This window comes from Lathyrus oleraceus, chromosome 2 (genome assembly GCF_024323335.1).
Source record: "Lathyrus oleraceus cultivar Zhongwan6 chromosome 2, CAAS_Psat_ZW6_1.0, whole genome shotgun sequence".
Taxonomy (NCBI): Eukaryota; Viridiplantae; Streptophyta; class Magnoliopsida; order Fabales; family Fabaceae; genus Lathyrus; species Lathyrus oleraceus.
Window position 1 is genome coordinate 336,826,510 of NC_066580.1, and position 72,089 is coordinate 336,898,598.

Sequence of the window (72,089 nt, forward strand, 5' to 3'; positions counted from 1 at the left end):
GGTGCCTTTGTTCTTCTTGATCATACTGCCAAATGGTCAATCAAGTTGATGGGTTTGCGAGCCAAGGACATAGCTTGGACTCACAATGGTGTGGCTGGACGAGATTTCATTTGCAGTTGCGGGAGTTTTCCCAATGTGCCTCTTATAGGAGTTCAAGGTTGTATTAATTATAACCCGGTGCTTCTTAAGAGACAAATGGGGTTTGCTATGGATGTTCCTCCCCTTGAGCGAGAGATTCAAGAGTCTTTCTATTTCCCGGCTGAGGGTAATCAGACATCGTTGAGGCAAGTGTCTGATGCCTGGTACGACATTCAAAGGAAAGGCAAGGTTCCTTTTGGTAGGGTTAATAGCAGGTCTTTTCCTCCGTTTGATGAATGGCTCAGAAGGAGGATTGAGCTCACGCATCTACCATTTCCTGGGGGTGATCCTTGGTATCCGTTGATTGAGGGGCCACGTTCTTCTGTCAGTATGGAAGAGTTCCTTGAGATGAAAAGGGAGAGGGATCAGCTGCAAGCAGAGAATACTGAGTTGGAGATGAGTGTTGCTAGAATCCAAATGGCTAATCAGGAAGTCAAGGGGAAAGCAGAAGACCAGGCTAAGAGACATGCTCTTGTGGTGAAGCGTTTTGAGATAGACACCGCTTATTATTGCAAGATCAGCCAAGCATTAGAGTCTTCTATGAAGGAGCACGACATTACCAAGGAGAAGTTGGCTAGAGCTTTGAAGGTCATTGAAGGCGAGAAGAGGAGACAAATCCTTGTGAAGACTCAAAGAGAAGCTAGAGCCAAAGTCCTTACCGCCGAGTGGGAAGCAAAGCTGAAGGTTAAGGGAGAAGAGCAAACGAAGATTGTTGCTGAGAGAGATCATTATCTGGCTGAGAGGGACCATTATTTCCGACAGATGAAGATTCATCAGAAAGAGGTTGGAAGACTTCAGTTGGAGAACACTGAGCTCAGGTTCGCTGTGAAGTTTACCAAGATGGTTGATGATGCAAAGCCTTCTGTGGGACCTTCTTCAGTTTAGACTTTTGTTGCAGTTATTATCATGTGTTGAATTACCGTCAGGCATGTTGACGGAATTCACTTGCTTGTATTTTTCTTTCTGATTCGGGAGAATTGTAAACTTGATTTGTATCAAGCCTGATGTATGAATCTTGCACGTGTTGTGCACTTTTGATATACAGTGGTTATTGTCATTCAGTGATTGATCTTCAAGCTTTATTTGCTTTTTTGCGTGCACTCACATAACACACACATGGTCGGGTGATGTCTTTGCTAAGTCATAACTCTCTGATTTGTATGGTGAAACCAAATGATTGACGTCAGAATGTTGCTGTCGGATTATTATTTGTCTCGATGAAACCAGGATCGAAAGACAGAGTGTTCCTCATATGGAAAGACATTGCATTCATGCATGAATTATAATAACTTGTCTTCTATTTTGCAGGTGTCAGTTTCTAGCGTGTTTGATTGTTTCAGGAATCATTGCTCGCGCGCGTAGAATCATTCCTTTGCACGTAGCTCGTCCGTACAGATACCCTACCAGGCGCAACAAATCCAAACTGATGGATACATCCAACGCAGATATTCTCGAGCTGAAAGAGAAGACGGGAGAGTTGATCAACGTCATGCAAGGGTTCGCCTTGGGGCAGAAGGCACTCGTTGAGAAAGTGGAGAAGCTTGAGCGGGCTTCTGCTGCTAACAGTGGTAATAATCTATAGGGTGTCTCCAATAACGGTCTCGGTGGTTCTAGGGATGGTGGTGATCCCAGGAGGAAGGCGACTACTGCTGGTGTAGTGATCAACAACGGTGGAGGTTTTGGTTTCGCTGCAGGTGGTGGATCAGGTCCTATGGGCAATAATCTGAAGGATAATCAGTTTCCTCCTTTCTTTGGGGCTATGGAGGATAAGGAAGAAGATCAGTTCTCTGTGCTGAACGAGCAGTTTGGTCAGTACGGTGTTCAACCGCCAAATAAGGAAATTCAGGTGCTGGCAGAGAAGATCAGGGCTTTGGAAAGCCATGCTACTCCTAGGGCTATCAACATGACGAACATGGGGCTAGTTGAGGGGATTGTGATCCCACAGAAATTCAAGGTGCCCTTGTTTGATAAATACAATGGGAGTTCCTGCCTGGAAACTCATCTTCAGGCCTTTGTCCAGAAGATATCTGCCTATACTATGGACCAGAAGCTCTGGATGTATTTCTTCCAGGATAACTTGTCTGGGGGATCTCTTGAGTGGTATACTAAATTGAGATCATCAGACATTAAGAGCTGGCAGGATTTGGGAGATGTTTTCTTTAAACAGTACCAATTCAATGCTGACATGGCTCCTAGCCGTACCCAGCTGCAGGGTATGTCTCAAAAGCCAAATGAAGGGTTTAAAGAATATGTGCAGAGGTGGAGGGAGTTGGCTTCCAGAGTTCAACCTCCGCTGGTGGATAGGGAAATATCCGATCTATTCATGGGTACCCTGCAAGGGACTTTTGCTGAGAGAATGGTGGGTTGTCTCATCACAGGTTTTACCGACATTGTGGTGGCAGGTGAAAGAATTGAGAGCTGGCTGAAGATGGGGAAGATACAGGGAAATGCTTCGTCTTCGGGGTCGAAGAAGCCCTTTGGTAACGGTCAGCGTAAGAAGGAGGGTGATACGAGTGCTGTGTATGCCCAGAGGGGACACGGTAGGGATCGTTACTACCAGCACACTGTTGCGGTAACAATTCCTGCTGATAATCAACCTGCACAACAACATCAACAATAGCAACAGCCACAACAACGACAACCATTTCAACAAAGAACACAACGGACCGGGTATCAAGTGAGAGGACGAATGACTGATCGTCAGTTTGATAGGCCGCCTGTGACGTATTCTTTTCTGTTGAAGAAGTTGAAAGATATGGGGTTGGTTCAGCTGAGAACATTGGCTCCGTTGAGACCGGATCAAAGGCCTACTAATTATGATGAGAACGCCAAGTGCGAATTTCATTATGGTGCCCCTGGACACAATGTGGAGAATTGTAAAGCTTTCAAGCATGTGGTTCAGGATCTGGTAGACTCCAAGGCCATCAATTTTGCTCCATCTCCAAATGTTAATGCCAATCCCATGCCGATGCATGGTCAAATGGGGGTGAATGTGATCTCTGAGGAGGAGAGGAAAGTGGGGGTGATGAATGTGAACCAGCTGAGGACTCCAATGTCTGTGATCAAGAGACACTTGATAGAAAATGGAGTTTTCCCTGGTTGCAATGATTGTTGTGATGCTTGCAAGATGACTGCAAATGGATGTGTATTATTGAGGGAGGTTGTCCAGAGGATGATGGATGAGGGAAGCCTCAGATTTGAGAAGGTTGATTTGGGGAGGGAGGATGTCTCCACCATAACCATCTATTTTGATCCGATCGACTTGTCAGCGCTGGCAGATGCAGCTCCGGTTACCATCACAATACCTGGGCCTATTCCGTATGAAAACGATGATGTTGTGCCGTGGGATTATGGTGGAGAGGTATATTGTAATGGAGAGAAGCAGGAAGATCAGGCTGCAGGTGAAACCACTGTTTCAAAGGTGGATAATGCCGGACCTAGTGGTTTCACTCGTAGTGGAAGGTTGTTTGCACCGGATACATTGAGGAGTGGGGAGGGAGAAAAAGAAAAGAAAGATAAGGCCGAGGCTTTAGCCAGGGCAAGAGGGAAGCAGGTGGTAAGTGAGGGTACTCCTGTAGCGACACCGGCGCCTGGTGGGTCGGAAAAAGAACTTGATAATGAAGCCGAGGAGTTTCTGAGGATCATCAAGAAGTTAGAGTATAAGCTTGTTGACCACTTGCAGCAGACTCCATCTAAGATTTCAATCCTGTCATTGCTGTTAAGCTCCGAAGGGCATAGAGAGGCTTTGTTGAAAATATTGAAGAGAGCCTATGTCCCGCAGGAGATAACGATCAATCAGTTGGAGACAGTGGTGTCTAATGCTAATGCCAACCATGGGCTGGGTTTCACTGATTTGGATCTTACCGTGGATGGGCGTAATCACAATAGGGCATTACACATTGCAATGGAGTGTAAAGGAGCAGTGCTCTCGCACGTTTTGGTGGATACCGGCTCATCGCTCAATGTGTTGCCTAAGAAGGCCCTGGCAAAGCTGGACTGCGAAGGAGTAGTGTTGAGGCCTACTGGTCTGGTGGTTAGAGCCTTTGATGGTTCTAAAAGGGCTGTGTTTGGGGAAGTGGAGCTCCCTGTGAAGATTGGGCCCGAGGTGTTTAAGTCTGTGTTTTATGTCATGGATATTCAGTCGGCATACAGTTGCTTGTTGGGTCGATCATGGATACACGCTGCTGGGGCAGTGACTTCGACTTTGCACCAGAAATTGAAGTATATCTGGGACGGGCAGGTCGTAATAGTTTGCGGAGAGGAGGACATCTTTGTCAGCCACCTGTCGTCGTTCAAGTACGTAGAAATAGACGGTGAAATATTTGAAACACCAAGTCAAGCATTCGAAACCGTCAAGGTGGAGAATGCCAGTTTTGCTAAGGAAGAGAAGAAGCCGTCCATTTCTTTGTATAAGCAGGCCGCTGAGGTGGTGAAGAATGGAGAAGCCCCAGGTTGGGGAAGGATGATAGACATCGCCGCCAAGGAAGACAGGTTTGGGGTTGGTTATCAGTCGGGTCGAGGCTCGTCTGGACAGAATAGAGGTCGTCGTCAGCCGTTCACGTTCACCAGTGCTGGAATGCTAGATCCAGATCACGTCTGTGCGGTGGGTGAAGAGATCGACAGTGACTGCGAGCTCGACTCGTGGATAAAACCGTGCGTACCAGAGATGGAGATCCAGAACTGGAAGGCCTAAAAGATCATCACTGTCACTCTACGTGAAGAGTAATATTTCTGTTTTTCAATTCTGTCTGCATGAAAATCATACGTTTTGCCCGAGACGTAATGGTTCATTGTAAGGGCCACCTCATGTGTTTCATTTTGCAATATTTGCATCATCAATAAAAGGATGTTTTTTTCATTAAAAGCGGTGTTCCCTGTTTTTCATTTATTTTTGCAGTTTAATAAAAATAAATAAAAATGGCAATGTTTGTTTTCATTTTCCTTTTAAGTTGCTTCGTTCCGGCTCTAAAGCAATGCATGAATCAACATTCATGCAGATGCGATCATTCTCCGGATCTCATTGATAACAATCCTGTTACACCCTCATATGACTTCGACAATCCGATCTATCATGCCGAAGAAGAAGGCGAAGAAGATTGTGAACTGCCGGAGGAATTAGCCAGGTTGTTGAAGCAAGAGGAGAAGGTGATTCAACCGCACGAGGAGCAAGTCGAGGTTGTGAATCTGGGTACCGAGGAGGTCAGGAAAGAAATAAAGATTGGGGCCGCTTTGGAGGTGAATGTCAAGAGCAGAATGGTAGCACTATTGAAAGAGTATGTTGATATCTTCGCCTGCTCTTATCAGGATATGCCAGGGTTGGATACTGATATCGTTGTGCACAAGTTACCATTGAGAGCAGATTGTCCTCCAGTGAAACAAAAGTTGTGCAGAACTCGACCTGAGATGGCCATGAAAATCAAAGAGGAAGTGCAGAAGCAGTTGGATGCTGGTTTCCTCGCTGTCACTAATTATCCGCCTTGGGTCGCGAATATTGTGTCGGTGCCGAAGAAGGATGGAAAGGTGAGGATGTGTGTGGATTACCGGGATTTGAATAGAGCTAGCCCGAAGGATGATTTCCCATTACCTCACATCGATGTGTTGGTAGATAATACCGCTCAATTCTCGGTGTTTTCCTTCATGGATGGCTTTTCTGGCTATAATCAAATTAAAATGTCGCCAGATGATATGGAGAAAACAACGTTCATCACACCGTGGGGCACTTTTTGTTATAAGGTGATGCCATTCGGTCTCAAGAACGCCGGTGCCACGTATTAGAGGGCTATGGTGACTTTGTTTCATGATATGATTCATCATGAAATTGAATGCTATGTTGATGACATGATAGCAAAGTCCCAAACTGAAGAGGGGCATTTAATAGACTTGGCAAAGTTGTTTGACCGGTTGAGACAATTCAGACTGAGGTTGAATCCGAATAAGTGCACTTTCGGGGTGCGGTCCGGTAAGTTGCTGGGGTTTTTTGTAAGCGAAAGAGGAATCGAGGTTGATCCTGCTAAAGTAAAAGCAATACGAGAAATGCATGAACCGAGAACAGAGAAGGAGGTTCATGGTTTCTTAGGTAGATTGAACTACATTTCACGGTTCATATCTCATCTAACAGCCACGTGTGAACCTATATTCAAGTTGTTGAGAAAAGATCAAACGGTCAGGTGGAATAATGATTGCCAAGCGGCATTTGAAAAGATAAAAGAATATTTGCAGGAGCCTCCGGTTCTGATGCCTCCTGTGGAGGTACGACCGTTAATTCTGTACTTGACAGTCCTTGAGGGGTCTATGGGGTGTATACTGGGGCAGCATGACGAGTCTGGTCGAAAAGAGCATGCAATTTACTACCTTAGCCAAACGTTTACCGACTGTGAAACAAGATATTCACTGCTCGAGAAAACTTGTTGTGCTTTGGTATGGGCTGCTCACCGACTGAGACAGTATATGCTGGTTCATACCACTTTGTTGATTTCCAAGATGGATCCGATCAAGTATATATTTGAGAAGCCAGCATTGACCGGACGGGTTACGAGGTGGCAAATGATTTTGACTGAATACAATATCCAATACACCTCTCAGAAAGCAATCAATGGGAGTGTATTGTCTGATTACCTCGCCCAGCAACCCATTGAGGATTATCAACCGATGAAGTTTGAGTTCCCTGATGAGGACATCATGTTTCTCAAATCGAAAGATTGTGAGGAACCGATCCCGGAGGAGGGGACTGACCCTGAATCCGAATGGATTCTGATGTTTGATAAGGCCGTTAACGTGAATGGTAGTGGAGTTGGTGCTGTTTTGGTTACGCCGAAGGGATCCCACATTCCTTTTGCTGCCTGGCTAATGTTTGAATGCACCAACAATGTTGCTGAATACGAAGCTTGTATCTTGGGTATCGAGGAGGCGATTTATTTGCGGATCAAAAACCTTGTCATTTATGGAGATTCAGCTTTGGTTGTGAACCAGGTTAACGGGAAATGGTATACGCATCAATCTCATTTGGTTCCATACCGGGACTATACGAGGAGATTGTTGACGTTTTTCACCAAGGTGGAATTACGCCATGTGCCGAGAGAAGAAAATCCTTTGGCAGATGCTTTGGCTACTCTGGCCTCCTTGATTAAGGTGTCGTGGTGGAATCAGTTCCCTAGCGTTGAGGTGGGACGTCTGGATAGACCGGCTTATGTGTTTGCTGTTGAGGCAGCGCCTGATGATGAAAAGTCGTGGTATTATGATATCAAGCGCTATCTGGAAACCCAAGAGTATCCTGAGGGAGCGTCCAAGAAAGACCGAAAGACTCTGAGGAGGTTGGCCATGGTGTTCTATCTGAACAAGGATGGGGTTTTGTACAAGCGGAATTTTGATTGGGTTTTGCTTAGATGTGTTGACGACAAAGAAGCAAGCCAATTGATGAAAGAGGTGCACGAGGGGTCGTTTGGTACCCATGCCAGCGGGAATGCGATGGTGAAAAAGCTGTTAAGAGCTGGGTATTATTGGATGACGATGGAGGCCCAATGTTTCAACTTCGTGCGGAAATGTCATAAATGCCAGATTTATGCTGACAAGGTGCACGTGCCTCCAAATCCGTTGAGTTTGATGTCATCTCCGTGGCCGTTTGCTATGTGGGGCATTGATATGATCGGAAAGATTGAGCCTACGACTTCGAATGGGCACCGGTTCATATTAGTGGCTATTGATTACTTCACCAAATGGGTGGAAGCGGCATCTTACGCGAATGTGACGAAACAGGTCGTTGCCAGGTTTTTGAAAAGAGACATCATTTGCAGATATGGGGTTCCTGAAAGAATCATTACTGATAATGGTTCTAATCTCAACAACAAGATGATGGCAGAGCTGTGCCGGGAGTTCAAAATCGAGCATCACAATTCTTCTCCTTATCGTCCGAAGATGAATGGGGAGGTCGAGGCAGCTAATAAGAATATTAAGAAGATTGTGCAGAAAATGGTCGTGACCTATAAGGATTGGCACGAGATGTTGCCGTTTGCATTGCATGGGTATCGAACCTCGGTGCGTACATCTACTGGGGCAACGCCTTTCTCACTTGTGTATGGGATGGAAGCCGTGCTACCGGTTGAGGTTCAGATTCCGTCATTGAGAGTCCTGATGGACGTGAAATTGGAAGAAGCTGAATGGGTAAGGACTTGGTATGAAGAGTTGAGCCTGATTGAGGAAAAGAGGCTGGCGGCCATTTGTCATGGGCAGCTGTACCAGCAGCGAATAAAGCGTGCTTTTGATCGAAAGGTGCGACCTCGTGTGTACCACGTAGGAGATATGGTGTTGAAAAGGATCCTTCCTCCTCAGAACGATCGTCGGGGCAAGTGGACACCCAATTATGAAGGTCCATTCGTGGTCAAGAAGGTTTTCTCTGGCGGAGCCTTGTTGTTGACGACCATGGATGGCGAAGATTTTCCATCCCCTGTGAATGCAGACGCAGTTAAAAAATACTTCGTATAAGAGACCCGCTGGACGAAAAGAATAAAATAGTCCAGGCAAAAATGGGCATCCCGGCGAACCAGAATGAATGAAAAAGGTTCGGGCAAAAATTAGGGATAAAAAGAAAAAAACTGTACACCCGGCAAGTCAAAAACCCCACAAGGGCGGCTTGGGCAAAAAAGGGTATCCCGGTGGACTGAAAACCCGAAAGGGCGGTCCAGGCAAAAGAGGGAATGAAACGAACAACTGCGTCTAGCATGATCGTTTGTGTTTTGGTTAAGACGCATGGATAATCCCCGACAGAGATCGGTCAGAAGCGTCTTGTTCGGAAGGCAGAAAGCACGGAGAGTCTTGAGGACATATGGGTTGTAACCGGATTGGAACTCGATGAGATCACGGGTTCACATTGCCATTAGGATAGATTTTCCTTTTGTGCGCAATTACCTCTTTTCAGGGATTGCTTCCTGTGAATTGCTCAGTTAAGAGCCACCTTTTCAAATCAATAAAATGCATATTCAGTCAAATAATTTTGTTTTTGTTTTCATTACCGCTTTGATTGCAAAAACATCCGTTAATTTTGATAAAGAATCTTTACATTTTAAGACATACGGGTCCCTTCCAATGCATGTTTATAGGATTGAGAAACTTGAAATCTTATTCGGAAGGTTGAGTGACCCAGGTGTTGAAATTTTGGCACGCCTGGGGCACGTTTTTATCTAACGATCTCTTTTGCAGGTGTTGTTAGATATTTTCACTCACTTGCAGGTTGTGATGTGAAGCTTTTTGACGAAAGACTCCTTCGAGTCCAATCAGGGACGAGGAATAGAAGAACGGTGAAGGGACAGCGAAAGAGAACTGCGACGATCCTTGAGGATTAATCAAGAAGACTCTTCAAAGTCTGAAGAAGTGGAAAATTGATACTTTGGTCAGATGGTGGATACCAGCGTTCGATGAGTCGACAGGTGTTCCGTGTCCAACATTCCGTATCTCCCCAGCAAGTTCGAGATCAGTATTTCTTCGGCAGCCAGGCCTGAAGGTTGTTGTTTCCCCTAGCATGGTTGAGATTGTTATATCCCCAACAAGTCTGAAGGTTGCCGTTTCCCCAGCGGAGGTGTGCGTTGGTAGCTGTTTTCCCCAGCGAAGTCCCCAAGCGGATCGGGTTCAGCGGAGGTCATCCTTAGTGAGGGTTGCTTTCCCCAGCAGCAGAGCTTTTACCCAGCAGGGTTGGAAATTGGAGCGATATCGAGTTCCTCGAGCTCCCCAGTAGAGTCCCCTGAGGGGGATACCTTTTTTATACATTCATCATTTAGAGAAGCATAGCATATTGCATACCTGAATTGCGTAGCATTTCCATGGTTATGGAGCATTACGCTGTAAAAAAAAAATCATGCATCAACATTGCAAGCATAAGCTAGTCTCAGGCTGTGGTTACCGTTTGAGAAATGGTTTTGCTGATTGGTGAAGATGTTACTCTAAGGAGTTTAGCATCGTGAAGTTGGGTCAACGGTATTCCCCAGTAGTGCGATATTGGAGGAAGATTTCTGTCGTGCTAAGTGGAAGTTGGAAGATGTTACTCTGAGGAGTTTAGCATCGTGACGTTGGGTCAACGGTATTCCCCAGTAGTGCGATATTCGAGGAAGATTTCTGTCGTGCGAGATGGAAGTTGGAAGATGTTACTCTGAGGAGTTTAGCATCGTCACGTTGGGTCAACGGTATTCCCCAGTAGTGCGATATTGGAGGAAGATTTTTGTCGTGCGAAATGGAAGTTGGAAGATGTTACTCTGAGGAGTTTAGCATCGTGATGTTGGGTCAACGGTGTTCCCCAGTAGTGCGATATTGGAGGAAGATTTCTGTCGTGCGAGATGGAAGTTGGAAGATGTTACTCTGAGGAGTTTAGCATCGTGACGTTGGGTCAACGGTATTCCCCAGTAGTGCGATATTGGAGGAAAATTTCTGTCGTGTGAGATGGAAGTTAGAAGATATTACTCTGAGGAGTTTAGCATCGTGACGTTGGGTCAACGGTACTCCCCAGTAGTGCGATATTGGAGGAAGATTTCTATCGTGCGAGATGGAAGTTGGAAGATGTTACTCTGAGCAGTTTAGCATCGTGACGTTGGGTCAACGGTATTCCCCAGTAGTGCGATATTGGAGGAAGAATTTCTGTTGGGCAGAGATGGAAGTGAAAATCATCATCAGAAGTTTTGGGGTTCAAGAAAAGCAAAAAAAAAATAATAATCCCCAGCGGATGCGGAATTTAGGCCATGGTTATTCCTGTGTTACCATTTATTTTGGTATCCAGGCCAACATTTTTCGGTATTCAGGCCGACTCTCACCGTACCAGACGGATTTTCTTTCAAGACTGCCCCTTTGCCGATTCTGACAGGCATTGTTAATTATTTCCCGGCAGAGCGCAAATTATTCGTCTGTTCTTTGTAATCAATCACTCTTCACTCTGATCATCTGAAAGCCGAGGCTGTTCATATCGACAGGTTCACAGTGGATTGAATAGGGGCAGCTGTAACACCTCAAAATTTGCCCTCCTCTTCTTGGGACTAGTTTGACACATTGCATTTCATTTTTTAGGACATTAGGCATTTGCATATTGCATATCATATGGAAATAAGAGATCATCCTCCAAAGTCTTTTCAGAGATGGAGAAGGTACATGATTCAAACCTGAGGGTTTCCATGAATTGGTGATCAACCATCTGAGGGTTTGCTTTTCACCAGGGTTTCAAAGGTTGAGTATTATCTTGTTTTCAGGGGTATATCATCATCATCCAGGGTTTCATTGTTCATGCTCAAGTCCCTTTGGATTAGGGTTTTGACCTCTGGTTAACCCTAATCATTGACTTTCTTCCAGCCAGGGTTTCTCAAGGAGATGAGGTATTCTAGTGAGATGGAGATCACATGGTTATATAAGGAGCTTACATGAGCTAGGGTTTCATTTCTGAGCAATTTTCCCCAAGTGGTAGAGGCTCAAGCTGATCAGGGCATGTCAAGGTCATCTGAGGACCACAAAAAGTCAACTGTAAAGTCAACTGAGGGCTATGAGGTGGGGAAATGAGTTTCAACATCTCAATCATGTTCAAAAGAGGTTCATTTGTCATTTCAAACATCTATCTTGAAGGTTTTGAAGTCAGGATAAAAGTTTCCAAAAATGGAAATTGACCTGTAATTGAAAGTTTCCAAAAATGGCAAGTTTTTGATCCACATTCAACTTGACTTTGCAACATCAAAGAAGTTTCAAATGGATTTTTGGTGAACATGAAAGTTGAAGATCTTTCTCTCCTCTTTCCAAAAAGTCCTATATCATATCCATCTGATGATTGGTTGAGGAGTTACGGCCAAATGATCACAAAGAGTGCATGGAAGTTTAACATGGCATAACTTTTGATTCAAAACTCCAAATTGGTCCACTCTTTTTGCAAAATGCTTGTCTTGACCAATACTTTTCAAATCAACCATTGCATTGCATGAAAAGAGTTCATATGATCATGTCTTCATTCATATGCATTTTGGAGGGAAAATTGACAATTTAAATTTGGTGGATTATACAAGCAATTTAACCTTTCCATGATGATTATTGATTGGTTTTAAGTGAAATCCAAGCATTGTATGAGATTTGGTACATTCTACATGGCCATGCAAGCTCACTTTGTCATTTTTGCAAAACATTTCATAATTCATTAATCAAGATTAACCAAGCCTAATTGTGATTAGCATTGTGATTAGTGAACCATATAAATAGCCTAATCATAACAGAATTTGCCATAACAATTCTAGATCTCAAATTCATTTTTTCCCTCCAAAACTCTCTCTCCTTGAATTTCAAATTTCTTCACACAACTCTTAAAGATTGTTGTAGATTCATCATCCTCATGGAATTTTGAGCAGGAATCATCCATTATTCGTGGCAATTGAGCTGGTTTTGAAGCCATTCAAGCACATGAACATGTCAATGGAAAGTTGAAATTGAGCAAGATCTAAGAGGATTCAACCATTCACTTTGGATTAAAGCTTCAAGGCAAGGTTATTGAAGCTGATCTGGATCATTTGGAAGCTTGAAAGACGCGATTTCCATCACTGCCATCTCAAGTAGGTTGAAATTTCATCACCTCTTTTTGCAATTTTATGTGCATAATTAGGTAGATCTTGCACTGCTGATGATGCTGATGTGTTTAGAATTAATTTTGGTGAAGAAATGAGGAAGTTATATTGAATTCAAGTTTTGATGTTAGAAAGGTTTTTGCTCGATTTGTAAAATACATGAGGATTTAGGATTAGATGACATGAGATTCGTGATCTACGTTGCAAGATGATTCCAACCATGTATATATGTAATACCCCAAAATTTACCCTTCATTTTTCCTGGAAGCATACGCTTTACACCTCATGCATGCATTCATTTTTAGGTCATTTAACATTAGATACATTGCATTTCATCATGTCAATCAGAATTAGATCCAAGAAACTTTATTTAAAAATAAAATAAAATAAAATAAAATAAATAAATAAATAAATAAATAAATAAATAAAAAAAGAAATCTCAGACTTGGGTCTCTCTCATTTGAGCCCACAAAGCCATGAAATTCAGTCTATAAATACCAAGGCTTCACTTGAGAAAAAAGGAGGAGAAGCAAAATACTCTGGGGTTTCCTTGAAACAAAACCCTGGACAAAACCTGGAGAGAAACCTGACAGATGACTCAGAGCAGCCTCCAAACCCTGAAGGGAACTCAACTGCACAGAATCACCTCTGCCTCACATAAACCCTAAAGATTGTTTTGTAAACCTCACGGGTGCAACTCAATTTCAATCAAGCTCTCCAATTAGGTTTGCCCTATATCCATCATCTTTATGCCTTTAATTTGAATGCTCTAAATGTATGAGGTATTATGGGTGAATTTGATACCCTATTGATGCATGTCTTTTTTGTGAATTTTAATGGCATGATTCATGTGGTTACATTTTGATTTGGGGGCAACCCTTGATTACCCTATTTTTTTGTCTCTAACCTGTTTGTTGAGTTTTTGTGAGGGCTCACATGACTTTTGCAGGGATAACTTGCGTGGTTTTCCACTTTATTTGTGGGATACCCCCTGGAGGTTTCATTCCGATTACCTGTACTGACTCACTTTCTTTGATGGTGTTTAGCTTGGAAGGATCCCTGGGTTTCCCATTCCTCTAACTGCTGTTACTTCGGATCTTTATCCACGTGGTACTTTTACATTTTTCCCGCATTTTACTGCTTTCCTAGCTGGAAGACCTCGATAGGAGGCAATGTTTTTGTGTGTTTTTTTTACAGGTTCCTTCGTCAAGGACTGCCTTTTTGCATGAGTTCACCAAACCATAACCCTTCATTGAGTTTTCTTCTCCTAAACACACGTTTACTCCTTCTACTACAGGTGAGTAAGTCTCCAAAGGTCGAGCATCCGGTAGATTGCATAGTAACGTTGTTCGTCCAAAACCCACTCCATAACCCCGTAGTTAGCTGAACTACGGCTTGCTCTGATTCTCATTCCAGATGAGATACGTAGGCATAAGACGCGATGTGTTAGCGAGCACACATCCTCCCAACCCATAGGTCAGCCGAGCTACGAAGACTCTGATTCTCATATTCAGATGAGATACGTATGCATTGGATGCGACATCCACGCGAGTCATTTTCATTTAACCCCTTTTTTGGTAAACAGCACAAGATAAACTCACACCCTTTAGACAAGAACTACAAAAGTGGATCCCGTAGAGTACTACGGATGCGTAGGGGTGCTAATACCTTCCCTTCGCATAACCGACTCCCGAACCCAAGATTTGGTTGCGAGACCCCGTCTTGTCCTTTCCTTTTTCAGGTTTACTTCGAGCGTTTCCTTTCCCTCCTTTAGGATGAATAACGCACGGTGGCGACTCTTCTGTCATTTTCTTTCGCCGGTTGTTTTTTTCGCGCACTGTATTTTTCAGGTTGTGACAGCTGGCGACTCTGCTGGGGAGTGTAAGAAGTTGACCTCTTGCTGGTCCATCTTCCCTAAGTGAGTCCCTCCTAGCTTTCGTGATTTTCTTGTTTATTGGATGTTCATGCTTTTGTACATTTATTTACTTACCTGCTTGCATTCATCTGTTGTATCTGTTGGATCTGTTTGTTTGTTTGTTGGGATGGGGTGTTCTATGAGAGATAAGCCCATTACCCAGGCTTGAGTGTACACACAGGTTTTAAAGTGGATAATCATGAGGCTTGCGTGGCGTGTTGCTACGTTAAGTCGTTCGTGAAGAACCACACCTAGACGAGGTTTCTTTTGGATATATTATGTCCTACGGGCGTTCCGTAACGGCAGGATGTTCCTCTAGAAATCGTCGACTCTGGTGACCATTTCCCGAGAACTCAGTCGAGGCCTCTCCTCCAAGACATGATTATGTTAGATCTGGTGGGCGCATTCTCGCTGCTCAATCCGAGGATCCCGAGACTGGGAACTTGCTATTAGGATGTCCTGTTGAGGGGAGTCAATGGAGGTCTTTTGTCCCGTAATAATACCAAACCTTCAGTGGTAAACGTATTATTCGCGACTGAAGGGCTGAAGCTGACGAACTTCTGTTCTTAGAACCTACCAGTGAGGGGCGGGCTAAATTTAGGAAACCTTAACCTCCAACCAACCCAGTTTTCTAGAGCAAAGCTTTGATCTTGTATTATATTCTTCAGTGGGTTTCTCTTCAGACAATGCAACCTGACAGATGTTCAAGCGGATCCTGCAATCCTGATTTCCATGCCATTGCATTGCATTCACATCATTGCATCACATCATTTCGCATTCATATCATTTAACACATGTTTATCTATTCCCAGGAGTTCACATCTTCTTCTTGATTCTAGTCGGGGTTTTCTTCTTACACTGTTTATCAAACGAGAGACTGGAATCAAGGGGGTAGAATACCTTTTGGAATTGATAAACATGTCATTGCATTTGCATATCCATAGCATGTCTTGCATAACAGGTACTGCCGCAGTGTTCTCAGTTGTTTGGTGTTCCATCAGCAGGATAGCTGACTCAGGCATTCACCGATACGGTACCCGAAGGAATCAACAGAGAGCAATGGAAGGTGTACAAGCAGAGCTCGCTGAGATGAGGATCCGCATGACCCAATTCATGGATGTGGTTCAAGGGGTGGCTCAGGGACAGCAAGAGCTCAGACAGATGATGCAGAGGAATCCTGCCGCTACTCAACCAGAGACATTAGATGATCTTCCAGCTGGAGAGGCTAATGGTCCCAATGGACCGGGGCCTATCCCGATCCCACATGTCAACCTTGATCAACAACTCGTCCATGATGATCAGGCCGATCAATTCCCCCTACTTCAGGAAGACTTTGGCATGGGCCATGGCATGGACCCCATGTTTAGAAGATTAGAGGAGAGGCTGAAAGCTGTGGAAGGACAGAATCCTCTGGGAGTAGATGTTGCTGACTTGGGGCTGGTCCCAGGTGTGAGAGTGCCACCGAAATTCAAAGTCCCGGTCTTTGACAAATACAATGGCAGCTCTTGCCCCAAAACTCACGTGCAAGCCTATTTCCGTAAAATGGTTGCATACTCTGATGACGAGAAGCTACTTATGTACTTCTTCCAGGATAGCCTAGCTAGGGCATCCTTGGAATGGTATATGAGGCTGGACAGAGCCCATATCCGCAGCTTGAGGGATTTGGCGGAGGCTTTCGTAAAGCAGTATTAGTATAATGCAGACATGGCCCCGGACAGAACTCAACTTCAGAATCCGTCTCTTAAAATCAATGAGTGCTTCAGGGAATACGCTTAACGCTGGAGGGAGATAGCTTCCCGTGTTCAGCCTCCTATGTTGGAAAAGGAAATGGCCAACATGTTCATGAATACGCTGCCTGGACCTTATCTGGAGCGTCTGGCGGGGTGCAATGCCTCCAACTTTGCTGATGTGGTCTCTACCGGAGAGAGGGTGGAGAATTACCTGAAGACCTGCAAGATCCAAAATGGAGTTGGATCTTCATCAGGGGTAAAAAAGTCGTTCATTGGAGGGCATAAGCAGAGAGAGGGGGGAGTGAATTCTTTGACTTCCTATCAGAACAGAGGTGTTAGAAGGAACAGTTTCCAGAATTATCATCAACAACTGTATGTTGCGACTGTGACCATTCCAGCTGCAGCATCACTACAACAACAACCACAACTTCAACCAGCTCAGTACCAACAGCAGCAACAACCGGGTAACAGGCCCGCCTATCAAAAGAGGCAACGGATGATGGACCGACGTTTCGACACCCTTCCAATGTCGTACGCTCAGTTGCTTTCTAGTCTTCAACAACTATAACTTGTGCAATTGCGCACTCTGGCTCCTCCTATTGGTAGACTTCTGGTGGGTTACGACGCCAACGCTAGGTGTAGCTTCCACTCTGGGGCACCTGGCCATAACATTGAGAACTGCAAAGCTTTTAAGCACGTAGTTCAGGACCTCATAGATTCAAAAGCCATCAACCTTGCACCGGCTCCTAATGTCGTCAACAATCCCATGCCGCAGCATGGTGGTGCAAACATTAACATGATGGAAGGAAAAGCCAAGTCCATTAAGGATGTGTTGAAGTTGAAGACTCCATTGTTGGATATCAAAGGATGCTTGCTGAAGCCTGATGTTTTCCCCGGTTGTGGGAAGGATTGTTTGGATTGTGCCACTCAGAGTGGAGGTTGTTTGAAGCTACAGCAGGGTATTCAGGCCTTGCTCGACAAAGGTATCCTCCAGGTTGAAGATTTGTCTGTCCAAGAGTCTGTGGAAGGGGTTGAGGAAGAAGTGTTTGAAGATGCTACTGATGAATTCGCAGATGTTGTTCCTGTTAATTTTGTGATTCCCAGTGAGGTCTCTGCAATCAACAATGAAGATGGGGATAGTGATTGCGACATCGACAACTGGGTGCGTCCGAGGATCCCGGGTGAAGTCATCAACAATTGGTCTTCTGAGAAGATTGTCCAAGTCACTTTTCTGAAGGAGTAATTTTCTTTGTTTATTCATGCATGTCCAAGTCTTACATTCCGCCCAGGGCGTAATGACTCATTGTAGGGCTCATCTATGTGACACTTGCATTTTTTTATCATAAATAAAGAATGTCTTTTTGCATTCAAATATTTCGTTCCATGTCTTTCTATTTTTGCAGTTTTTTCAAAATAAAAAAAATGGCAACGTTTTGTTTAGTTTCCACTTTTTTCTTTCACACTCATAAGCACATACCATCGCTCATGCAGATGCACGTCACCGGATCCTATTGATAACGGTTTTGCTATGGCTCGCTTCGACTTTGAAAATCCAATATTTCAAGCTGAAAAAGAGGGTGATGAAGACTGTGAACTCCCTGAAGAATTTGCCAGGTTCTTAAAACAGGAAGAAAGGGTCATTCAACCGTATCAAGAGCCTACTGAAGTGATTAATCTCGGCACCGAGGACGCCAAGAGAGAAATCAAGATAGGGGCTGCTTTGGGAGATGATGTGAAGAAAGGGCTGATTGAATTACTGCAAGAATATGTTGACATCTTCGCCTGGTCTTATCAGGACATGCCCGGGCTGGACACAGACATCGTGGTACACCGCTTGCCTCTCAAAGAAGGTTGTCCTCCGGTCAAGCAGAAGCTCAGAAGAACAAGACCAGAGATGGCTGTCAAGATAAAGGAAGAAGTGCAAAAGCAGTTGGATGCAGGGTTTCTAGCAGTCACCAATTATCCGCCATGGGTTGTAAACATCGTCCCAGTACCTAAGAAGGATGGAAAGGTACAGATGTGTGTCGACTACCGGGATCTGAACAGAGCTAGCCCTAAAGATGATTTCCCATTACCTCACATCGACGTTTTGGTGGATAATACAGCTCAGTTCTCGGTATTCTCCTTCATGGATGGCTTTTCTGGCTATAACCAAATCAAGATGGCACCAGAGGACATGGAAAAGACAACTTTCATAACCCCATGGGGCACCTTCTGCTACAAGGTGATGCCGTTTGGTCTAAAAAATGCCGGAGCAACATATCAACGAGCTATGGTGACTCTGTTCCATGATATGATTCATCATGAAATCGAGGTTTATGTGGACGATATGATTGCCAAATCTCAGACAGAAGAAGAACATTTGGTGAATCTGTAGAAATTGTTTGAACGGTTAAGGAAATTCAAACTGAGACTTAATCCGAACAAGTGCACTTTCGGGGTGAGATCGGGAAAATTACTGGGTTTTATTGTTAGCGGAAAAGGGATTGAGGTGGATCCTGACAAAGTGAAAGCAATACAGGAAATGCCTGAGCCAAGAACAAAGAAGCAAGTCCGTAGTTTCTTAGGGAGGTTGAACTACATTGCAAGGTTCATCTCTCACCTAACAACCACGTGTGAGCCAATTTTCAAATTGCTGAGGAAAGATCAGGCTATCAGGTGGATTGAAGATTGTCAAAGGGCTTTCGAGAAGATAAAAGAGTATTTGCATAATCCTCCTATCCTTATGCCTCCAGTCCCAGGGAGACCGCTGATTATGTACTTGACAGTACTTGACAATTCCATGGGTTGTGTTCTCGGTCAAGACGACGAGACAGGTAGGAAAGAACATGCCATCTACTACTTGAGTAAGAAGTTCACAGATTGCGAGTCGAGATACTCAATGCTTGAGAAGACATGTTGTGCACTTGCATGGGCTGCTAAGCGATTGAGACAATACATGCTGTCTCACACAACCCTACTGATCTCCAAGATGGATCCAGTCAAATACATATTCGAGAAGCCAGCTCTCACTGGAAGGGTGGCTCGTTGGCAAATGGTACTGACAGAGTACGATATCTAGTGTACATCCCAGAAAGCCATCAAAGGGAGTATTCTGTCAGACTATCTTGCTCAGCAGCCGATTGATGATTATGAGCCGATGAAGTTTGATTTTCCAGATGAAGACATCATGTTCCTCAAGATGAAAGACTGTGAAGAGCCAGTTGTTAAGGAGGGACCTGATCCAAACGAAAAATGGACTTTTTTGTTTGATGGGGCTGTCAATGCTAGAGGAAGTGGAATTGGCGTTGTCATTACTACTCCGAAAGGTGCCCACATGCCTTTCACCGCTCGTTTGACTTTTGAGTGCACAAATAATGAAGCTGAGTACGAGGCCTGTATCTTGGGTATTGAGTAAGCCATTGATCTGAGAATCAAGACTCTGGACATCTTCAGAGATTCAGCTCTGGTGATCAATCAAGTGAATGGTGATTGGAATACTCTCCAACCCACTCTGGTCCCCTACAGAGATTACACGAGAAGACTGTTGACTTTCTTCACAACAGTAAAATTGTATCATATACCTCGTGATGAGAACCAGATGGCAGACACACTTGCTACTCTATCCTCCATGATCAAGGTAATTCGTTGGAACCATGCTCCCAGGATCGATGTGATGCGCCTTGACAGGGCCGCGTATGTGTTTGCTGCTGAACTGGTAGTCGATGACAAGCCCTGGTATCACGATATCAAGTGCTTTCTGAAGAATCAAGAGTACCCTGCAGGGGCATCCAACAATGACAGAAAGACTTTGAGAAGATTGGCATGCAGTTTCTTCTTGAACAAAGATGATGTGCCGTATAAGAGGAACTTCGACATGGTTTTGCTCAGATGCGTGGACAGACACGAGGCGGACATGTTAATGCAGGAAGTTCATGAAGGTTCCTTTGGTACTCATGCCGGCGGACATGCAATGGCTAAGAAATTGTTGAGAGCGGGTTATTATTGGATGACCATGGAATCAGATTGCTTCAAATATGCTCTGAAGTGTCATAAATGCCAGATTTATGCTGATAAGGTGCATGTGCCGCCAAATCCTCTAAATGTGATGACTTCGCCGTGGCCGTTTGCTATGTGGGGCATTGATATGATTGGAAAGATTGAGCCGACTGCTTCCAATGGGCATCGCTTCATCCTTGTTGCCATCGACTATTTCACCAAGTGGGTCGAAGCAGCGTCGTTCGCAAATGTCACCAGGCATGTGGTTGCCCGTTTTATCAAGAAAGAAATCATTTGTCGCTATGGGATTCCCGAAAGAATCATTATTGATAATGGTTCTAATCTCAACAACAAAATGATGAATGAGTTGTGTCAGAACTTCAACATTCAGCATCACAATTCATCTCCTTACCGCCCTAAGATGAATGACGCTGTTGAGGCGGCAAATAAGAACATAAAGAAGATTATGCAGAAGATGGTCGTCACGTACAGAGATTGGCATGAGATGCTACCCTTCGCCTTGCATGGGTACCGTACTTCAGTACGTACGTCGATTGGGGCAACCCCTTACTCCCTGGTGTATGGTATGGAAGCAGTCCTACCTGTTGAAGTGGAGATTCCTTCTCTAAGATTCCTGTTGGATGTCAAGTTAGACGAAGCCGAATGGATTCGGACAAGGTTCAATGAGTTGAGTCTTATCGAAGAGAAGCGAATGGCAACCATTTGTCATGGGCAGTTGTATCAGAGTCGGATGAAGAGAGCCTTTGATCAGAAAGTGCGTCCTCGTTGTTTCCAAGTCGGAGATTTAGTGTTGAAAAGGATCCTTCCTCCTCAGACAGATCACAGGGGCAAGTGGACTCCTAACTATGATGGACCGTATATTGTCACCAAGGTTTTTGATGGTGGGGCCTTAATGCTTGCAACTATGGATGGTGAAAACTTCACTTCCCCTGTGAACTCAGACGCAGTTAAAAAATACTTCGCATAAAATAGACCCGCTGGACAACAAAAAGAATAGTCCAGGCAAAAATGGGCATTCCGACGAACCAAGAAAATGAAAAGGTTCGGGCAAAAATTAGGGATTAAAAATGAAAAGATCATACACCCGGTAAGTTGAAAACCTGAAAAGGCAACTTAGGCAAAAATGGGTATCCCGGTGGATTGAAAACCCGAAAAGGGCGATCCAGGCAAAAGTTAGGGATTAAGCGAATGACTGCGGTCTGAGTTAGTTCTGAATCTCATCTCATGTCGATGACTGGAAATTTTCGAAAGGTAGGAAACAGTCCAATCACCTTTTCAGAAGGCTGATCATCTGGAGGATCTTGAAGACGGGCAAGTCATAGCAGAATTGGAACCCAATAGAAATCCATTTCACATTGCCATTAGATTAATTTCTGTTTTTATCTTTTGTGCGATTACCTCTTTCCAGGGATTGCTTCCTGATGTAAATGCCTATTCAGAGGCCATTCAATCAATAAAATCATGTTATTCAGTATATCTCTGTTTTCATTTTCATTTTACTGTTTTGTTTGCAAAAATGACGTCCCAATTTTTGATAAACATTGCATCATGACACATGAGGGCTTTACAGGTACATGCTTAATAAACATTTAAAATTGCTGTAAATTTCAAGTGCTTTGGATCGTCTATTCAGAACAGATACCCTCGGGGCATTTCCGTAAAATCCCCTGCAGATGATCGTGAATATCTTCCCCAGTGAAGTCGCCAACAGACGAATTCGGTGTCTTATCCCTGCAGAGCTGATCAGAGTGTTGGATTCTTCAATCCCCAGTAGGTTCTCACCACTGTACTTCCCCAAGCGTTTGTTTCAGGACATACACTCCCCAGTAGAGTTGACAGTGCCAGACTATATATCCCCAGCGGAGTTGACAGTGCCAGACTGTATCTTCCCAGCAGAAGTGGCTGCTGCTTAGAGTTCGAGGCCAGATCGATAATCCCGATGCCAGATCCACGGTTTCTTTCCTTGAAGCAGAACCTCGGTACCGTATCAGTGTTTGCTTCCCCTGCTGAGACATCTCTCGCAGATCGTGGTTGCCAGAACCATTATCGCTTTCCCCAACAACAGGTTTTCAGTGTCGTTCTCTCCCCAGTCTGAATCTCGGCATTTCGTCATTGCTAGAACACCGTGTGGTGGGTCATTTCCCCACATAATTCTTTGCGCTGTGCATCTCCAGCAGCCTTGCCAGGGTCCAGAAGATGGTGATCATTTCCCCAACAGATCCCATTGCCTCAGCTTGGCATTCTACCCAGCATTTCGCATCCCTGCATGTAGAATCATATTGCATTGCATCCTTCCAAATCGCGTAGCATTTCCATTTTCATGGAGCATTACGCCATTGGAAAATTCAAACATACGCATATAAGCATAAAACATTCTCGGTATCCCAAGTGATAAGCTAGAAGTTGTTTCGAGTACTCAGACTGAAGATTGTTCATGACTTACCTTTGTTATCCCCAGCAAGTGTCATTGGCCCATGCGCCGCCTCTATTATCTTTCCATATTTCTGCCGATGCTGACAGGCATGAAGTTTTTCCGGTATTCAGACCAAAGTGGCATTCAGGCCAGTTTCCGATATTCAGATCGAAGTGGCATTCAGGCCAATTTTCCGGTATTCAGACCGAAGTGGCATTCAGGCCAATTTCCGATATTCAGATCGAAGTGGCATTCAGGCCAATTTCCGATATTCAGATCGAAGTGGCATTCAGGCCAGTTTCCGGTATTCAGACCGAAGTGGCGTTCAGGCCAGTTTTCCGATGTTCAGATCGAAGAAGTTTCCGACGTTCAGGTTGACGCAACTTGTGGCATTCAGGTCAATTTTCCGATGTTCAGATCGAAGAAGTTTCCGACGTTCAGGTCAATGCAACTTGTGGCATTCAGGTCAATTTTCCGATGTTCAGATCGAAGAAGTTTCCGACGTTCAGGTCGATGCAACTTGTGGCATTCAGGCCAATTTTCCGATGTTCAGATCGAAGAAGTTTCCGACGTTCAGGTCGACGCAACTTGTGGCATTCAGGCCAGCCTCTCGGTGTTCAGACCGATATTAATAATCTCATATCTCCCCGATGTTCAGATCGAAGTCATTTCCAGTATTCAGACTGATGAGCGACATTCAGGCCATGGTTATTTCTGTGTTACCATTTATTTTGGTATCCAAGTTAACATTCTTTTTTGGTATTCAGACTGACTCTCACCGTACCAGACGGATTCTTCTTTCAAGACCATCTCTTTGCCGATTCTGACAGGCATTGTTACTTCACTTCACTTCAGTGCAAATTTTTGGGTTTTTATTGTATTCAATCCCTTGATACCTCGAAAGCACGAAAGTCGCTGCTATCTTCTTTCCAGGTCTCCAGTTGATTGAATAGGGGCAGCTGTAATACCCCAAAATTTACCCTTCATTTTTCCTGGAAGCATACGCTTTACACCTCATGCATGCATTCATTTTTAGGTCATTTAACATTAGATACATTGCATTTCATCATGTCAATCAGAATTAGATCCAAGAAACTTTATTTTTAAAATAAATAAATAAATAAATAAAAATAATAATAAATAAATAAATAAATAAAAGAAAAAATCTCAGACTTGGGTCTCTCTCATTTGAGCCCACAAAGCCATGAAATTCAGTCTATAAATACCAAGGCTTCACTTGAGAAAAAAGGAGGAGAAACAAAATACTCTGGGGTTTCCTTGAAACAAAACCCTGGACAAAACCTGGAGAGAAACCTGACAGAGAACTCAGAGCAGCCTCCAAACCCTGAAGGGAACTCAACTGCACAGAATCACTTCTGCCTCACATAAACCCTAAAGATTGTTTTGTAAACCTCACGGGTGCAACTCAATTTCAATCAAGCTCTCCAATTAGATTTGCCCTATATCCATCATCTTTATGCCTTTAATTTGAATGCTCTAAATGTATGAGGTATTATGGGTGAATTTGATACCCTGTTGATGCATGTCTTTTTTGTGAATTTTAATGGCATGATTCATGTGGTTACATTTTGATTTGGGGGAAACCCTTGATTACCCTATTTTTTTGTCTCTAACCTGTTTGTTGAGTTTTTGTGAGGGCTCACATGACTTTTGCAGGGATAACTTACATGGTTTTCCACTTTATTTGTGGGATACCCCCTGGAGGTTTCATTCCGATTACATGTACTGACTCACTTTCTTTGATGGTGTTTAGCTTGGAAGGATCCCTGGGTTTCCCATTCCTCTAACTGATGTTACTTCGGATCTTTATCCGCGTGGTACTTTTACATTTTTCCCACATTTTACTGCTTTCCTAGCTGGAAGACCTCGATAGGAGGCAATGTTTTTGTGTGTTTTTTTACAGGTTCCTTCGTCAAGGACTGCCTTTTTGCATGAGTTCACCAAAACCTAACCCTTCATTGATTTTTCTTCTCCTAAACACATGTTTACTACTTCTACTACAGGTGAGTAAGTCTCCAAAGGTCGAGCATCCGGTAGATTGCGTAGTAACGTTGTTCGTCCAAAACCCACTCCATAACCCCATAGTTAGCCGAACTACGGCTTGCTCTGATTCTCATTCCAGATGAGATACGTAGGCATAAGACGCGATGTCTTAGCGAGCACACATCCTCCCAACCCATAGGTCAGCCGAGCTACGAAGACTCTGATTCTCATATTCAGATGAGATACGTATGCATTGGATGCGACATCCGCGCGAGTCATTTTCATTTAACCCCTTTTTTGGTAAACAACACAAGATAAACTCACACCCTTTAGACAAGAACTACAAAAGTGGATCCCGTAGAGTACTACGGATGCGTAGGGGTGCTAATACCTTTCCTTCGCATAACCGACTCCCGAACCCAAGATTTGGTTGTGAGACCCCGTCTTGTCCTTTCCTTTTTCAGGTTTACTTCGAGCGTTTCCTTTCCCTCCTTTGGGATGAATAACGCACGGTGGCGACTCTTCTGTCATTTTCTTTCGCCGGTTGTTTTTTTCGCACACTGTATTTTTCAGGTTGCGACAATATATCATCAAATTCTGGAAAAATTTCTGGTGGCTCCGCCGTGTACACGGCCGGAGAAGACGGTGGAAACCACCGTCCGCCACCGTCTGGTGTTAAAGTTAGGGTTTGGCTTAAACGCGACATTTTGGCAAGCATTTGGACCCGTCCAGACGCGAGTTCGATACTGCGCGCATGTTGTTTTCCAGAATTTCCATTGACCGTATTTTTGACCATAGGCGCTAGTGTTCGAATCTTGCCTAGCGCATGTTTAGTTGGTTTATTATTTTTTTGAGCGCCCTTGTGAACCTTCCTTGACCTGAGCTAGATTCTTGGCAATGTGATTTTTGGAATTTATTTTTTAGCGCTTATTCTTTACCTGGCGTACCTGTGTTCGAATCCTGCTTAATGCACATTGTGAATTTCCATTTGAATTCCATTTTTCACATTATTTTCTTTTTTCATTTTTATTCATTCATGTTTAAAAAATCATTAAAAAATTGTAAAATGCTTCAATTTGATTCTAGTTTTTTTTCACATGTTTGTTTAAATGTCTAGTTTTTTTTCATATGAATTTTATGAATTGTCTGGTTCTGGATTTTTAATGGTGATTTGTTCATTGCACATGATGCCAAATTGACATGTTGTGCTATATGTTTTGTAAAATGCTCATGATTTGTCCAATTGACTTGAAATTTGGCATACTTGATCTTAACATGTGATGTGATTTTTTGGCTTTGGTTTGATATTTTTATCATATTCCATCACTGTTTTAGACACATGAGCATATGTTGTGACAATTTGTGTCACATATTTGATGTTGCATTTGTGCATTTTCATTCACCTATCATCTGAGCTCTTCTGGACTTAATTTTTTGTGTGATGTATGTTCATAACATGTTGAATTCACATAAAAAATTTCATGATCATTGGATGCTTTTCTGTTTTGATTTGGATTTTCTCATTTGATTGTCCAATTGTGTGCACTTTGCTTGCCCTTGCTTTACCTTGATCATTTGAGGGCTTTGCCTTATGAATTGGCTTTTGTCCTTTTGAGGACATCTTGTGGATTGATTGAATATGCTTTGTGTAAAATATTGACTTCTGTTTTGGTCTTTTGATTTTCCTTTGACCCTAGTCTTTGTACTAGTGGTTTGTACTCACCAATTGTGTTTTGTGTTTCAGGTATTGAGCATTTAGCACTAATGTTTGGTTTGTTCTCATTACTTGAGATGCAAGTTGCTTTGATTACTAACCTTTGTTGTGTTGTAGGTCCATTGGTGTGATGAATTCACTTGAGTGCTTGCACTTATGACTTGCATTGTGTACAGTTGCACTGGTTCCACTGTGTGTTTTCTGATTGGTTGTCTGAGATACTAACTGGTTAGCTTTTGTACAGGTACATTAGTCGCTTGCTAGCTAGCTTTTGCTTTGCTTTGGAGTGTGGTTGATACACCACTGAGGTAGTTTAGCCTTCTCACTCCATGTAGTCTGGAAGTCCTGTCACCTTTTTTGCAGGCATTTGGTTGAAGTCCTCCTGAAGAGGCAATGTTTGTGTTTGTTTACATTTGTGCCAAAGACCTCCAAGTGAGGCATGTTACTTGTTAAGTCCTCCTAAGTGAAGAGGCAATTGACAGATAGAAGGGATTAGAAATCAATCCCCTGTTATTCCGTGAGTCGTTCATTATGCTCGCACTACGTGCTGATGCTCTTGAACACATACCCAAGATCTTCTGTATAGAGTCAGTCAAGTGGAATACGGTCCCTCTTTCTGGATCCCCACACATTCTTTGTCTTAAGCTCACCCAGGCCAGGGTTAAGAGCATGAGGTCTCATCCTCATTACCATATTTCATCAACTTCACCCTAACTCTCAATGTTAGTGGTTAAGAGCTTCAGCATACCCCTACAGTTTTGGCTTGTTTGTCGAGGTTGATATGACCCCTCTTGACTAGAGCCCAACCATTTGTCTGAGCCTCTTGTTTGTATATAGTGTGTGATGCTTAATCATTTGTGATTGGTGTTTACTTGCTGTTTGAGCTGACTTGCTTCCTGTGTGAGTTAGGTTTTGATTAGAGATCTCAACTTAGGTATTGTGGATTGCATGACAATTATTAGGCTCGAGTTAGTCTCCCTTTTAGTCTGTTGTTTCCCTGGTCTCTGGTTAGGAGAGAGTTTCTCCCCTGTTAAGGGGAACTACGTCACCCTGATTCTCATACCAGATGAGATACGTAGGCAGGAGACCGAGGGAGAAGTTACTGGGCAACCTTTTTTTTTTGTGACAACTATTAGGCTCGAGTTCCAGACTCCCTATTAGTTTGTCAGTCTGATAACCTTTTTCTTTGGTGTTCGCTGGTTAGCGTATGCTATTGTTTGGAGTCGAATGTAAGTCCATGTATTGGCATTCTATTTCATTTCTGTTTGTTTTGAGGAGTTAGATATAAGTCCATCTATTGGCATTCTGTTTCCTTGTTGAGTTTTTCTTTTGATGTCTCAGCGTCTCCTTTCGGTGTTTGTTTCGGCGTGCGTTAGCCGAACTACGAGTGTTCTGATTCTTCTCTGGATAGAGAAGATACGTAGGCATAGGATGCGATATCCTAGCGAGCATGGTTCCCATTTCCCCAAACTACGTCGACTTAGATGTTTGTTTCTGAAAAACTACGTAGGCCCAGGATGCGACATCCTGCCGAGTCCCCTTCCTCCATCTTCTTTCACCTGTTTTATTATTCCATTACGTGCATTCGTTGAGCAGTTTATCAGCAACCTTTTCCTATTCTTTTGAGCGTGGATCCCGTCGAGTACGGCGGACGTGAGGGGTGCTAATACCTTTCCCTTGCGTAACCGACTCCCGTACCTTGCAATCTCTGGTCGTAAGACCGTTTCTTTCCCCTTTCTTAGGTTAGTCCCGCGCTTCCTTTCCGTCATAGGATGAATAGCGTCGGTGGCGGCTCTGTAAACATGTTTTTTCCGCCGGTTGTTTTTCGCGTTGCAACACATGTTCAAGAGCATCAGCACGTAGTGCGAGCATAATGAACGACTTACTGAATAACAGGGGATTGATTGCTAATCCCTTCTATCTGTAAATTGCCTCATCTCTCAGGAGGACTTATCAAGTAACATGCCTCACTTGGAGGTCTTTGGCACAAATGTAAACAATCACAATCAGAGCCTCATAAGGAGGACTTCAACCAAATGCCTGCCAAAAAAGTGACAGGACTTCCAGACTACATGGAGTAAGAAGGCTAAACTACCTCAGTGGTGTATCAACCACACTCCAAAGCTTAAGCAAAAGCAAAGCTAGCAAGCAAACTAATGTACCTGTACAAAAGCTTAAACAGTTAGTATCTCAGACAACACAATGGAACTATCCAATATGTACACAATGCAAGTCATAAGTGCAAGCACTCAAGTGAGTTCATCACATCAATTGACCTACAAGACAACAAGAGTTAGTAGTCAAAGGTATTGGCATCTCAAAAAGTGAAACAAAACCAACCATTAGTGCCAAATGCTCAAACCTGAAACACAAAGCACAATTAGTATGTGTACAAACCATTAGTATCAAGACTAGGTTCAAAAGCAAGTCAAATGACCAAAACAGAAGTCAATACTTTGCACAAAGCATATTCAATCAATCAAGAAAAAGTCCTCAAAAGGACCAACACCAACTCATAAGGCAAATGCATCAAACAAATCATGTTATGCAAAGGCAAACAATATGCACAAAGTTGGACATCCAAATTAAAAATCCAAATCAAAACAGAAAAGCATCCAATGATCATGAAAATGTTTATGTGAATTCAACATGTTATGAACATACATCATGCAAAAAATTAGATCCAGAAGAGCTCAAATGATAGGCAAATGAAAATGCACAAATGCAAGGCACCAAATGTCACACTACATGTCCATGTGTTCAAAACAGTGATATCAAATGATAAAAATGCCAAACCAAAGCCAAAAAATCATATCACATGTTAGGATCAAGCATGCCAAATTTCAAGTCAATTGGATTAAACAAGGAGATTTCACAAACAAATGAATGCAACATATCCAAATGACACAATGCTCAATCAAAAATCACAAAGCAAAAATCCAGCAACCAACAATTCATGAAATAAATGCTAAAACATATTAGACATTGAAACAAACTCATGCAAAAAAATTGGAATCAAATTGAGGGATTTTTCAATTTTTAATGAATTTTTCAAGTTGACTAAAATAATATGAAATAATATGAAATAAAATGGAAAATGAAATTTGAATAAAATTTGGAATGTGCATACACCAGGATCGAACTCATGCATGGCAGGTAAATGAGAAAAGCGCTCAAAAATTAAATCAGAAAACACACGTTAGCAGGAATCGAACCCGAGCGAGCAAGGTTCAAGGAGCGTTAAAAAAAATAAATCCACAAAACACACATTAGCCAGAATCGAACGCATGTCATGAAGGTAAAAGGAGAAAACAAATTAAATCATTAAAGCAAACACACGCTGGGAATCGAACACAGGCAAGCATGGTTCCAAGAGCGCTCAAAATTAAATTCACAAACACACATTGCCAGGAATCGAACTCAGGCCAGGAAGGAACTAGGAACGCTTGAGTGAAACGCATCGTTTCACTAATGCGCGGGCGTCCAAATCAGCGTGGTCAATGCACACGCAGGCCAGTCAAAAGGATAATGGTCAATCATACTGCCACATGAGCGCACAATCAGCAGGCCACGCGAGCAAACCCTAGCATCACAGTCAGACGCCGGAACAGTAGTTCCGGTCGTCTTCCCCGGTGGATTTCCGGAGGAGGTTCATGAATTTTTTCCAGAATTTAATAAAACTTATACCGTTCGAAAGCTCTCTCAATGCTGATTCTAAATATCATACTCACTAATCCTGAATCATCATGAATTCTACAAATTGAGCAAAAACATTTCCATGAACCAAACTTTAATCCAACATAACTTCCTCATTATTCATCCGTTTTCAAATCCAAACACATCAGCATGCTCAGGGATGCAAGATCTATATGATTATCACAAGAAATTGGCAAAAAAGAGAGGTCGAAAATTCACCTACTTGAAATGGCAGTGATGGAAAACCGTGTGTTCAAGCCTCCAAATGATCCAGATCTTCTCCCTTGCACCTCCAATGAAGCTTTGAATAAGAAGCAACACTTGAATCCTCTTAGATCTTGCTCAATTTGAAGCTTCCATTAACATGTTCAAGCTCTTGGCATGCACGAATCTGGATTGAATTGACCAAAGTAATGGTTGATTCTTGCTCCAAACTATCCCAGGATCATGAATCTATGAAGAAATTTTGTATTTGTGTGAAGAATTTTGAGATTTGAAAAGAGAGAAAATTGGGAGGGAAATGAAAAATCTAGATCTCAAAAGTTAGTCATGACCAAATTCTGTTAGGGTTTGTTATTTATATGATCCCCTAATCACACTGAAATTAAAATTAGGCTTGTGCTAATCATGATTAGTGAAAATTGAAATGTCTTGCAAAAAATGAATAATGAACTTGCATGGCCATGTCCCACGTGAGAATCTCATGCAATGGCTTCAAATTCACTTAAAATCAGCCAATGAACACAATGGAAGTGGTATTTTGTTTGTAGCTTGAACCAAATTTGAATTCTTGAATTTCCCTCCAAAATGCATATGTGTGAACAAGTAGGCCTATGAGCTTCTTTCATGCAAGGCAATGGTTGATTTGGAAAGTATTGGTCAAGACAAGCATTTTGCAAAAAGAGTGGACCAATTTGGAGTTTTGAATCAAAAGTTATGCCATGTTGAACTTCCATGTACACTTTGTGATCATTTGGCCATAACTTCTCAACCAATCATCAGATGGACATGATATAGGACTTTTTGAAAAGGGGAGAGAAATATCTTCAACTTTCATGTTCACCAAAAATCCATTTGAAGCTTATTTTATGTTGATAAGTCAAGTTGAATATGGACCAAAAACTTGCCATTTTTGGAAACTTTCAATTACAGGTCACTTTCCATTTTTGGAAACATTTGCCATGACTTCAAATTCTTCAAGATAGATGTTTGAAATGACAAATGGACCTCTTTTGAACATGATTGAGGTATTGAAACTCATTTCCCCACCTCATAGCCCTCAGTTGACTGCATAGTTGACTTGTTTGGTCCTCAGATGACCTTGACATGCCCTGATTAGCTTGAACCTCTACCACTTGGGGAAATGGCTCAGAAATGAAACCTTAGCTCATGTAAGCTCAATATGACACTCATGTGATCCTCACCCCATAAAAATACCTCATCTCCTTGAGAAACCCCAGCTGGAAGAATGCATTGATTAGGGTTGACCAGAGGTCAAAACCCTAATCCAAAGGAACCTGAGGATAAATAATGAAGCTCTTGAAGATGATAGAACCATGCTGATGGTAATATACCCTTGCAAATAAGATAATTCTCAAGATCTTATAAGAATCAGGAAACCCTAACTGAAGTGCAGACCCTCAGATGGTTGATCATCAATTCATAAAAACCCTCAGGCTTGAATCATGTAACCTCTCCATCTTCTGAAAAGACTTTGGAGGATGACTTTCTCAATTCTCATGAAATGCAAAAAATGAAATGCCTAATGCCCTAAAATGTGAAATGCAAAGTATCAAACTAGTCCCAAGAAGAGGAGGACAAATTTTGAGGTGTTACAGCTGCCCCTATTCAATCCACTGTGAACCTGTCGATATGAACAGCCTCGGCTTTCAGATGATCAGGGTGAAGAGTGATTGAATACCAAGAACAAACGAACAATTTGCGCTCTGCTGGGAAATAATTAACAATGCCTATCAGAATCGGCAAAGAGGTGATCTTGAAAGAAAAATCCGTCTAGTACGGTGAAAGTCGGCCTGAATACCGAAAAGAAATGGTGACCTGGATACCAAAATAAATGGTAACACAGGAACCATGGCCTGAATGCCGTTCATCAGTCTGAATACTGGACATCGGAATATGAGATGACTAATATCAGTCTGAATACCGAGAGACTGGCTTGAATGCCACTTCGGTCTCAATACCGGAAAAACTGGCCTGAATGCCACAAGCGCTTCGACTTGAATGTCGAAAACTTCTTCGATCTGAACATCGGGAAAATTGGCCTGAATGCCACAAGTACTTCGACCTGAATGTCGGAAACTTCTTCGATCTGAACATCGGGAAAATTGGCCTGAATGCCACAAGTACTTCGACCTGAATGTCGGAAACTTCTTCGATCTGAACATCGGGAAAATTGGCCTGAATGCCACAAGTACTTCGACCTGAATGTCGGAAACTTCTTCGATCTGAACATCGGGAAAATTGGCTTGAATGCCACATCCGTTGGGGATAATTATTATTATATTTTTGCTTTTCTTGAACCCCAAAACTTTTTGATTTTGATTTTTTTTCTTTTTCTTGGACCCCAAAACTTCTTTGATTTTCATTTCCATCTCCGCCCGACAGAAATTCTTCCTCCAATATCACACTACTAGGGAATACCGTTGACCCAACGTCACGATGCTAAACTCCTCAGAGTAACATCTTCACCAACCAGCTAAACCAATTCTCAAACGGTAACCACGGCTCGAGACTAGTTTATGCTTGCAATGCAAATGTTTGAATTTCAATGGCGTAATGCTCCATAACCATGGAAATGCTACGCAATTAATTATGCAACATGCTATGCTTTTCTAAATGATGAATGCATAAGAAACATCCCCCTCAGGGGACGACACAAGCCACTCTGCTGAGGAACTCGATATCTCTCCAATCTCCACCCTGCTGGGGAATAGCACTACTTCCGGGGAAAGCAACCCTTACTGGGATGACCTCCACTGAACCCGATCCGCTTAGGGACTTCGCTGGGGAAATAGCTACCAACGCACACCTCCGCTGGGGAAACGGAAACCTTCCAACTTGCTGGGGATATAACAATCTCAACCCTGCTAGGGGAAACAACAACCTTCAGGCCTGGCTGCTGAGGAAATACCGACCTTGAACCTGCTAGGGAGATACGGAAAATCTGACACAGAACACCTGTCGACTCGTCGAACACTGGCATTCACCATCTGACCAAAGTATCAACTTTCTATTTTCAGACTTTGAAGAGTCTTCTTGATTAACCCTCCAGGATCGTCGCAATTCTCTCGTCGTCTTTACACCTTTCTTCAATTCCTTGCCCCTGACTGGACTCGAAGGAATCTTTCGTCAAAAGCTTCACATCACAACCTGCAAGTGAGTGAAAATATCTAACAGCTCCTGCAAAAGAGATCGTTAGATAAAAACGTGCCCCGGGCGTGCCAAAATTTTAACACCTAAGTCACTCTACCTTCCAAATAAGATTTCAAGTTCTCAATCCTATAAACATGCATTGGAAGGGACCCGTATGTCTTAAAATGCAAAGATTCTTTGTCAAAATAAACAGATGTTTTTGCGATCAAAGCGGTAATGAAAACAAAAACAAAATTATTTGACTGAATATGCATTTTATTGATTGAAAAAGTGGCTCGTAATTGAGCAATACACAGGAAGCAATCCCTGAAAAGAGATAATTGTGCACAAAAGGAAAATCTATCCTAATGGCAATGTGAACCCGTGATCTCATTGAGTTCCAACCCGGTTACAACCCCTATGTCCTCAAGACTCTCCGTGCTTTCTGCCTTCTGAACAAGACGCTTCCGACCAATCTCTGCCGGGAATTATCCATGTGACTTAACCAGAACACAAACGATCATGCTAGACGCAGTTGTTCGTTTCATTCCCTCTTTTTCCTGGACCGCCCTTTCGGGTTTTCAGTCCACCGGGATACCCTTTTTTGCCCAAGCCTCCCTTGTGGGGTTTTTGACTTGGCGGGTGTACAGTTTTTTCTCTTTTTATCCCCAATTTTTGCCCGAACCTTTTTTCATTTTTTCGGATTCGCCGGGATGCCCATTTTTTCCTGGACTATTTTATTCTTTTCGTCCAGCGGGTCTTTTATACGAAGTATTTTTTAACTGCGTCCGCATTCATAGGGGATGGGAAATCCTCGCCATCCATGGTCGTCAACAATAAGGCTCCGCCAGAGAAAACCTTCTTGACCATGAATGGACCTTCATAATTGGGTGTCCACTTGCCCCGACGATCGTTCTGAGGAGGAAGGATCCTTTTCAACACCATATCTCCTACGTGATACACACGAGGTCGTACCTTTCGGTCAAAAGCACGCTTCATCCGCTGTTGGTACAACTGCCAATGACAAATGGCCGCCAGCCTCTTTTCCTCAATCAGGCTCAACTCTTCATACCGAGTCCTTACCCATTCAGCCTCTTCCAATTTCACGTCCATCAGGACTCTCAACGATGGAATTTGAACCTCAACCGGTAGCACAGCTTCCATCCCATACACAAGCGAGAAAGGTGTTGCCCCAGTAGACGTACGCACCGAGGTTTGATACCCATGCAATGCAAAAGGCAACATCTCGTGCCAATCCTTATAGGTCACGACCATTTTCTGCACAATCTTCTTAATATTCTTATTAGCCGCCTGAACCGCCCCATTCATCTTCGGACGATAAGGAGAAGAATTGTGATGCTCGATTTTGAACTCCCGGCACAGTTCTGCCATCATCTTGTTGTTGAGATTAGAACCATTATCAATAATGATTCTTTCGGGAACCCCATATCTGCAAATGATGTCTCTTTTCAGGAACCTGGAAACGACCTGCTTCGTCACGTTCACATAAGACGCCGCTTCCACCCATTTGGTGAAGTAATCGATAGCCACTAATATGAACCGGTGCCCATTCGAAGTCGTAGGCTCAATCTTCCCAATCATATCAATGCCCCACATAGCAAACGGCCATGGGGACGACATCAAACTCAACGGGTTTGGAGGTACGTGCACCTTGTCAGCATAAATCTGGCATTTATGACACTTCCGCACAAAGTTGAAACACTGGGCCTCCATTGTCATCCAGTAATAACCAGCCCGTAACAACTTCTTCACCATCGCATTCCCACTGGCATGAGTACCAAACGACCCTTCATGCACTTCTTTCATCAATTAGCTTGCTTCTTTGTCGTCGACACATCTAAGTAACACCCAATCAAAATTCCGCTTGTACAAAACCCCATCTCTGTTCAGATAAAACACCATGGCCAACCTCCTCAGAGTCTTTCGGTCTTTCTTAGACGCTCCCTCGGGATACTCTTGAGCTTCCAGATAGCGCTTGATATCATAATATCACGGCTTTTCATCATCAAGCGCTGTGTCGACAGCAAACACATAAGTCGGTCTATCCAGACGTCCCACCTCAACACTAGGGAACTGATTCCACCACTGCACCTTAATCAAGGCGGCCAGAGTAGCCAAAGCATCTGCTAAAGGATTCTCTTCTCTCGGCACATGGTGTAATTCCACCTTGGTGAAAAACGTCAACAATCTCCTCATATAGTCCCGTTATGGAATTAAATGAGATTGATGCGTATACCATTTCCCGTTAACCTGGTTCACAACCAAAGCTGAATCTCCATAGATAACAAGGTTTTTGATCCGCAAATCAATCGCCTCTTCTATACCCAAGATACAAGCTTCGTATTCAGCCACATTGTTGGTGCACTCAAATGTTAGCCGGGCAGCAAAAGGAATGTGGGATCCTTTCGGCGTAACCAAAACAGCACCAACTCCACTACCATTCATGTTAACGGCCCCATCAAACATCAGAATCCATTCGGACTCAGGATCAGGCCCCTCCTCCGGGATTGGTTCCTCACAATCTTTCGATTTAAGAAACATGATGTCCTCATCAGGGAACTCAAACTTTATCGGTTGATAATCCTCAATGGGTTGCTGGGCGAGGTAATCAGACAATACACTCCCCTTGATCGCCTTCTGAGAGGTGTACTGAATATCGTACTCAGTCAAAATCATTTGCCATCTCGCAACCCGTCCGGTCAATGCTGGCTTCTCAAATATATACTTGATCGGATCCATCTTGGAAATCAACAAAGTGGTATGAACCAGCATATACTGTCTCAGCCGGCGAGCAGCCCATACCAAAGCGCAGCAAGTTTTCTCGAGCAGTGAATATCTTGTTTCACAGTCGGTAAACTTTTTGCTTAGTAAATTGCATGCTCTTTTCGACCAGACTCGTCATGCTGCCCCAGTACACACCCCATAGACCCCTCGAGGACTGTCAAGTACAGAATTAACGGTCGTCCCTCCACAGGGGGCATCAGAATCGGAGGCTCCTGCAAATATTCTTTTATCTTTTCAAATGCTGCTTGGCAATCATTATTCCACCTGACCGTTTGATCTTTTCTCAACAACTTGAATATGGGTTCACACGTGGCTGTTAGATGAGATATGAATCGTGAAATGTAGTTCAATCTACCTAAGAAACCACGAACCTCATTCTCTGTTCTCGGTTCAGGCATTTCTTGTATTGCTTTTACTTTAGCAGGATCAACCTCGATTCCTCTTTCACTAACAATAAACCCCGGCAATTTACCGAACCGCACTCCGAAAGTGCACTTATTCGGATTCAACCTCAGTCTGAATTGTCTCAATCGGTCAAACAACTTGGCCAGATCTACCAGATGCCCCTCTTCTGTTTGGGACTTTGCTATCATGTCATCAACATAGCATTCAATTTCATGATGAATCATATCATGAAACAAAGTCACCATAGCCCTTTGATACGTGGCACCGGTGTTCTTGAGACCAAATGGCATCACCTTATAACAAAAAGTACCCCACGGTGTGATGAACGTTGTTTTCTCCATATCATCTGGCGACATTTTAATTTGATTATAGCCAGAAAAGCCATCCATGAAGGAAAACACCGAGGATTGAGCTGTATTATCTACCAACACATCAATGTGAGGTAATGGGAAATCATCCTTCGGGCTAGCTCTATTCAAATCCCGGTAGTCCACACACATCCTCACCTTTCCATCCTTCTTCGGCACCGGCACAATATTCACGACCCAAGGCGGATAATTAGTGACAGCGAGGAAACCAGCATCCAACTGCTTTTGTACTTCCTCTTTGATTTTCATGGCCATCTCAGGTCGAGTTCTGTGCAACTTCTGCTTCACTGGAGGACAATCTGCTCTCAATGGTAACTTGTGCACAACGATATCGGTATCCAACCCTGGCATATCCTGATAAGACCAGGCGAAGATATCAACATACTCTTTCAACAGTGCTACCATTCTGCTCTTGACATTCACCTCCAAAGCAGCCCCAACCTTCACTTCTTTCCTGACCTCCTCGGTACCCAGATTCACAATCTCGACTTGCTCCTCGTGCGATTGAATCACCTTCTCCTCTTGCTTCAACAACCTGGCTAATTCCTCCGGCAGTTCACAATCTTCTTCGCCTTCTTCTTCGGCATGATAGATCGGATTGTCGAAGTCATATGAGGGTGTAACAGGATTGTTATCAATGAGATCCGGAGAATGATCGCATCTGCATGAATGTTGATTCATGCATTGCTTTAGAGCCGGAACGAAGCAAATTAAAAGGAAAATGAAAACAAACATTGCCATTTTTATTTATTTTTATTAAACTGCAAAAATAAATGAAAAACAGGGAACACCGCTTTTAATGAAAAAAAACATCCTTTTATTGATGATGCAAATATTTCAAAATGAAACACATGAGGTGGCCCTTACAATGAACCATTACGTCTTGGGCAAAACGTATGATTTTCATGCAGACAGAATTGAAAAACAGAAATATTACTCTTCACGTAGAGTGACGGTGATGATCTTTTCGGCCTTCCAGTTCTGGATCTCCATCCCTGGTACGCACGGTTTTATCCACGAGTTGAGCTCGCAGTCACTGTCGATCTCTTCACCCACCGCCCAGATGTGATCTGGATCTAGCGTGCCAGCACTGGTGAACGTGAACGGCTAACGACGACCTCTATTCTGTCCAGACAAGCCTCAGCCCGGCTGATAACCAACCCCAAACCTGTCTTCCTTTGCTGCAATGTCTATCATCCTTCCCCAACCTAGGGCTTCTCCATTCTTCACCACCTCAGCGGCCTGCTTATACGAAGAATGGACGGCTTCTTCTCTTCTTTAGCAAAAATGGCATTCTCCACCTTAACGGTTTCGAATGCCTGACTCGGTGTTTCAAATATTTCACCGTCCATTTCCACATACTTGAACGATGACAGGTGGCTGACAAAAATGTCCTCCTCTCCGCAAACTGTTACGACCTTCCCGTCCCAGATATACTTCAATTTCTGGTGCAAAGTCGAAGTTACTGCCCCTGCAGCGTGTATCCATGGTCGACCCAACAAGCAACTGTATGTCGGCTGAATATCCATGACATAAAACACAGACTTAAACACCTCAGGCCCGACCTTTACAGGGAGCTCCACTTCCCCAAACACAGCCCTCTTAGAGCCATCAAATTCTCTAACAACCAGGTCAGTGGGCCTCAACACCACTCCTTCACAATCCAGCTTTGCCAGGGCCTTCTTCGACAACACATTGAGTGACGAGCCGGTATCCACCAAAACGTGCGAGAGCGGTGCTCCTTTACACTCCATTGCAATGTGTAATGCCCTATTGTGATTACGCCCATCCACCGTAAGATCCAAATCAGTGAAACCCAACCCATGGCTGGCATTGACATTAGACACCACTGTCTCCATCTGATTAATCGTTATCTTCTGCGGGACATAGGCTCTCTTCAATATTTTCAACAAGGCCTCTCTATGCCCTTCGGAGCTCAACAGCAATGACAGGATTGAGATCTTGGACGGAGTCTGCTGCAAGTGGTCAACAAGCTTATACTCAGACTTCTTGATGATCCTCAGGAACTCCTCAGCTTCATCATCAAGTTATTTTTCCGACCCAACAGGCGCCGGTGTCGCTACAGGAGTACCCTCACTCACTACCTGCTTCCCTCTTGCCCTGGCTAAAGCCTTGGCCTTATCTTTCTTTTCTTTTACTCTCTCCCCACTCCTCAATATGTCAGGTGCAAACAACCTCTCGCTGCGAGTGAAACCACTGGGTCCGGCATTATCCATCTTTGAAACGGTGGTTTCACCTGCATCATGTTCCTCCTGCTTCTCCCCATTGCAAAATACCTCCCCACCATAATCCCACGGCACAGCGTCGTCGTTTTCATAAGGAATAGGTGTAAGAACAAAAATTGTTCTACAACAGATTCCATAATTTTGATGATAACAAAGGATGAAACCAAAAATGGCACCCTAACGAAAAGTTTCTAAGTGTGCAGGGTTCTAAGGAAAGAAGGAAGAGATCTGATGACGTCATCAGATACAGAATCATATCAGATACAAATTATCAGAAGATCAGAAGCATCTGAAGTAGAAACACGCTCAAATAAATTCTAACTCTGAGCAAAACAGCAGAATATCAGAAGCATCTAAAGAAGAAGTGCACTCTAGAAGTTCTGACTCTGAACAACGGTATATCAATCCCAGAAGCTCCGAATCAACACAGCAAGATTCCAAGATTCCCAGAGTCACGCAGACTTTGGTAATGGATTTCCTAATACAGAAAGAGTAACGTTAACTTCAAATTCAAATGGAAAGGAACTATATTTGGAAAGAAGTTATTCAGGGAGACAAAGTTGTTTTGGCAAGAAACAACAAAAGTTATGGCATTAATTCCTATTCAAGACAAATTATCTGCCATCAATTTCAACGGTCCTTTCACTCCTATATAAAGGACAGCAATCAACATTGAGAGGCGCGCAAGCATACACTGAAACATTCTCTCTCTCTCTCTCTCAATATTTCACAAAGCTTTTGCTTAGAACGTGAAACACTCTTTTGTTCTTACTGTTGTAATATTTGCTTGTCTTAGAAGCACTCTAGATTACATAATCTTTTATCTATTATCTTATTTTCTCAAGTGACTCTGCGCAGTCTGTATACTTGAGAGGACTAAGAGATCCTTCTCTTAGACGTTGGTTGTAAACAATCTTTCAAGATTAGTGGATTAAGTCCTTGTTGAAGGCGAAATCACCTTGGCCGGGTGGACTAGAGTAGCTTTGTGTTATAAGCGAACCAATATAAATTCCTTGTGTGGTCTTTATTTTGAAAAAGCGCTTATTTTCCAAAACAATTCAAACCCCCCTTTCTTGTTTTTCTCACCTTCAATAGGTCCAGGCACCGTGATGGTAACTGGAGCCACATCTGCCGGCGCTGACAAGTCGATCGGATCAAAATAGATGGTTATGGTGGAGACATCCTCCTTCTCCAAATCAGCTTTCTCAAACCTGAGACTTCCATCATCCATCATCCTCTGGACAGCCTCCCTCAATAATACACACCCATTTGGAGCGACCATGCAAGCAGCACAACCATCATCACAACCCGAAAAAACTCCATTCTTCAACAACTGTCTCTTGACCTCAGCCAATGGAGTCCTCAACCGGTCCATATTCATCAGCCCAATTCTCCTCCTATCCTCGGAAATTGCATTCACCCCCATCTGACCATGCGTCGGCATGGGATTAGCATTAACATTTGGAGATGGAGCAAAATTGATGGCCTTGGAGTCTACCAGATCCTGAACCACATGCTTAAAGGCTTTACAATTCTCAACATTGTGTCCAGGGGCACCAGAATGGAACTCGCACTTGGCGTTCTCATCATAGTTTGTAGGGCTCTGATCTGGTCTCAACGGAGCCAACGTTCTCAACTGAACCAACCCCAAATCTTTCAACTTCTTCAACAGAAATGAATATGTCACAGGCGGCCTATCAAACTGACGATCAGTCATTCATCCTCTCACTTGATACCTGGCCCGTTGTGTTCTCTGTTGGAACGGCGGTCGTTGTTGTGACTGTTGTTGTTGTTGTGCAGGTTGATTATCAGCAGGAATTGTTACTGCAGCAGTGTGCTGGTAGTAACGATCCCTACCATCTCCCCTCTGGGCATACACAACACTCGTGTCACCCTCCTTCTTACGCTGACCATTACCAAAGGGCTTCTTCGACCCATAAGAGGAAGCATTTCCCTGTATCTTTCCCCATCTTCAGCCAGCTCACAATTCTTTCTCCAGCCACTACAATGTCTGTAAAACCAGTGACGGGACAACCCACCATTCTCTCAGCGAAAGTCCCCTGAAGGGTACCCATGAATAGATCGGACATCTCGCGATCCACCAACGGTGGTTGAACTCTGGAAGCCAACTCCCTCCATCTTTGCGCATATTCTTTAAACCCTTCATTTGGCTTCTGAGACATAACCTGCAGCTGGGTACGGCTAGGAGCCATGTCAGCATTGAATTTGTACTGTTTAAAGAAAACATCCCCCAAATTCTGCCAGCTTTTGATATCTGATGACCTCAACTTGGTATACCACTCTAGAGACCCTCCAGACAAGCTGTCCTAGAAGAAGTACATCCATAGCTTTTGATCCATAGTATAGGCAGAAATTTTCCGGACAAAGGCCTGGAGATTAGTTTTCGGGCAAGAACTCCCATTATATTTATTTAACGTGGGCACTTTAAACTTCTGTGGGATCACAATCCCCTCAACTAGCCCCATGTTTGTCATGTTGATAGCCCCAGGAGTAGCATGGCTTTCTAGAGCCCTGATCTTCTCTGCTAGCACCTGAATTTCTTTATTTGGCAGTTGAACACCGTACTGACCAAACTATTCGTTCAGCACAGAGAACTGATCTTCTTCCTTATCCTCCATGGCCCCAAAGAAAGGAGGAAACTGATTATCTTTCACAGGACCTGGCCCACCGCCCGCAGCAAAACCAAAACCTCCACCATTATTGATCACTACACCAGCAGTAGTCGCCTTCCTTCTGGGATCACCACCATCCCTAGAACCACTGAGACCGTTGTTGGAGACACCTTCTAGATTGTTACCACCGTTGGCAGCAGAAGCCCGCTCAAGCTTCTCCACCTTCTCAACCAGTGCCTTCTGCCCCAAGGCGAACCCTTGCATGACGTTGATCAGCTCTCCCATCTTCTCTTTCAGCTCGAGAATACCTGCGTTGGGTAGATCCATCAGTTTGGATTTGTTGCGCCTGGTAGGGTATCTGTGCGGACGTGCTACGTGCAAAGGAATGATTCTACGTGCGCGAGCAATGATTCCTATAACAATCAAACCCGTTAGAAACCGACACCTACAAAATAGAAGACAAGTTATTATGATTCATGCATGAATGCAATGTCTATCCATATGAGGAACACTCTGTCTTTCGATCCTGGTTTCATCAAGACAAATAATAATCCGACAGCAACATTCTAACATCAATCATCTGGTTTCACCATACAGAGCAGAGAGTTATGATTTAGCAAAGATATTACCCGACCATGTGTGTGTCATGTGAGTGCGCACAGAAAAGCAAATAAAGCTTGAAGATCAATCACTGAATAATAATAACCACTGTATATCAAAAGTGCGCAATACGTGCAAGAGTCATACATCAGGCTTGGTACAAATCAAGTTACAAATCTCCAGAATCAGAAAGAAAATACAAGCAAGTGAATCCCGTCAACATGCCTGACGGTAATCCAACACATGATAATAACTGCAACAAAAGTCTAAATTGAAGAAGGTCCCACAGAAGGCTCTGCATCATCAACCATCTTGGTAAACTTCACGGCGAACCTGAGCTCAGTGTTCTCCAACTACAGTCTTCCCACCTCTTTCTGATGAATCTTCATCTGTCGGAAATAATGGTCCCTCTCATCCAGATAATGATCTCTATCGGCCACAATCTTTGCATTCTCTCCTTCCTTAACCTTCAGCTTTGCTTCCCACTCGGCGGTAAGGGCTTTGGCTCTAGCTTCCCTTTGAGTCTTCACAAGGATTTGTCTCCTCTTCTCATCTTCAATGACCTTCAAAGCTCTAGCCAACTTCTCCTTGGTGCGGTCGTGCTCCTTCGTAGACGACTCTAAAGCTTGGTTGATCTAATAGGCGGTGTCTATCTCAAAGCGCTTCACCTCCAGAGCATGTCTCTTAGCCTGGTCTTCTGCTTTCCCCTTGACTTCCTGATTAGTCATTTGAATCCTAGCAACACTCATTTCCAACTCAGTATTCTCTGCTTGCAGTTGATCTCTAGCCTTCTTCATCTCAAGGAACTCTTCCCTACTGACAGAAGAACGTGGCTCCTCAATCAACGGATACCAAGGATCACCCACAGGAAATGGTAGACGAGTGAGCTCAATCCTCCTTCTGAGCCAATCATCAAACGGAGGAAAAGACCTGTTATTAGCTCTACCAAAAGGAATCCTGCCTTTCCTTTGAATATTACGCCACGCCTCAGACACTATCTCCAACGATGACCGGTTACCCTCAATTGGGAAGTAACAAGAGTCCTGAATCTCACACTCGAGAGGAGGAACCTCCATAGCAAACCCCATTTGCCTCCTAAGAAGCGTTGGGTTGTAATTAATACAACCTTGAACTCCCATAATAGGTACATTGGGAAAACTCCCGCAACTGTAAATAAAGTCTCGTCCAGCCTCATCAATGTGAGTCCAAGCTATGTCCTTGGCTCTCAAACCCATCAGCTTGGTTGCCCAATTAACCGTATGGTCAAGAAGAACAAAGGCACCCCTGGCAGGCAAATATCCCATGAACCATTTGTATAACAATTGAGCACAACATCTAACCAAACCTCCACACCGCTTCTCGTTCCGATTATGGACCGAGTAATAGACATCCCCGACCAACGTAGGAATAGGATTCCTCTGCACAAACACCCAGATAGCATTAATGTCTACAAAGTTCTTCTGATTAGGGAACAAGATGATTCCATAAATGCTTACAGCAAGTAAAGCACAAACGGCCTTCCAATTACCCAACACAACATGCTCCTTGGCTTTAGCCTCCAAGAAACTCAGATGAAAACCGGGCAACCTTCCTTTCTCCTTCAAATATGCCCTAGACGCTTCAGGGCTCAAATAAAGAGCACGGGAGATCTCACCAACATCAGGTTCTTCCTTAGTGTCATAGAAAGGAATCTGGTTTCTGATCTGAATACCCAGGATACTAGCATAGTCCTCCATCAAAGGTCCCAACAAGTAATCCGGGAAGACAAAGCATCTCAAACCAGGATCATAAAACTGAAGAAGAGTATGGATGGCGTCCCCATCCCCATCTGTAAGCCTGAAAACCATCCTCAGAATATCACCATAAATATCACGGAACATCCCCACATGGTCAGGCGTGATCAATGCTATCATGTTTTTCAACACACGAATCTCTGGATCAAAGAAATTGTATACAACATCAGCTTTCAAGTCGGTCCTCATATCCGGAACAAGGATGCCTCTCAACCAGGATCTCAATCAAGATTGTACCCTGCATATGGATAAACATGAGTTAGATATGGATAAATGCAAAATGGGAATGATGTCGATGCATGAATGCAATGCATAGTGACATCCTCCAAGTCATCTGAACATCCACTGTATTGGATTCTGGCCTCTGAACTGATCACAACCATCTGAGGGAATAAGTAACCATAAATCTAACTCGGGGTTCCGAAATAAACGGAACGGAAGGATATATCACCATCATCACAGGGAAGCCACTGATCTGATAACAACAAGATCCTCTGAACAAGCAACCCCAAATTCAACCCGGGGATCCAAAATAAACGGAACCCACTGATAAATACCACAGACAGAACTCTGGCGTCTCAGAAATAAATATCCATAATCCAACTGAACCAGAGTCACCATCAAAGAGTCACCAACAGAACCTGTATCTGTAAGAATCAACCCCTCCTCTCACAGGTGAATTCTAATAAGGTCATCCTAAGGAGGAGAATGGTCTCGACAATCGGACAAGATACTCAACGGGTTTGCCCTTTCGGGTGTGCCGTTATAGCTCTCATAAGATCATCTAAACCAAAGATCCGGGAAAGAAAGGTCACCGAAGTCAACAGCTCGAAAGAGATAAACCCAACCATAGTGGAAACTCCACAAGGAAGAGGTCTCTCAGAAGAACCTCGTTCGGCAGTGGTATGTCACGTCGCAACAATCATGTTAACCTAACATGTGAGGCAACATGAGACCAAGCTAATCCTAGGTGTATACACGGGCCTGGGTTTTAGCCCCACTCAGAACCACCACCCCAAATCAAAGGAACCAAATCTGACCAGAATCCAGCACAGTGATAATATGATGCATGCAAACATATATGAAAATATATACACAGTATAATAATCATAAATACCATAAATAAAGCAGTAAAAGCAACCAAAACTACCCTAAAGAGCGCTAGGATTGACTCGCTTAGGGAAGATGGATCAGCAAGAGGTCAACTGAGTCCCCAGCAGAGTCGCCAGCTGTCGTAACGCGAAAAACAACCGGCAGAAAAAAACATGTTTACAGAGCCTCCACCGACGCTATTCATCCTATGACGGAAAGGGAGCGCAGGACTAACCTAAGAAAGGGAAAGGAATGGTCTTACGACCAGAGATTACAAGGTACGGGAGTCGGTTACGCAAGGGGAAGGTATTATCACCCCTCACGTCCTTCGTACTCGACGGGATCCATGCTCAAAAGAATAGGAAAAGGTTGTTGATAAACTGCTCAAAGAAATACACGCACTGGAATAGTAAAACAGGTGAAAGAAGATGCAGGAAGGGGACTCGGCAGGATGTCGCATCCTGGGCCTACGTAGTTTGTCAGAAACAACCATCAGAGTCAACGTAGTTCGGGGAATGGGAAACATGCTCGCTAGGACATCGCATCCTATGCCTACGTATCTTCTCTATCCAAAGTAAGAATTAGAGCACTCGTAGCTCGGCTAACGCACGCCGAAACAAAACACCAAACAGAGACGCTGAAACGTCAAAAAACACAAACAGGAAACAGAATGCCAATACATGGACTTATATCCGACTCCAAACAAACAACACAAACGAGGAAACAGAATGCCAATACATGGACTTATATCCGACTCCAAACACACACACGCTAACCAGCGAACACCAAAGCAAAAGGTTATCAGATTAACAAGCTAATAGGGAGTCTGGAACTCGAGCCTAATAGTTGTCACACAAAACACACACAAAAAAGAAAAGGTTGACAAACAAAGAATCAAAAAAACAAAAGGTTGCCCAGAGAGATCTCGCTCGATCTCCTGCCTACGTATCTCATCTAGTATGAGAATCAAGGCGACGTAGTTCCCCTTAACAGGGGAACTCTCTCCTAACCAGAGACCAGGGAAACAACAGACTAAAAGGGAGACTAACTCGAGCCTAATAGTTGTCATGCAATCCATAATCCCTAAGTTGAGATCTCTAATCAGAACCTAACTCACACAGGAAGCAAGTCAGCTCAAAAACAACAAATAAACACCAATCACAAATGATCCAGCATCACACACTATATACAAACAAGAGGCTCAGACAAATGGTTGGGCTTTAGTCAAGAGGGGTCATATCAACCTCGACAAACAAGCCAAAACTGTAGGGGTATGTTGAAGCTTTTAACCACTAACATTGAGAGTTAGGGTGAAGCTGATGAAATGTGGTAATGAGGATTAGCCCTCATGCTCTTAACCCTGGCCAGGGTGAGCTCAAATCAAAGAAAGCGTGGGGGTCCAGAAAGAGGGACCCTATTCCACTTGACTGACTCTATACAAAGATCTTGGGTACATGTTCAAGAGCATCAGCACGTAGTGGGTGCATAATGAACGACTCACTGAATAACAGGGGATTGATTGCTAATCCCTTCTATCTGTCAATTGCCTCATCTCTCAGGAGGACTTATCAAGTAACATGCCTCACTTGGAGGTCTTTGGCAAAAATGTAAACAATCACAATCAGAGCCTCATAAGGAGGACTTCAGCCAAATGCCTGCCAAAAAAGTGACAGGACTTCCAGACTACATGGAGTAAGAAGGCTAAACTACCTCAGTGGTGTATCAACCACACTTTAAATCTTAAGCAAAAGCAAAGCTAGCAAGCAAACTAATGTACCTGTACAAAAGCTTAAACAGTTAGTATCTCAGACAACCAACAAACAACACAATGGAACTATCCAATATGTACACAATGCAAGTCATAAGTGCAAGCACTCAAGTGAGTTCATCACATCAATTGACCTACAAGACAACAAGAGTTAGTAGTCAAAGGTATTGGCATCTCAAAAAGTGAAACCAAACCAACCATTAGTGCCAAATGCTCAAATCTGAAATACAAAGCACAATTAGTATGTGTACAAACCATTAGTACAAAGACTAGGTTCAAAAGTAAGTCAAATGACCAAAACAGAAGTTAATACTTTGCACAAAGCATATTCAATCAATCAACAAAAAGTCCTCAAAAGGACCAACACCAACTCATAAGGAAAATGCATCAAACAAATCATGTTATGCAAAGGCAAACAATATGCACAAAGTTGGACATCCAAATTAGAAAATCCAAATCAAAACAGAAAAGCATCCAATGATCATGAAATTTTTTATATGAATTCAACATGTTATGAACATACATCATGCAAAAAATTAGATCCAGAAGAGCTCAAATGATAGGCAAATGAAAATGCACAAATGCAAGGCACCAAATGTTACACCAAATGTCACACTACATGTCCATGTGTTTAAAACAGTGATATCAAATAATAAAAATGCCAAACCAAAGCCAAAAAATCATATCACATGTTAGGATCAAGCATGCCAAATTTCAAGTCAATTGGATTAAACATGGAGATTTCACAAACAAATGAATGCAACATATCCAAATGACACAATGCTCAATCAAAAATCACAAAGCAAAAATCCAGCAACCAACAATTCATGAAATAAATGCTAAAACATATTAGACATTGAAACAAACTCATGCAAAAAAATTGGAATCAAATTGAGGCATTTTTCAATTTTTAATGAATTTTTGAAGTTGACTAAAATAATATGAAATAATATGAAATAAAATGGAAAATGAAATTTGAATAAAATTTGGAATGTGCATACACCAGGATCGAACTCATGCATGGCAGGTAAATGAGAAAAGCACTCAAAAATTAAATCAGAAAACACACGTTAGCAGGAATCGAACCCGAGCGAGAAAGGTTCAAGGAGCGCTCAAAAAAATAAATCCACAAAACACACATTAGCCAGAATCGAACGCATGTCATGAAGGTAAAAGGAGAAAACAAATTAAATCATTAAAGCAAACACACGCTGGGAATCGAACACAGGCAAGCATGGTTCCAAGAGCGCTCAAAATTAAATTCACAAACACACATTGCCAGGAATCGAACTCAGGCCAGGAAGGAACTAGGAACGCTTGAGTGAAACGCATCGTTTCACTAATGCGCTGGAGTCCAAATCAGCGTGGTCAATGCACACGCAGGCCAGTCAAAAGGATAATGGCCAATCATACAGCCACATGAGCGCACAATCAGCAGGCCACGCGAGCAAACCCTAGCATCACAGTCAGACGCCGGAACAGTAGTTCCGGTCGTCTTCCCCGGTGGATTTCCGGCGGAGGTTCATGAATTTTTTCCAGAATTTAATAAAACTTATACCGTTCGAAAGCTCTCTCAATGCTGATTCTAAATATCATACTCACTAATCCTGAATCATCATGAATTCTACAAATCGAGCAAAAACATTTCCATGAACCAAACTTTAATCCAACATAACTTCCTCATTATTCATCCGTTTTCAAATCCAAACACATCAGCATGCTCAGGGATGCAAGATCTATATGATTATCACAAGAAAATGGCAAAAAAGAGAGGTCGAAAATTCACCTACTTGAAATGGCAGTGATGGAAAACCGTGTGTTCAAGCCTCCAAATGATCCAGATCTTCTCCCTTGCACCTCTAATGAAGCTTTGAGTAAGAAGCAACACTTGAATCCTCTTAGATCTTGCTCAATTTGAAGCTTCCATTAACATGTTCAAGCTCTTGGCATGCACGAATCTGGATTGAATTGACCAAAGTAATGGTTGATTCTTGCTCCAAACTATCCCAGGATCATGAATCTATGAAGAAATTTTGTATTTGTGTGAAGAATTTTGAGATTTGAAGAGAGAGAAAATTGGGAGGGAAATGAAAAATCTAGATCTCAAAACTTAGTTATGAGCAAACTCTGTTAGGGTTTGCTATTTATATGATCCCCTAATCACACTGAAATCAAAATTAGGCTTGTGCTAATCATGATTAGTGAAAATTGAAATATCTTGCAAAAAATGAATAATGAACTTGCATGGCCATGTCCCACGTGAGAATCTCATGCAATGGCTTCAAATTCACTTAAAATCAGCCAATGAACACAATGGAAGTGGTATTTTGTTTGTAGCTTGAACCAAATTTGAATTCTTGAATTTTCCTCCAAAATGCATATGTGTGAACAAGTAGGCCTATGAACTTATTTCATGCAAGGCAATGGTTGATTTGGAAAGTATTGGTCAAGACAAGCATTTTGCAAAAAGAGTGGACAAATTTGGAGTTTTGAATCAAAAGTTATGCCATGTTGAACTTCCATGTACACTTTGTGATCATTTGGCCATAACTTCTCAACCAATCATCAGATGGACATTATATATAACTTTTTGAAAAGGGGAGAGAAATATCTTCAACTTTCATGTTCACCAAAAATCCATTTGAAGCTTATTTGATGTTGATAAGTCAAGTTGAATGTGGACTAAAAACTTGCCATTTTTGGAAACTTTCAATTACATGTTACTTTCCATTTTTGGAAACTTTTGCCATGACTTCAAATTCTTCAAAATAGATGTTTGAAATGACAAATTGACCTATTTTGAACATGATTGAGGTATTGAAACTCATTTCCCCACCTCATAGCCCTCAGTTGACTGCACAGTTAACTTGTTTGGTCCTCAGATGACCTTGACATGCCCTGATCAGCTTGAACCTCTACCACTTGGGGAAATAGCTCAGAAATGAAACCCTAGCTCATGTAAGCTCAATATGACACTCATGTGATCCTCACACCATAAAAATACCTCATCTCCTTGAGAAACCCCAGCTGGAAGAATGCATTGATTAGGGTTGACCAGAGGTCAAAACCCTAATCCAAAGGAACCTGAGGATAAACAATGAAGCTCTTGAAGATGATAGAACCATGCTGGTGGTAATATACCCTTGCAAATAAGATAATTCTTAAGATCTTATAAGAATCAGGAAACCCTAACTGAAGTGCATACCCTCAGATGGTTGATCATCAATTCATAAAAACCCTCAGGCTTGAATCATGTAACCTCTCCATCTTCTGAAAAGACTTTGGAGGATGACTTTCTAAATTCTCATGAAATGCAAAAAATGAAATGCCTAATGCCCTAAAATGTGAAATTCAAAGTATCAAACTAGTCCCAAGAAGAGGAGGGAAAATTTTGAGGTGTTACAATGCCTATGTTAGAGGAGTATGCCCATCTCTTGGAAATACTTGTTTCTGACAAGGTTCCTTTTAGTGGATTTAAGGAGATTCCCAAATCTCATATCATAGTTGAAGCTCTTAATCTGAAGAAGACTGAGATTGAGGCTCATTGGGTGAAGAAAGAAGGAATGTTTGGGTTGACTTCTGGATTTCTCATAGGAAAAGCTATTGTTTTTGCTCAAGCCGGTAGTGTGGACGCTTTTGAAGCCATCTTTGTGTTGCTCATATATGGTTTAGATTTGTTCCCTAACATTGACGGTTTTGTTGATGTTAATGCCATTAGAATCTTCTTGATTGGGAATCTTAGGCCTACTTTGCTGGGTGATGTGTATTTCTCTTTGCATTTGAGAAATTATAAAGGTGGTGGGACTGTTGTGTGTTGTGTTCCTCTTCTGTACAAGTGGTTTATTTTGCACTTGCCTCAAACACCTGCTTTTATGGAGAATAAACAATGTCTACGGTGGTCTCAGAGACTTATGTCCCTCACTAATGATGATATTTTTTGGTACAACTTTGCATTGAGTAGCTTGGATATTATTGATAGTTGTGGTGAATTCCCTAATATACCTCTCATTGGTACACAAGGAGGAATTAATAACAACCCTGCTTTGGCTCGTCGCCAACTTGGGTTCCCCTTGAGAGACAAACCAAATAACACTCAGTTAGAAGGTATTTTCTATCAAGAGGGTAAAGATCCCCAACTTTTGAAGCGGAAGATGATACATGCTTGGCATAATGTGCATAGGAAAGGAAGATCTAAGCTTGGTCCGCGCAACTGTGAAAGACCTATGTCTATGGTTGTGGTTGAGCCATTAACTCTCCCTAACTAAGATGTAGAGGACTTGGAAGACGCACTCGCCAAGATGAAGCAAGAGAGAGATATGTGGGAAGAGAGGTTCCATGTTTTGAGCAGAAAGCATGAGGAGTTGCAGCTTGAGTCAAAAGACAAAGATGCGCTTATTGAACTTCTTGAAGACCGAGCAGTGAAGAGACAGAGAGATCCAGAGGGTCCATCTTCCTCTAGCATGCCTCAACCTTATGGTGCTTGGAAGAGGATTGTTGATCAGCTTGTCCTTGAGAAGGCTCAGATGAAGACATATTTTGAGACCGAGATCCGACGCATACGAAGGAAGTACACGCCAGCAACCAGATCATCTGACACTGTTGCTAGGGGATCCTTAGGATGATTAGTTTCCTAATTTCTCTTGTATTTGTACTTTGGTTTCTGAAATTGTACTCAGTGTAATCCTTCCAAATTTTTATGAATAAAATAGATTTTATGGTCAATCAAATTTTTATTACTATTATTATTTGAATATATTTGCAAATAGAACTTCATGTGTTCCTTGATATTAGAAACAAACAAAAACATTGCATTTCATGCATCATTCGCATAACAGGTTTTCTTCTTCCAGATGTCTTATCAGTTATTCTTCTGTGCTTCAGCCAAGCTGACTCGCCGATACAACACCCGTGCCAATCAACCCAAGATTATGAAGCATTTGGAACAAGAGAAGAGAGAGATGAAGGATGAGATTTCCCGACTGACTGCCATGATGGAGTCTATTATTGCTGCGCAAAATCAGTCTTCACCAACTCCCGCAACTCCTCCCTAGAGGACTGTCATCTCCGAGGTTTCTACCTCAACCATTCCTGCGGCTGCTACTCAATCCGGTCCAACTATGCATGCTGGATTCTTGTCGGGGATGCCACAAAATTTCATACCTGAAGGGTTTGCGCCTACATTTGCTTCTATGTCCGCATCTAGCTCGGTCATGTCTGTACCACCTCCAGTTGTTCATACCCTGCCTCGAGTTGAGGACACCGTCTACCATTTTGAGTCGTCTGAGGGCTCATATGTTTATGAGAAGATGGATGAAATGAAGGATCAGTTCCTTGAGTTGCGCAAGGAGTTGAAAACTTTGAGAGGAAATGACCTGTTTGGGAAGAGTGTTGTTGAACTCTGCTTGGTACCAAATGTGAAAATCCCGATAAAGTTCAAAGTCCCTGACTTTGAAAAGTATAAGGGAAACACTTGTCCACTTAGCCACCTTGTTATGTACGTCAGAAAGATGTCAACTCAAACCGATAATGATCAGTTACTAATTCACTACTTTCAAGAGAGTTTGACTGGTGCCCCTCTGAGATGGTATATGGGGCTAGACAGTGTAAGTATTCGTACGTTCAACAATTTGGGTGAAACTTTTGTGAAGCAGTACAAGTATAATGTGGATATGGCGCCTGATAGAGACCAGATGAGGTCTATGTCTCAGAAGAATAAAGAGACATTCAAAGAGTATACTCAAAGATGGAGAGAACTTGCTGCTCAAATTAATCCTCCGTTGGAAGAGAAGGAGATGACGAAGATTTTCCTGAAGACCCTGAGTTTGTTTTATTACAAACGTATGATTGCCAGTGCCCCCGGTGACTTTACCGAGATCATAAACATGGGGATGAGGTTAGAAGAGGGAGTTCGTGAAGAACGGTTGTCTAAGGAAGAAGTATCATCCAGTAAGAAGTATGGAAGTGGTTTTTCCAAAAGGAAGGAAGGGGAAACCAACTCAATATCTGTGGGGAGGCAGAGGAGGCCTCATGCCATAAAAAATCCTCAACCACGTCAGCATCAATATCAAGTTTCATCAGTAATTCCAGTGTTTTCTAATAATTCCAACAATCAATCAGTTTCGATTCAGCAACAATAACGTCAACAACAACCGCAGCAAAGAACCAACTACAACAACAACAACAATAATAATCAACAACCAAACTTCGAGAGGAAGAAGGTCTCTTTTGACGCTATTCATATGTCATATGTCAAACTATATCCATCTTTGGTTCTTAAGAGCCTACTCCAACCCAGAAATCCACCTCAAATTCCCGAGCCACTTCCATGGTGGTACAAGCCTGAACTCCGCTGTTCCTTTCACCAAGGAGCTCCTGGCCATGACATTGAGAACTACTACCCATTAAAGTATGAGGTACAGAAGCTTATGAAAAGTGGGATGGTGTCCTTTGAGGACCGTGCACCAAATGTGAAAGTCAATTTGTTGCCCGCTCATGGTAATGCTTCAGTCAACATGGTAGATGGTTGCCCTGGAGAGTATAAGGTTTATGATGTTCGCCATATCAGACAGTCTTTGGTTGCAATTCATAGAGATATTTGTTTAGTCAGTGATTGTGAGCATGACCATGATGGTTGTGTGATATACAATGTGAACCCTTGAGGCTGTGTCATTGTCAAGAGGGATATTCAGAGGTTGATGGATGAAGGGCTTATCCAAATTTGTCAGTCGAGGGATATAAATGATGTCAATGTGATAGTGCCAATGTTCAAGACCCCTGAGCGGGTAGTAATTCAATTTGATAGTAGCAGCAACAACAACATCAATAGATCGGTGTCGTTGTTGGTAATACGATTAGCGGGCCTTGTCCCGTATGCATCCAATAAATTTGTTCCCTACCAATATAATGCCACCATGGTGGATAATGGTCAAGAGGTTCTGTAGCCTGTGGCAAATTCTGTGCTGAATATAGTTGATATTGCGAAGGTGACCCGTAGTTATTGTGTATTTGGTCCAGTCTTTCCAAAGGAGGTAGAAGAGGTTGCAGTCAGTAAGAAGGTGGATGTACTTGCGATGAATCCAATTAGTGCTCCAGTGTGTTAGTCTGGTGAATCTAGCAAGCTGAAGCCTAATGATGATGATGAGGTATTAAGATTGATTAAGAGGAGCAAGTTTAATGTGGTGGAGCAGCTGCTCCAAACCCCGTCAAAGATTTCAGTGTTGTCTCTGTTGATGAATTCTGAAGCACATAGAGAAGCATTGAAGAAAGTATTAGAGCAAGCTTATGTGGAGAACGATGTGACTGTGGGTCAGTTTAACCACATTGTGGCTAACATTACTTCTTGCAACAATCTGAGTGTTTATGATGAAGAACTTCTCGAGGAAGGCAGAAATCACAATCTTGCACTATATATTTCGATGAACTGGAAGGAGGATACGCTGTCTAATGTGTTGGTTGATACCGGTTCTTCCCTGAATGTACTCCTGAAGTCAACTTTGTCCAGATTTTCTTACCAAGGCGCCCCGATGAGGTATAATGGTGTGATCGTTAAAGCGTTTGATGGTTCTCGCAAAATCGTCATTGGAGAAGTGGACCTTCCAGTCAAGATAGGTCCGAGTGATTTTCAGATTACTTTTCAAGTAATGGATATCCACCCGGCCTATAGATGTTTATTGGGAAAGCCATGGATTCATGAAGTTGGAGTTGTAACATCCACTATGCACCAAAAGCATAAATTTGTGAAGAACGACAAGCTTGTCGTTGTTGGTGGGGAGATGGGGCTCTTAGTGAGCCATCTGTCATCCTTTTCTTATGTTGAAGCTAAGGAGGAGGTTGGGACTCCACTCCAAGCCTTGTCTATTGCTGAAGCTAAGAAAACTAGGGCTCTCGTGTCTTCTTTCAAGGATGCTCAGGAAGCTATCGAGACGGGTAGTACTGATTAGTGGGGTCGTATGATAGAGATTTCTAAGAATAAGAATAGGACTGGATTGGGATTTCAAATAAGTTCGTTCAACATCAAAGCTGGAAATGTGCAACCGAGTTTCCTTAGTGGAGAGTTCATCCATGGTAATGAACAACACTCAACTGTTGTGATTGAAGACGATAAAGGCGAAGACTATGCCAACTTTGTGACGCATGGAAAGACTTGCAACAATTGGGTTACTATGGATGTGTTTGCTATCGTTCACCGCTCTAATTAATTTGTTTTCATGTTTTAAGAAAAATCCTTCTCCTATGCCTAAGGGAGAAGTGAACATTGTTAGGCATTTTCAATTATCATTAATAAAATGCAATTCTATTCATCCATATCTATGATGTTTTATTTTTACTTTTTGCCTTTCTAAAAATGGTAATCACAAAAAACATAAATAAATAAATAATAATTGTCCATCTGCATAATATTTGGTCATAATTCACTTCTCTAAAATCAAAATATCAAATCTTTATGCAGGTTGGTTCCCAAACCCATTGAATACAATGCTCCTACTCCCTCTCCAAACTTTGATTTCCCTGTGTTTGAGGTTGAGGAAGAGACTGATGAAGAAGTATCTGACAAATTATCTCGTCTACTTGAGCATGAGGAAAAAGTCATTCATTCGTTCGAATAGCAGATTGAGTTAGTCAACTTGGGTTCCGAAGATGATGTGAAGGAAGTCAAGATTGGGTCTCAACTGTGTCCAGAGGCTAATAAGGGTTTGATTGATCTTCTTCGAGAATATTCAGATGTGTTTTCTTGGTCCTATCAAGATATGCCAGGGTTAGATTCTGAGATTGTGGAGCATAGATTGCCATTGAAGCTAGAATGCCCTCCGGTCAAGCAGAAGTTGAGAAGAACTCATCATGATATGGCAGTGAAGATCAAAGAAGAAGTGCAGAAACAGATTGATGTTGGTTTTCTTGTTACCGTTAAGTATCTCAGTGGGTGGCCAATATTGTGCTTGTTCTGAAGAAAGATGGAAAAGTTTGTATGTGTGTTGATTATAGAGATTTGAAAAAAGCTAGTATGAAAGATGATTTCCCTCTGCCACACATCGATATGTTGGAAGATAATACATCTCATTTCAAAGTATTTTCATTTATGGACGGATTTTCCGCTTATAATCAAATCAAAATGGCACCCGAAGATATGGAGAAGACCATATTCATTACACCCTGGGGAACATTCTGTTATAGAGTGATGCCTTTCGATTTAAAGAATGATGGTGCAACATACCAGAGAGTTATGACCACTCTTTTTCATAATGATATGATGCATAAAGAAATCGAAGTCTATGTTGATGATATGATTTCCAAATCAAGATATGAAGAAGAGCATGTTGAGCATTTGTTGAAGTTATTCTAGCATTTGAGGAAGTACCAACTCCGCTAGAATCCCAATAAGTGTACTTTTGGTGTTCGTTTTGGCCAATTGTTGGGCTTTATCGTTAGTGAGAAGGGTATTGAAGTTGATCCTGCCATGGTCAAAGCAATACAAGAAATGCTTGCGCCCAAACCTGAGAAGCAAGTCAGAGGTTTCCTTGGCCGCTTGAACTACATCTCAAGATTTATATCACATACGACTGCTACATGTGTGCCTATATTCAAGCTTATTCGGAAAGATCAATCTTGTGATTAGAATAAGATTGCCATAAAGCTTTTGACAGTATCAAAGAGTATTTGCTTGAGCCTCTGATTCTGTCTCCACCTGTTGAAGGAAGACCATTGATTATGTATTTGATTGTGCTTGAAGAAAGTATGGGTTGTGTTCTTGGTCAACAAGATGAAACTGGAAAGAAAGAATATGCAATTTACTACCTCAATAAGAAATTCACCGATTGTGAGACTCGGTATTCGATGCTTGAAAAGACTTATTGCGCATTGGCTTGGGATGCTAAGCGTATGCGTCAATATATGTTGAATCATACTACTTGGTTGATATCCAAAATGGATTCAATCAAGTATATTTTGCATGCTTTAACTAAGAGGATTTCCCATTGGCAGATGTTGTTATCCGAGTATGATATTGAATATCGATATTAAAAAGCAATCAAAGGTAGTGTCTTGGCTGACCATTTGGCTCACCAACCGATTGAAGATTACCAGTCAGTGCAGTATGATTTTCTTGATGAAGAGATCTTGTACTTGAAAATGAAAGATTGCGATGAACCATTGCTTGAAGAAGGGCCAAAACCTGGTTCCTGTTGGGGCATGGTATTTGATGGAGTTGTTAATCAGTATGGTAATGGCATTGGGGCAGTGATTATTACTCCTCAAGGCACTCATTTTCCGTTTACAGCTAGATTGACTTTCAAGTGTACGAACAACATGGCTGAGTATGAAGCTTGCATTATGGAGCTTGAAGAGGTCATTGATCTTAGAATCAAGTATCTTGACGTCTATGGAGATTGAGTTTTGGTTGTAAATTAGATCAAAGGTGAATGGGAGACGAATCAACCCGGTTTGATACCATATAGAGATTATGCGAGGAGGATTTCAACTTTATTTACAAAGGTTGAGTTTCATCATATCCCTCGAGATGAAAACCGGATGGCAGATGCTCTTGCAACATTGGCTTCAATGATTATGGTGAAAATATGGAATGAAGTTCCTAATCTAACGGCGATACATCTCGATATGCCAGCTCATGTGTTTGCTATTGAAGAGGTCAAAGATGAAAAGCCATGGTATTTCAATATCAAGTATTTCCTCCAAAGTCAGATTTACCCATCTGGGGCATCTTTGAAAGATAAGAAGACTTTGAGGAGATTAGCTGGAAACTTCTACCTAAATGGTGATGCGTTTTACAAGAGAAACTTTGATATGGTTTTGCTCAGATGCATAGATAAACACGAAGCATACTTATTGATGACTGAAGTTCATGAAGGTTCCTTTGGTACTCATTCCAACGGACATGCTATGGCTAAGAAGATGTTAAGAGCAGGTTACTATTGGCTGACAATGGAATCTGACTATTGCAAGTTTGTAAAGAAATGCCACAAGTGTCAAGTTTATGCAGATAAGATTCATGTTCCTCCGACACTGTTGAATGTCATTTCCTCTCCATGGCCCTTCTTCATGTGGGGAATTGATATGATTGGCATGATTGAGCCTAAAGCTTCGAACGGACATCGCTTCATTTTGGTGGCTATTGATTACTTCACAAAGTGGGTTGAAGCGACATCGTATGCAAATGTAACCAAGCAAGATGTTGTGAGGTTTATCAAGAATCAGATTATATGTCGTTATGGTGTGCCAAGTAAGATCATTACGGACAATGGATCAAACTTGAACAACAATATGGTGGAAGCTTTTCGCAAAGACTTCAAGATAGCACACCATAATTCTTCTCCCTACAGATCTAAGATGAATGGGGTTGTTGAAGCTGCGAATAAGAACATCAAGAAGATCATTCAGAAAATGGTTGTGATATACAAAGATTGGCATGAGATGCTCCCATTTTCTTTGCACTGGTATCGTACATCCATCTGCACTTCAATAGGGGCAACCCATTTCTCACTTGTTTATGTTGGTGTAAGCCCTAGAGGCTAATACTTTTGGTACTTGTATCGAATTATTTATATATAATAAAAGGCTTTTTCTTTATTATGTTTAATAAAGTCCCTAGAATAGATAGTCCTTTTAATGTATCAAGTATGACTTAATCATGAGATCACATTAAACATAAGGACACTATTCTTAAAGTATCTGTAGTCGAGCTTTGTTGTGAAGTGGGATAACATTAAAGCATTAAGACTATTATGTTTGTAGACTGATGATCACATCTCATGGATCATGGATAAAGAGTTATCAAGTCTTAAACATAGGTATAAATATTAAGAGTAATATTTATACCGGATTGACCCGCTATGAGAATACTATATAGAAAGTTATGCAAAGTGTCATAAGTTATTCTCATGGTGATAATGGTGTATACCACTCTTCGACCTGAAACCACTATGGATCCTAGATGTAGAGTCGAGTGCTTTATTGCTGATCCAACGTTTTCTGTAACTAGATAACCATAAAGACAGTTGATGGGTACTCCACAAAGCATGCTGAGGGACATGAGTGTCCTAGATGGAATTTGCCCATCCTGCGTAACAAGATAAATGTCTATGGGCCCAATATTGAACTGGACAAGGATGACACGGTCTATACCTTGTGTTCAATATAGATATAAGGGCAAAGGGGTAATTATACACATAATTATTATCACAGAAGGACTTGTTAGATCACATGACATTTTCGTGACTTGGGTAGCAGTGTTGTGTTGCTAGATACCGCTCACTGTTTATTATGTTAAATGCGTGATTTAATATAATTGCCAACGTCGCGAAAACCTACAGGGTCACACACAAAGGACGGATTGATGAGAGATAGAGTAACTAAGGAACACCGTAAGGTACGGTGCACTTAAGTGGAATATGAAATATGGTAAGGTACCAAATACTTAAGTGATTTTGGGCATATTATAAGATATGGGCCAAAATACACTTAAGTAGGCTTTTTAGCTTGAAGCCCACACAAGTGGTTCTATAAATAGAACCCCTTGGGTAGAAGCATTGTCACTCAGAATCAACTCAAGTGAAGACTTGGAATTTCGTTTCCCTCTCTCTCTCACTCAAAGCCTTCATTCGTACCAGCTAGCACTGAGATTGAAGGAACCCGTTCGTGTGGACTGAGTAGAGACGTTGTCATCGTTCAACGTTTGTGATCGCTCTGTGGATTTGTATCCAAGGTTTTGATCGTTACAAGAGATCTGCACCAAAGGTTTGAATCGCCACAAGAGGTAACGATTCTATCACTGATCATGCCCATTCGTAAGGGTCACTAAATGGAGAAATTTTTAAATTCCGCTGCGCCTTGGATGGCAATTCTCCTTCAGTGGTATCAGAGCCACTTACGAAACCATGAATCTGATAACTGTTTTTGTTCTGTATTAATATGATTAAAGACAGAATGGATCAAAGATTAAATTGAGATCGATCAAGTTATATATATATATATGATATATGTAATCCTGATGCAAAATACATTATAAATGATATAGTGTTCTCGTTTCGTTCATTCAAACACTCAATGGTTGTTTTCCTTTGAGCGATCAATGGTCGTTTGCTTCTTGATCCGACATTAGTATGGTGAAGCAATGACGTGTTGATCAATCATACTGAATCAACAATCGAGATGTATTTGACGGTCTGAAATTGGTGCATCAGGGTTAGTAACGGCACAAGGGTTGTGTTGTCAGAGAGTTATGTGATTGGGGTTATGACTGCACAAGAGTTGTGCTTTCTAAACACTTTTTGGAATAGTGTTAACCGGTTAACGCATATGGTTAACCGGTTAACGCAATACGAAATAAATTTTTTTAAGTTTTCAAACAGTGTTAACCGGTTAACGCATTTGGTTAACCGGTTAACGCAAGACGGAAAACAGTTTTCCAAGAGATTTTCAAACAGTGTTAACCGGTTAACGCATTTGGTTAACCGGTTAACACAAGGCAGAAAACAATTTTTGAGCAGATTTCAAACAGTATTAACCGGTTAACGCATATGGTTAACCGGTTAACGCAAAGTAAAATTCACCTGTTCGGCTAACTCAGTGCTTTAAAAGTATCAAGTGTTGATGCGAAAAGCGACGTCGATTTTAAATGAATTGTTCACCCGGCTAACTCTGCGTAGTGTGATCGGTCGTCGAAATTTAATTTGGTTTTAATTAATTAAAAGAATTAAAATTGATGATAATAATAATGTCTTTATTATTGTCTTGTGGTGATCAGTTATGGCCTTAGTTTTCCTTTATTTTGTTTTGATTTTTAAAAAACGACCTGCGTGTCGTGCCTCTCTTTTAATCTCTCAATGTAACTTCTTTTCTCATCTCACTCCCTCGTATGTAAAACGAGTTTCTTTTATGTAATGATATGAAGAAAGCAAAGAAGTCTGTGCCAAAGGAGGACAACCTTGAAGATCTTGCTTGGAGAAGCTTAGATCGTTGTTAGGTTAGCTTAGGTTCTCTCATTGGCTTGGGAGAATAATTGTGCTAGGGGCCATAACTGTTTCATTATGTATGTATGTATGTTGATGCATCTGAATGTATGTTGATGCATGTGAGAGGCGATTTATATGATAAATAAGCTGGTGAGATCAGAAAAAATTGCAATTCCCTCAAATTAAATATTAAGTTTATGCTTTCCAAGTTTTAACACTCATCAAGACTAGTATCGGATAATGTAGGTTTCGCCTACGCGAGGTGCATGTTCTATATTAGTAAGGTGCGATGGGATAATTGTAATATCCAACTGTTAAAACAATGGGTCAAACTTAACTAAACAAATTATAATAATATTATATATGTTTGCTTTCCAAGTTTTAGCACTCATCAAGACTAGTATCAGACAATGTAGGTTTCGCCTACGCGAGGTGCATTTTCTATATTGGTAAGGTGCGATGGGATAATTGTAATATCCAACTGCTAAAACGATGGGTCAAACTTAATTATAATAATATTATATATGTTTAGAAGCAAGAGTTGGGAATGATCCATATGATGGATTGGAATAAGGAGTTATTCACCCAACTGAAATTTTCGAGAGTTGTATGAGATACAATTGGAAGGAGTTCCTACCTAAATAACCTAGTTTTGTGTAATCCGCCTACGCGGACTTAGAACGAAGTGAAATATGGATCTCGACCCACTAGAAAATCTTCCAACGGGATTTTCCGAATCAAATGATGAGGGTTATTTGTTTTGTGTAAAATAGTGGGAGCATATTTGATTAAAGGCCTAATTAAATATGTCAATGATACTTCTATTTTCATTCATTCTTATGTAGATTACCATGACAGCAAACACCTCTAACAACATTTTGCGATCAATCCTTGATAAGGAAACATTGTCTGGGACAAATTTTCTGGATTGGCACCGAAACCTGAGGATTGTCCTCAAACATGATAAAAAGTTGTATGTCTTGGAGACACCTGTTCCTAAAGATGAACCTCCTAGTTCTGCACCTAAGGCAGAAAGAGATGCTTATAAGAAGCATGTCGATGATGCCAATGAAACTGCTTGTCTCATGCTAGCTACCATGAACTCAGAATTGCAAAAGCAACATGAGAACATGTCAGCGTTCGATATGATCGAACACCTGAAAATGCTCTATCAAGAGCAAGCAAGGCATGAGAGGTTTGAAGTTTCAAAAGCCCTTTTTTCAAGGAAAGTTAGCTGAGGGAGCCCCTGTAGGTCCCCATGTGCTCAAGATGATTGGGTATGTGGAAAACCTTGAGAGATTGGGTTTTCCCCTCGAAAAGGAACTTGCGACTGACTTGATCTTGCAATCGTTGCCAGATAGATTCAGTCAATTTGTCCTAAATTTCAATATGAATGAAATGGACAAATCTCTTCCTGAACTGCTCGCCATGTTAAGAACTACCGAGCAGAATCTGAAGTCAAAAGGGAAGTCCATTCTGATGATCGAAAATGGAAAGAGACGGAATAAAAGGCCCACTAAGCAGGGTGATAAAGGGAAAGGCAAGGAAGTTGCCAAACCCAAACCCACCGTTGCTGCTTTAAAGCCTAGTGGAGGCATAGAAAAAGAAGGCACCTGCTTCCATTGCGGTAAGACTGGACACTGGAAGAGAAACTGCCCAAAGTACCTGGAAGATAAGAAGAATGGAGTAGAGACTTCAACTTCAGGTATTTTTGTTATTGAAATTAATTTATCTACTTCTGCATCATGGGTATTAGATACTGGATGCGGTTCTCACATTTGTACAAATATGCATGGACTAAAAGGGAGTAGAGATTTGGCAAAAGGTGAAGTCGACCTACGAGTTGGCAATGGAGCAAAGGTTGCTGCCTTAGCCGTAGGAACTTATGTATTGACTTTACCTAGTGGTTTAATAATTCAGTTAGAGAACTGTTATTATGTACCTGCAATTAGCAGGAATATTATTTCCGTTTCTTGTTTGGACAAGTTTGGTTTTTTTATTTATAATAAAGAACAATTGTTGTTCAATTTATTTGAATGATATATTCTATGCTACTGCACAAATGAACAATGGACTATATGTCCTTAATCTTGAAATGCCTATTTATAACATTAATACTAAAAGGATGAAACCTAATGAGTTAAATCCAACTTACCTTTGGCATTGTCGATTAGGCCAGATAAATGAGAAGCGCATTTCCAAACTCCATAAAGATGGACTCTTGGACTCTTTTGATTATGAATCATATGAGACATGCAGATCTTGTTTAATTGGAAAGATGATAAAGTCTCCATTCACAGGAAAAGGTGAAAGAGCTAATGATATTTTGGCCTTCATACATACTGATGTATGTGGACCACTGAACATACCAGCCAGAGGAGGTTTTCAGTACTTCATCACATTCACTGATGATTTCAGTAGATATGGTTATGTGTATTTAATGAAACACAAATCAGAGTCCTTTGAAAAGTTCAAGGAATTCAAGAATGAAGTACAAAACCAACTAGGTAAGAATATTAAAACTCTTCGATCAGATCGAGGTGGTGAGTATTTAAGCCTAGAGTTTGATGACCATCTGAAAGAGTGTGGAATCCTATCCCAACTCACTCCTCCTGGAACACCCCAATGGAATGGTGTATCTGAGAGAAGAAATTGAACCCTGTTAGACATGGTCCGATCCATGATGAGTCACGCCGATCTTCCAAACTCCTTTTGGGGACATGCACTATTGACAGCAGTTTACACACTTAACCGTGTTCCATCCAAAAAGGTTGAGAAGACACCATATGAGATATGGAGTGGTAAGAAACCACATATGTCTTACATGAAGATTTGGGGTTGCGAAGTTTATGTGAAACGACAAATTTCAACTAAGCTTGAGCCCAAATCTGACAAATGCTTATTTGTGGGGTATCCTAAAGAAACAAGAGGGTATTACTTCTACAATCCTTCTGAGGGCAAAGTGTTTGTCGCTCGAACTGGAGTTTTCCTAGAAAAGGATTTTATTTCCAAAGGAATCAGTGGGAGGAAAGTAGAGCTTGAAGAAATTCAAGAATCACAAGGCATTGATACACCTATGGAGGAATTAGAGCAGGAAACACAAATAGTTGTGTAAAGAGCAACCTGCTCAAGTAGAACAAGACCAGCGTAGGTCAAGCAGGATACGTCACCTACCTGAGAGATATGGATATCTCATAACAGATCAAGGTGATGTATTACTCATGGATCAAGACGAGCCTGTGACCTACTTATGGAATCTTCGTTTTAATGAAACAGTAAAACAATATGGATTCATCAAGAACGAAGATGAGCCTTGTGTCTATAAGAAGGTTAGTGGGAGCATGATCGTTTTCCTGGTATTATATGTAGATGACATATTACTCATTGGAAATGATATCCCTACCCTGCAACAAGTAAAGTCTTGGTTGGGGAAATGCTTTTCTATGAAGGACATAGGTGAAGCAACCTATATATTAGGAATCAGAATCTATAGGGATAGATCACAAAATGCTTGGCCTAAGTCAGAGTACATAGACAAAGTGCTGAGACGCTTTAATATGAATGATTCCAATGGTTATGTGTTTTGCTTAAATGGTGGCACTGTGAGCTAGAAAAGTTCAAAGCAAGATACAGTTGTTGATTCTACAACCGAGGTTGAGTATATTGCTGCCTTAAGTGCAGCAAAGGAAGTTGTTTGGATCAGAAGTTCCTTAGTGAACTTGGCATAGTTCCTGGCATTGTGGATCCCATTGGTCTCTATTGTGATAACAATGGTGCTATCGCACAAGCTAGGGAACCTAGATCTCACCAACGATCCAAACACATACTTAGGCGTTATCACCTCATTCGAGAGATAATAGATGGGGGAGATGTGAAAATATGTAGAGTACCAACACTTGACAATATTTCTGACCCACTAACAAAGCCTCTTGCGCAGCAGAAGCATGATGGCCATACTAGATCAATGGGCATTAGAGGTATGTCTGATTGGCTCTAGTGCTAGTGGGAGATTGTTGGTGTAAGCCCTAGAGGCCAATACTTTTGGTACTTGTATCGAATTATTTATAACTAATAAAAGGCTTTTTCTTTATTATGTTTAATAAAGTCCCTAGTATAGATAGTCCGTTTAATGTATCAAGTATGACTTAATCATGAGATCACATTAAATATAAGGACACTATTCTTAAAGTATCCGTAGTCGAGCTTTGTTGTGAAGTGGGATAACATTAAAGCATTAAGACTATTATGTTTGTAGACTGATGATCACATCTCATGGATCATGGATAAAGAGTTATCAAGTCTTAAACATAGGTATAAATATTAAGAGTAATATTTATACCGGATTGACCCGCTATGAGAATACTATATAGAAAGTTATGCAAAGTGTCATAAGTTATTCTCATGGTGATAATGGTGTATACCACTCTTCGACCTGAAACCACTATGGATCCTAGATGTATAGTCGAGTGCTTTATTGCTGATCCAACGTTGTCCGTAACTGGATAACCATAAAGACAACTGATGGGTACTCCACAAAGCATGCTGAGGGACATGAGTGTCCTAGATGGAATTTGCCCATCCTGCGTAACAGGATAAATGTCTATGGGCCCAATATTGAACTGGACAAGGATGACACGGTCTATACCTTGTGTTCAATATAGACATAAGGGCAAAGGGGTAATTATACACATAATTATTATCACAGAAGGACTTGTTAGATCACATGACATTTTCGTGACTTGGGTAGCAGTGTTGTGTTGCTAGATATCGCTCACTGTTTATTATGTTAAATACGTAATTTAATATAATTGCCAATGTCGCGAAAACCTACAGGGTCACACACAAAGGACGGATTGATGAGAGATAGAGTAACTAAGGAACACCGTAAGGTACGGTGCACTTAAGTGGAATATGAAATATGGTAAGGTACCAAATACTTAAGTGATTTTGGGCATATTATAAGATATGGGCCAAAATACACTTAAGTGGGCTTTTTAGCTTGAAGTCCACACAAGTGGTTCTATAAATAGAACCCCTTGGATAGAAGCATTGTCACTCAGACTCAACTCAAGTGAAGACTTGGAATTCGTTTCCCTCTCTCTCTCACTCAAAGCCTTCATTCGTACCAGCTAGCACTGAGATTGAAGGAACCCGTTCGTGTGGACTGAGTAGAGACGTTGTCATCGTTCAACATTCGTGATCGCTCCATGGATTTGTATCCAAGGTTTTGATCGTTACAAGAGATCTGCACCAAAGGTTTGAATCGCCACAAGAGGTAACGATTCTATCACTGATCATGCCCATTCGTAAGGATCACTAAATGGAGAAATTTTTAAATTCCGTTGTGCCTTGGATGGCAATTCTCCTTCAGTTTATGGTATGGAAGTTGTGCTCCCAGTAGAAGTTGAGATCCCATCATTACGTGTCTTGATGGAAGCCAAGTTGACTGAAGCCGAATGGTGTCAAACCAGGTATGATCAGTTGAATTTGATTAAAGAGAACAGGTTGACGGCCATGTGCCATGGTCAGTTGTATCAGCAAAGAATGAAGAAGGCATTCGACAAGAAGGTCACGCCTCGTGTATTCAGAGAAGGTGACCTTATGCTCAAGAAGATATTATCTTTCAAACCAGATGCTAGGGGCAAATGGACTTCTAATTATGAAGGCCCATATGTTGTTAAGAGAGCCTTTTCAGACGGTGCTTTGATTCTTACAACTATGGATGGTAAAGAGTTCACACGTCCTGTGAATGCCGATGCAATCAAGAAATACTTCATCTAAAAAGAAAAAGAATAGCTCGCTAAGTCGAAAACCCGAAAGGGTGGCTTAGGCAAAAATGAGCGTCTCGGTGGATTGAAAACCCGAAAGGGCGATCCAGGCAAAAATTAGAGACAAAACAGAATTTATCCCGATAGATTGAGTACCCCGCCTTTGGGCAATCTATGCAAAAATTAGGGATTATGGCAAGTAACTGCATTCGGTTGGTCTCCGATCTTGAGAACAATTTTGAGCAAGTCAGTCAACTCTGATTCATCCTCAACCGAAGCCAAAAGCATAGTGGATATTGAAGTTGGTAGAGGGATTAGTGATCATTGTATTCAATGTATCCCTTTTCCATGTAAATTACCATTTTTCAACTTTTGTAAAGATCTATGGAGTCTTATCATTTACAGACTACCATTCTATTAAATAAAGTTGAGCTTTTTATCCAATTGTTTCTACTCTTGTTTATTGTTCAGCTAAATAGAATTAAATTTTTATGATGATAATTTTGAAATAATAAAAATCATTTTTCTTAAAATAATAAAAGCAATTACTTTTAAAAGCAATTGATTCCAGTAAGGAATATCAACAGCAGCCTGAGAACAGGTGAGTCCCAAAGGGCGCAGTGTTGTTAGTTTTCCCCAAGCAGGTGGTTTGGTCACTTTTTCCTCCCCAACGGCAAATCAGTCTTCCGAACTGAGTTGGTTAATCGCCTCACTATCTGAGTTGTAGGTGCATATTCTCAATGATTTATATAGATCCAGCATAAAGTTTTATTTCCCTCAAGTCCCCAGTGGAGTTCACTCCTGATCCCCGCCAACACTGATTCTTGAGCAGTATTTTTGGTCCTTTGCAAGGTTGTCTCCCAGTTGGTATGGTGTTGACCTAAAATTCCCCGCAGAGTTGATAATTCGGGTCCTCAGCAGATCTTTTATCCTTCCTCAGCAGTGTTTGAGATATTCAGCGATGGAGGATTTATATTAATCCCTAGTTTTTTTTCCAGTTGGAGCTTCCTTCTTGTCGGGATTAGCCGAGTGTTGTAGCAATGATTCAGATCAGTAACATTTGTATCCTTTGTGATTTTTTTGTCAGCATAATCATCAATCATACATACATATACATTCATACATCAAATAGTTCATTATGCATTGTTAGTGTATTTGATTCCTTATTTTTTGATCCTCTGCTATGTTGATATTATTTCTCCATACAGATATGGTGTGTCTGTCCTCCCTCAATTGTATAGTGTCAGTTCCTTAAGCAAAAAGAGTTTAACCTTTCTTATTTCCCACCGAGTCATTTCCTCGTGGACGATTATTATTTCAACTTCCTCCCTAGTTGATTGTCTGGACGGAACCACTCCCCTTGAGTTATGTTCTCATCGGGTCGAGTCTCTGTTTGACCGTTTCTTTCTAGCTCTTACCTTGGATACTTTTCGTCCCGCGAAAGTTTATTACCCAGTAACTGGTAATATCATTTTTCGGTTTACGAGTACCTTACTCTTACCCAATACCCGGTAAAAGTAATCTACTTCCTCTTAATTTTCCCCAGTGGATTCGTTTTACGTCTCCCCGGGTAGTATATCCTTGATATGTTCATCCTAACCAATGACGGATATTCTTCCTTTTGAGTCTATCCTTGATATGTTCATCTTAATCGATGACGGATATTCTCCTCTTTGTGGTTTTCAACCCAATAAAAAGGTAGTTGTAATCCCTATTTTCATTCCCCAGAGACTTAATCCTTGATATGTTCATCTTGACCGAGGACGGATTTTCTCCCCTTTGCGATCTTCTACCCAATAACTGGTAGTTGTAAATCATGCTTTCCCTTGCTGAGTCTATCCTTGATATGTTCATCTTAACCGGTGACGGATATTCTCTTTTCGATATTCTATTCGGTAATTGATAGATATAATTCCTACTTTTCTCTAGCAGTCTATCCTTGATATGATCATCTTAGCCGATGCCGGATATTCTTCCCCTTGAGTCTATCCTTAATATGTTCACTTCAATTAGTGACGAATATTCTCTTACTTTGGTCTTTTGCCTAGTAACCGGTAGTTGTAAATCCTATTTGATATTTCCCCGACAGGTTGATCTTATCCAGTAACCGGTAATGAACACACCTCATTTTCCTCAGTAAGTCATCCTTGATATGTTTACCCTAACCGGTAACTGATGCCTCTCTGTCAGGATATGTTATCTTCCTACCCAGTAACCGGTAATGGATAATAAACTTCTGGTACTCCTGTGTTGAAGTTCATTCTTCCCCAGTTGAGTTTGAGTGTGTATTTCCTCAGTGAAGTCGCCAATCCCCTGTTTGGTTCAGGTATTTCAGTTTTGTTCTGACCTAACTGTTCCCCCTGAAGATGTCTCCTCTACCCCCGACTGAGTCCTTCCATTGATTTATTTTCATGGAATTTCCCTTGTGTCTCCAGCAGTCATAAGTCGTAGCCTGGCCTACGCACAACCTTTTATCCCCAGAGTCTTTGTCTCCCCAGTGAGTTTTCCTTATGGAATGCATTATGGTTCTGTGGACTTTCAGTCTCTCCGGATTCTTTTCCTTTGTGGCAATATTTTCCCCACAGAGATTCCTTTTAACATTCATATCATATGCATCATGAGGTCTCTTAGGGACCAAAATTTGTCACTATTGTTGCTATTATTATACTGAGTCGATACGGAGATTTTAACCTTAATCTCCTCAGTTAGAATATCCTTAAATAAGTGCAGCTTAAAGACCCTAATTTTGACCCTAAGATCCCTCATGTTATCTCATCATATGCATTAGCTTTGGGATCACACCTTGGCATCCTCCTTACCCCTCATTCATTGGGTTTGCATTGGGATAGATCACCAAGCCCTTTTGATTGTATCATACTTTATTTTTCATTATTTACTAACCAAAATACCAAAAATATGTCAATGTATAGTTTGTTGCTTTTGTAGGTAGTGTGTATGCTCACCCATGCTCCATCAAGCTCATATCTAGGGTTTGAGACCCTCAATGCAAGGAGTTCAATCAAGAAATGGTTCACTTTGGCTCTAAGCATCATATTTGGATTCCCATGATCTTCACATGTCATTTTGATCAAGAAATCACCAAGAGTTTGAAGCTTGTTTGCCTTGGAAGCCCTAATTCATCTAGGTATCTTGTGTGACTTCCTCAATAAGTTTCTTCAATGTTTGATCAAATATTTCAAGTGATACTTCATATTACATCATCTTATGCCTATATGATCCTCCGCGAGTCCCAAAAGTCAAGAGAATGTCAAGCTAGCAAGATGGTTCATGGTGGTTAACCAGAGAAAGTCAACTGGTCAAAACTGGGGTTCCCTAGACCCTATCTCCTACACTTTTTGTCATATGAAAATTATTCCAAGATAAAAGTTACTCAAACTCACATTAAAAACAACTTTCATGTTTAGTTCAAGATCTAGTTTTGCTTGGAAAGTCATTTTTTATGGTGAAAGATTATAGGTCATTTTGTCTGAACCCTAGTTTTGAGGTCAACTTCCCAAGACCATAACTTGCTCAATTTTTATGATATGAAAGACATTCAAATTCCATGATCAAATTAAATATGTCTAATTAAACTTTTATGTTTGGAGGAAGTTCAAATTCAACTTGAAAGTGCATGTTCCAAGAGGAAACATTATAGGTCATTTTGGGCCAATACCATTGAACAAGTGATTTTCCTCAACTTCTAAAACGCATAACCCCTTCATGCCAAATCCAAATGAGGTCAAATTTGTGACCAAATTGAAGAGGTTTGAAAGAGATACAACTTTGGTGAAGGAACATTTTTCATTTGAAGTCTATAGAAAAATTTATTCAAGGTGGAAGAAGTGAACATTTGACTTGGGACTTAGAAAATTTTCAAATATGTTTGATTTTCCAAACTTCCACCTCAAAATTCATCATGATCCAAGCTTTAAATGAAAAAGTGCTCAACATGAAAGTTGTTCCCCTTGATTCCACATTTCCAAAAAGTCAAAGATCATCTCATTTGGATCAAAATTGAAGGACTTGCGCATGGGTGCAATGTGAGGTACCATTTGGAAGAAATTCATGATCCAATTCAATTCAACAATGCATGGCTTAATGCAACACCTTCAGCGTGACATGTGCATACTTTTGGACCTTTTCCAATCATTCTTTGGGATTTGTACACCCCCATGCAAGCTCATGATGAAGGTTGCTATTTTTTAACATTGAAATGAAAGTGTGTAGAAAGAAATGGCATTGGCTATAACTACAAGAGCAATGAGATCGGAACTTCATCAACACCCTGCCCAAGCTCTGCTAAACTAATCCAAACCCTCATTTCCATAGAATTTCTAAAGATTTCTCTTAAAATCGAGCTTGAACTTCATCTTCTGTTTGGAGGTTCAAACTCCAAAAATTCATTTCCATTTTCATCTCAATTGGCTTCTGCAAGCAAGAGGAAGAGAAAGCAAGCAAATCCAGATCAAGATCAAGTGAAATTGGATCAACTCGAAGGTGATTTTTCAAAAACTTCATCTCTTCGATTCTCTCTCAATTCTTCACCATTCTTTGTGATTTTTGGTTGGCTGAAGTCCTACCAATGTAGGCAACAAGATTCAGTTGCTTTTAGGTCAAGTCGAAGCAACTCAATTCATCATCATCAAAATTCAAATCTTTGTATCTTTTTATATACTTTGAATTGGAGAAAATTGAGGTCAGATTCGAGCTCCTGAGCATTTTTCTTTAAATCCATGTCTTTGTTTTTTAATTTTGTTGATGGTTGATGGTGGACCAGTCTGGTGAGGTCCACCGGAGAAGAAGGTCGGAGCCCTAGCTCCGATGATGTGTTGTCACACCTATCAACCACAGGATCCATTCAAAATGTTTTAATCTCAGCCTTTGGTTCTGATTACCACGCGCACAGCGTATTTGACTTGGTGCATGGTAGGACGTGCGCGTGTGGCCATCAGATATGTCACCTCAATTAATGAGGGAGATCTGATGGCCCCTAATTTTCCATATTTTTTTATTTTTCATTTAATTATGTTATTTTGATTAATTCATATTAATTTCATTTTTAATCCAAAAAATATGGGACTTTCACCAAAAATCTTT